This window comes from Bidens hawaiensis, unplaced genomic scaffold, assembly GCF_021521415.1.
Source record: "Bidens hawaiensis isolate Kalapana, Puna unplaced genomic scaffold, B.hawaiensis_p1.1 tig00052510_1, whole genome shotgun sequence".
In the NCBI taxonomy this organism is placed as follows: Eukaryota; Viridiplantae; Streptophyta; class Magnoliopsida; order Asterales; family Asteraceae; genus Bidens; species Bidens hawaiensis.
The window spans coordinates 20400-84757 of record NW_027499448.1 but is presented as its reverse complement, the minus strand read 5'-3'; the positions used below and the strand labels follow the sequence as shown (position 1 = coordinate 84757).

The 64358-nt window shown below is 35.3% G+C and overlaps 1 protein-coding gene and 1 pseudogene across 1 annotated transcript; both read right to left on the bottom strand.

Annotated features, from left to right (window-relative positions):
• Nucleotides 1–4369: 4369 nt before the first annotated feature.
• On the bottom strand, nucleotides 4370–26503 carry LOC143599681 (protein DETOXIFICATION 40-like; annotated as a pseudogene).
• An 8711-nt stretch (nucleotides 26504–35214) lies between these two features.
• LOC143599680 (protein DETOXIFICATION 40-like) lies at nucleotides 35215–38662 on the bottom strand. Its single transcript, XM_077077584.1, has 6 exons — nucleotides 38112–38662; nucleotides 37238–37369; nucleotides 36553–36791; nucleotides 36321–36439; nucleotides 35399–35485; nucleotides 35215–35295 (listed from the first exon to the last, which is right to left on the bottom strand). The coding sequence occupies exons 1-5, from the start codon at nucleotides 38660–38662 to the stop codon at nucleotides 35429–35431; spliced, it is 1098 nt and encodes a 365-aa protein (XP_076933699.1). The 3' UTR covers nucleotides 35215–35295; nucleotides 35399–35428.
• Between the last annotated feature and the right edge of the window lie 25696 nt (nucleotides 38663–64358).

The following is a 64358-nucleotide window of genomic DNA, read 5'->3' as shown; positions in this document are numbered from 1 at the left end:
TAAAATACATATAATAAATAATGGATAATACTAATAACTTACACTTGTAAAATTTTCACATACACATTCGTGATACCACATACACAATACATATATAAACCCTACATAGTATAAAATAAACTATTTTTTTATTTTCACATTAAAGTACATATAATAAATAACGTATCAGTTTAATAGCTTACAATTGTAAAATTTTCACGTACGCATTCGTGACTTCACCTACGCAATATATGAATCTGTATAGGCAACACATGATATTTGATGCATTTGAATAAATATAATTGAAGACTTTATGGTATTTGATTAAAATTATATTTGTTTAACATTAGTTTGATTAATAGTATCAATTAAAAATTTTACATGTAACTTTCAATTAGTTAGTAATAATAACAAATAAATTATATTAATGATTTAAGTTTCACTTTAAACACTCCACAAATCAAAGACCTAACTACCATTATTCATTAAATTCTTAGTAACTTGATATCTTCATAATTACTAGTTTACTTTAACCAATTTAATCCATTGATTACACAGTCAATTTTAATCAATGGTTCAGATTGATTTCTCACATTTTTCGCCTATTTGTGTGTGGTTTAGTTAAGATCATAATCCTTTTTATAAATTTAAAACTCGACATTGTGTGAACTAAAACCTTAGAAAAACTTAACAACCTTTTCTATACACTATCCAACAAGCACACACCACCATATTACATGGATGTGAGGATAAGACAAAATTTAGAAGTCACAACATGACCCATGTTGACATCAACACACCCATGTTGAAAGTACAAGAGGAAAAGACAAAGATAAAACATGAGCCATATTGACATCAACACACCTCCTGGTGGTAGTACAAGAGAAAAGACAAAATAGAAGCTTTTGGCTCACCATAGGTCGTGCCCAGACTCAACACGGGCCGTTTTCTCTCTCCTGCTGTACTTTTTGACAATGAGTATTTAACACTATCAGACAAAAACACTCAACACGGTCGTGCCTAAATTAACATGGGTCGCGTTAAGACCCTGATCAACCTATACATACCTTGCCATTGAATGCACACAAACAAAATTTAATACACTATCAAAAACACGTAATACACTTCACACGCGTCCTTTCACAACCATTAATAAGGGAATTATCCCATCCATCCACCTTTGAAGATCAAAGAGATTAAGCTCTTAGAAGAAGTAATTAGCATCATAGATTAGTCATCCAAATTAGTTTGTTTTAATTTGATCATGTTTGTATCTATTACTTTGATGTATAACATTATGCTTAGTATTGGCTAAACTTTTATGGTATCCTCTTAGTTTAAAATGAGCCTTAACTAAAGTTTAATGTAATTGGTTAAAAGTAAAGATTATGTTGTAATTATCACTTGATGAGGAATATTAAATCACTCTTAAAAGAGATACTAAGTGCCGAGCTTGATGATAAGCCGGGGAACTGCCATTCGGTAAGGCCTTGGTTAATAAAACATAAATCCTAAAACATACACTAAGTACTCAGCTTGATGATAAGCAATGGAACTTCCATTCTTGTAAGGGCTTGGTTTATAAAACATAAATCATTATATAAACGTGGATTAAACGAAGTATTAGTAGTAATTAATCATCTTTAAAATGGGAATGTTGACAATGATGTAAAGGATTGTTGATGTTAATCCACTAAAATTGGTTGGTTATTTGTCAAGTGAGTGTGCAACATAATATATTTTAAAAAACTCTTGGATGGTTATTACAAAGTTCTATAATTGTCTAAGAGTTATGTGAAATAATACTTGGTCATTAAAGATTAATCCTTTACAACTTAATTAATCTTAATTGGTATTTTAAGTATATTATAGAAGTTACTTTAACTAAAATATCAAGGATAGTTCACTTAATAATTTAAGGGATTGTCTCATCTTTAAAGTAAGTTATCTTATAAATACTTAATATAAACCAACTTGCTTACATAAAATGATGTTTTTTATGGAGATCATGAAGTTATGCATCTCTTTCTTTAATTATCATAGAATAACATGACTTAGAAAAAATGTGTTATTCCCACATTTAATTACCAAAGCAAGTTTATATCACACGTTTATCAATTAATTGTTAAACCAAGTTAAGAGGAGTTTTAACCAAGATGGTATACTTTTATCCTTGATCATCTCTATAAGAATATAAAAAAAATCCAAAAAGATCGTCTTTTATTTATGCTCTTAAATTTCTTTTAAAACTCGACTTTGTGTGAAGCAAAACTCTTTTGAAAAACTAACAACTTTTCATACCACTACGCATGCACATCAATAACCCAGACCCCGGTATACCAAACGTTCCTCTGGTAGTTCCCTAGCCTACGCGTAAGAAACAAAGGCTGCAAACCACTAATTCAACTCAAAACACTCTAGAAATGACATTGGTGCTAAGTGCTTCATTTAATCCTTTTTTTCCAACTGTCACGCAAGTCTCTCTGCAACAAGTTGTTATCTACTGTTTCTCAGCCGGTTACCAATTCGTCCTCTCCGATTCTAACAGAAGCAACAGCTATGACGATAACTCTAAATACTCCTCTTGCTCAGACAGGTACTATGTTTTCTTCTCGTGGTCCTTCATTCACTGTGACTACATCTTTGTCTGGCACCATAAAAATGGAGAATGTACGGTTTGAACGACCTCACGAACCTCTACAATTAAAAGAAAATGTTCAAGGTCCGGGTTCAACATCATTTGCTTCACTTCCAATCCAACAACAAATACAATATTTAATGAATGTAGTACATCTTCAAGCTACACAGATGAATGCAGGACGTTAAAGAATGGATGCTATGAATGACCATGAACAGAAGACGGTGAAAGGTAAAATGCTGTTATGTAAAGAAAACACATAGCATAAGAAAACGGTTGCTTCTCAGGGGGAGATAATCCTGCTATTGCAATGGCGTGATGATGAGTTGAGGAGGTTGAAGGGAAATGATAAAGACGATGATCCTGAAGCAGGAAATACTAGGTGATAAGCAACCTTTTTCATTAGTTGGTACATCTACTCAGGGAGAGTCTTCTGGTGACAATGTTATAGTTCGTGGAGAATCTGCCGATCCCTTGCTAGTTGAGACTCAAAAAGTCAAAACTGTGATGTTTGTTGATATGGCAGGGATTATTCAAATCCAAGTAAATGCAAATGATATAGAAGAGTGAGAGTTTGTTGATCATTGTTTGTCTAAGGATCCAATTGTTGTTTTGTTAGAGTTGAATGAGGAATAGATTGATAAAATGGCTGAAGATGTTCAGGATGTTGAAGTTGAATGTCAGTTTTCTGATAAAGAGAATCCAGCTATTGATGATGATACTTTTTATTATGAAGAAGACATCACTACTGAGGAATACCCGAATTTGTATAAAAAATCAAGCAACTATTGAAGACATTCCGGTATTCACTGATGACACGCTTAAAGAAGCAGAAAAGATCTTGAAAGAGAAAGAGAATGAGAAAGAGACTACAGAGAAAATGAAAGAGGCAGGTAGAGAGTATGACTTTAAACTATTCAACAAGTGGCTGGAAATGGTGAGAAAGACTCAAGTAAAGTATTATGATCAAGCCAGAGCCAAGTTGAAAGAGAGTCAGATTGCAAAGTTCTTAAATATGAAGAGTGCTAAAGGTAACATCGTTTCATGGATGTACGAGCATGAGTTGAAGATTTGCATAATTAAATGGGAAAATGGAGTGCAATATTTTGAGAATTTTACTGATATTCTAACGTTGCCTCGTTGGGATGTTAGAACATTGGCATTCTGGTCGTTTATGAATCGTGGTGAAGTTTAGTTGCTAAAATGGTTTCATATTAATCTGGTCTATGAAGTTGAGCAGCACGTTAACAGTGATTTGTACCTAATCTCATCCCAATCACAAACTTGGGTTTATGTATCGAACTTGAGATTAGAACAACCAAAAAGGAATAATCGAAGAAGCGGTTATAGGTCTTAAAATACAATTGTTGGAAGCGAAGGTAAACACAAATGTCTAAAAAGAAAATTAATTTCATTTTTAAAATGTAATAGTTATATGAAAAGTAAAAAAGTAAATATATTTAAGTTTAAAACTTACAATTTTTTATCTTTGAAATCAAAATAGTGTCTTTAAAAACTCTTATAGGGGTTAATGGGTTAACCCACTTTTTAATTAGTCATGTTCGGGCTACCCATTTTTCAAATGAGTTGTGTTTAGGCTTACCTGACTAAGAAAATAGGTCGTGTCAGCAGATCCAAAAATTCTAAAATATTTATGTCATACTTGGTCTTTGCAACCAGGACAAATCAATCTCACTCATAGGGTCACGGGATTTAAACAATTACAAGTATTGTGTCACAAATAAAGTACATGTCCTTTTTAGCTAATTTATGAAATGTTCCTCTTTCTTGTGTTTCCATTGATTAACTCGATTTCTTGCTTTCTCCACCTGAAAATTTCATATACACCCATGTTACTATGTTCATATCTCCTCATTATACTCAATGCCTATCAATAAATATTGAATTAGACAAGACCAAGCCCGAGTTTCTGAAATCACCTCGATGTTCCAATCGGTTCGGAAAGTAACCCATAGTAAAATAGCCGTTTGCATTGTCATACCCCCCTATCATGCCCGACCATATTCCCTATTGTTCATTAAATAACACGAATAAATAAGGTATGAAAATATACACACTAGAAAGTGACAATAAGAAAATCTTTGTAATCAGTTGTAGTAAATCCGTTAAACAAGAAAAAATGAAAATGCTTGCTATAAAAAAGGAATGATAAAAAAGTAAAAAGGTTGTTGGCTTGTTGCACCTTAACACCAAGGTCGAATTTGAATGCCAACAAAGAACCAAGTGGTACTCCAACCTAGAGGTGGTAAAAAAAACCGGTTCGGGAACCGGTTTGCCGGTTTAAACCGGAAACCGGTTTTTACAAAAACCGGTTTTTTAAAAACCGGTTTGACCGGTTTACAAACCGGCGGTTTGTACTTCGGTTACAACTTTTAGATCCAAAACCGGTTTTCAAACCGGTTAATGAAAAAACCGGTTTTTTTTTAATAACCGGTTTTTATAAACCGGTTAACCGGTTTATAAAAAAACCGGTTTTTTACCGTTGGAAAAAAACCGGTTAACCGGTTTCTTTATAACCGGTTAACCGGTTAAAAACCGGTTTAGACCGTTGTATAACGGCTATATAGCCGTTTTTTTTTTTGACCGTTTTTTTTTTTTACCATTTTACCCCCACAAACATCTATATATAGTTTAGGTTGGGTATTGGTTACATCACACTCGATTATACAACTCCAAACGCTCTAAACGTTTATTTCATACGCGATTATTTTGTTATCTCACGCTCAATTATACCACATTACCACTCCATACGCTCTTATTTCGTAGTCGATTATCATGGCCTCCCAAAGTGCTGCTTCATCCGTCAACATGGGTGCCTCGAACACGGGAGAAACGGTCGTTCGGGTCATCCCCACGAAACGAAACCAAGATGTTTGGCAACATTTCGACCTATGCGAAATGTCTAACGGTAGCCAAAAAGCTCGATGCAAACATTGTTTGAAGTTTTATGGCAAAGATGCAAACTCCACTTTAAAAGCGCATGTACAAAGGCCCTTTTGCAAGGCCTTGAAGGACGAATCGGGAAGTAGTTCGCAGCCGGAGATGACGAATCAAGGAGCGGTGTTTACGTACGACCTTGAAGCGGTACGTCAAAAGTTTTCAAACTTTGTGATTCAACAAACACTTCCTTTCAACCACTTCGACAACCCTCAATTCACGGAGATGATGCAAAAGTATGTTCAACCACGCTACCAACACGTAAGTCGTTCGACCCTTAGAAGAGATTGTCTTAAAGCATGGAAAAACGCTAAATCCGAACTAATTTCATACTTTTCAAACTTACAAACTGGTGTAAACTTAACAACGGATGTGTGGTCGGTACCTAATGGTTCGCCCGACTCATACATTTGTGTGACGGCTCATTGGGTTGACCCCGAGTCGTGGCAAATGATGAAACGAACCGTTGCGTTTCAATTGTTTGATTACCCGCACACGGGTAGAAATATTTTTAAACTGTTGGATAAAGTCATTCGACAATACAAGATTGAACATAAAATCTTTTCAATTTCGTTTGATAACGCGTCCAACAATACGGCCGCGGTTGGCCATTTAAAATTAATATAAACCTATTTGTGATGGAGCGTTTTTTCATAGCCGATGCATTGCACATATTATCAACTTGGCCGTGCAAGATGGGTTAAACGTGATCGAAACGCAAAGAAACAATTTTAAAAGAATGTTACGAGATGTTTTTAGCAACAATAAAACATTTTCAAGATACAAAAAATTTTGTGTAGAAGCTAATTGTCAATGGTTGGGGCCAAATTGGGATTGTCCAACAAGATGGAACTCGACTTGTGATATGTTTGAGAAAGCCATCCAACAAAAAGAATCACTAATTGCGTTTCATCAAATTTTGTCAAGTAGGGGTAAATGTGCACCGTACGATCCTAGAAACTGGTTATTGATTGAGATCGTTACGGAGGTCCTTCAAAATTTTAAATCTTGCACAACTAGTTTATCCGGGGTTTACTACCCAACAAGCCCCATTGCTTTACCAAAAATTGCTGTCATGTGCACAAAGTTGAGTGAACTTCATTGTAGGGGTGCACCTTATTTTGATATGGGTGTAAAAATGAAAGAAAAATTTAGAAAATATTTTCAAGAACTACTAGCTGTTTTGACATGTGCTGCTGCGTTAAACCCTTGCATCAATGTTGGTGGTGTTGAAGCTTTAATAGAAAAAATTTGTGATGAGCTAGAGTTAAACGACGATCAAAACCCCTATTATTGCCAAACTTTAAAGAATGCTTTCAACACCACCTTGTCAAACATGTATGATGTTTACCTTACAAAATACGGGTCGTCTTCCCAAATTCATGACTCGTTAAGAGCTGTTGCCCAATCCCAATCCCAAACCGACCTTGAAATGGGGATGTACTACATGATTTGGGAAGACGCCGGTAAACGTCAAAAGGTAAACACCCCAAGCAGTGAACTTGGAAGGTATGGTGGTACCAACTTTGTGAAACACATGACTCCGGATGAATTTAGAAGTCTTGATTTGCTGGCTTGGTGGAGAGGTAAGGAGGATGAGTTTCCGATCCTCGCCGCCATGGCCAAAGATTTACTAACGGTCCAAGCTTCCACGGTAGCTTCGGAGTCTGCTTTTTCTGTTTCTGGCAGGGTTATATCGATTAGGAGGACTCGACTCACTCCACCAGCTATAGAGATGTCGATTTGCTACAAGGATTACTTGGACTCTTTAGATAGGGCACAACATCAGCGCTCACTCGAGGGGGAAATGGAGTATGAGGCGGGCTTGTATGAAGACGAGGTCAATCAAGGACACACTCAACCAATGACCGATGAAGAAGCCGCGTACGACGATTACCTAAGGAATAGCTCGGGATCGGGTAGCGAAGAAAATTAGTTAAAGAAACAGCAAACATGGAGGCAAATAATGAGTAAGAAACAGCAAGTTGTTCATGTAATCGTGTCTAAGCATTCTTTAATGTTTGTATTTTTGAGTTACGAATATGCGATAACGATTTAATGTTTGTATTTTTATTGTAAAAACTATAAATGAAAGTTATGTGTTTTTAATCTTCCAAGCAAAGAACCCTAACAACGAAAGCAAAGAATGGCTTCGGTCAGTCCGTTTTGCCTTGTAGTTACCGGTTTGCCTTGTAGTTACCGGTTTGTTTATACTGTGAAAAAATAATGGTTATTTAAAAAAAAAAAAAAAAACCGGTTAACCAAAAAACCGGTTATTAAAAAACCGGTTAATAAAAAAACCGGTTTATTAACCGGTTCTAACCGGTTTCTAGACCGGTTAGGGTTTTGACATACAAAAACCGGTTATTAACCGGTCCGGTTATTAACCGAACCGGTTTTTTTTCCGGACCAAAAAAAACCGGTTCGGTTAATAACCGAACCGGTTTTTTTAAAAAAACCGATTTGTGCACCTCTACTCCAACCACATAATAACATCCAATATTCACGTATGCAACAAATGCTTGCCATCCACATCCAACAGCAACACCTATATTAATATATATCCCGTTTCAATTTCCAACAAGATCGGTCACTAACTTGTCAGTCTCAGATGAGTCTATTTATTGGAATATGATTCGTAAATGGTACATGTAGAAATATCATGGTGGGAATGTTGCTTTTAGGAAGATGAAGAGTCTTACCTGAAAGGACAGGTTGGATGCCATTAAGGAGGATGGAAAATGCAAGCAGAGGAGTTAGTTCCGAGACTGCATAAGCGACAGTTTCACCGTCGGTAAAAGCATAACTTATGACATGTCGTAGAGCTAAGATAACAATAGCACATATCAAACAGATGACGAATGAGCAAAGAGTCACCACTACTACAGCAAATGCGGCTGATTTAGGATGTCCAGCACCTAGCTCGTTACTAACTCGCACACTATACGATGAATACACTTATGTTGTTACGGTGCCAAGTCAACTTGAGCTCCAGCTAACAAGTCAAATGAGCGAACCAGTGAGTCAGCTAACGAGTGAACCAATGGGTCAGTTTACCTTGACTCTAGCTCGGCTAAGTTACAAACTAGCAGATTGTGACCTAGAAGTAGGTGTTTTTTTAATGGGAAAATCCCCAAAATGTCCACCAAACAAGAGCGAGGATTTCTCAATGTGTCTGTATGACATTTTTCTTCTCAAAATATAGTCCACCAAACAAGAGCGAAGGAAACAAAATTAGAAAGACGATCATTGGTGTTCAGAGCAAGTCACATGTCACTATGTGTTTAAATACGAGCAGCCATGCTAATGTATTTACAAACACGCTCGTATTTATGTGACAGTTTAACACCAACATCCAATGGTGTTTGTAAAATTTGGACATGTTGCAAGTTTTAATTGGATGTAAACATCGTCGCCTTCCAGTCTAACACCATCGCTCTGTGTTTGGATGCACATTTTTGAAAAAAAAAATGAACTTCACATATTAAGTAAATCATGAACATTTTGGGATTCTCCCATTTTAGATAGCCCTATTAGTCATATAACAGCTTTTGGCATCAAATAGGTGTTTCAATAAGAAAACAAATAACCATGCAGATTTAAATTTGTGACACTATTTCCCATGTATCTATAGTCACTACTCACTGAAGGTTATTTTATAGTAAACAAACCTTGCTGCAGCATTAAACCCAACAGAAATCATCAGAACCCATCCAAGTATAGTAGAGCACACAGCCATTGAATCCAATGCTATTTCAGGATTCTTTAGTAAACCTGTGATCAATATCAATATTTGAAAGTACCACACTTCCAAACACAACATAACCGCAGACGAAACCGACAATTTAAAAAAATCCCAAAGCCCCGAAAACGCCTGTATGTTGAACCCCGTCCACGTCTCCTTAAACCTATCGCTCACCACTATATACCCAAACTGTGCCCCCACAATCACCCACCACGAAAAACTCAACACGAGTGAGCCTCCCAATAGGCCCCAACCCCACACGTACAATGCGAGCCATGTTAACAAAACATGGACCCCGAGCATCACGGTTGCAATGTAGGCACTCGGGTTCACAACGTTTTGAGCTTGGAGGAACTTTTGTATTGGGAAGTTGGCCGCGTAGGCGAAGATTTGTGGGATGAGGCCGTAGATGAAGGGGAGGCGGCAGCTGCGATCTCTGCCGATTGACCGATCAAAAGCAAGAGTGATTTGGAAAAGATGTAGAGAAACATAAGAGGAATTGCGGTGGCCATTAAAAGAATGGTTGATCTTTGAAGATAAACTCCAAGCATTTCATATTTGATGGGCTCCATATGCTTGCCCACATAGTGTCTCAACTGCACTTCCCATCCCAAGCTACAAACAGTGGACAGTTTAACTATCAGTATCATAAGGTAGTTAAAAAATTCAAGAAATAATAAGTGATCTTGTTAATTGTAATACAAATTCTGTCATGATATAGTATCTACCCTTATCAGTTTACTTGTTGGACTTTTTGAAATGGTTTAACATCATAATTAATTTTGATACATATTTTACTCTTACATAATTATAATAGTACTAAATTAAGTTGAAAGTTTAATATTGTATATCTTTATGTTACTTATATTTTAAGACCGGGTGTAATCGAATAACACCCTCGAGCCACCACTACACACGTCGGAGGCACAAGCCACATCCCCGTCATGCCACCCCCCTCAGCTCTTGCAGGCGCTAGCTGGCTAGGGCACCACCCTTCATGTCCCATCCGGCACCGTGTTTGGCACTTTTCACACCTAAAAATTAACCTGCCAAGGGATGGCACCTGAATGGTTGTCATGCCATCTTAAATTGTTCACCTTTTGTTAGTCTAACGCCCCCACTATACTTTGTCTAAAGATAAAAGAAGTGTATCTTTTTAACATAAAAAATAGAAAAATAAAGATAAAATAAAATTGTGAAGAAACCTGTTAATAATATTTTACAGTATTTGACTTAATATATAATTTAATGAAAGGGTGACATAAATACAAATCACAAAAATTAGATCTTATAAATAGCAATATATGTTTCTTACTAGTGTATTGAATTATTAGCTATTCACGTGATTCTCCGCATGTATTTGTCAAAGAGTAATGACTCTTAATATGTTTAACTCATCTTTGTATTTAGTTTTGTGTTAATGTGAGGAGCCTATAAATAATGGTATTGTACTGATGTGTGGCTGAAAAAACGTGTTCGAAGTGCTTAATATGGTGTGCTTTAATATTGAACACGAGTATTTTGATTGCTTTTATGATTATAGGTGATCGGAGCTGAAAAAACTAATTTGGAGAATTTAGGATGGAGTGAAAATGGAAGTAATGATATATGATATGATAGATAACTAAAATACGAAGACGTGGCCAAAAACGGGGAGGAAAACGGAGTTGGAATGAAGATTTCATAAAGAAAACAGTTTTCTGATACTGTAGCAGCTGTAGGCTATGGCGTCTGACAGAAATTTGATTTTTATTGATTTTTCTTCTATATTTAAGCCCATAAAATCCTAAAACCAATTATGCTTGATAGCCTAACATCCTTGGGTGATTTTGGGGCCATTATACACCATCCTAGCGTCTACCAATCACCACAATCATTCATGTTCTCATCATCTCAACCAAGAATCAAGATCATCAAGATGCAAAAGCTAGGCTAAAGCTTTCATGACCATCTCCGGACGTAGGGTTGTGTTTGTAGTTGGAGTTTATTGATTTAAACCTTCACTTTGGATTTGGATTTTATTAATCATTCGGTTAGTTGAATCTTTATGTTTGTTTATGTGGTTGAACAGTTTTTTGTAACTGAATGCTTTAAAGTTTTATCAGTTAATTGATTTGTGGTCATCAACTTTTAGGATTAGGTTCTTAGAGTCATTGACCCGTTTATCTTTAGCCATTAAGCCGATTGCATTTATCAAACCTTAAAACTGGTAATCAGTTAGATTATTATTCATCTAAACCAATTGTTCGGATTAAGTTCTGACAATAAGTAAGGTCAAATATTTTAGTCTTTTGATTATTTATTTAAACAAAGTGATTTCCAAATAGGTTTAATTAAATTATCCAATCTGTTTCGCAACCTGAAACCCGGAGTTGGTTATTCTTTCTCATAAGTGTTTACAAATTAAAGTTACTTGTTTTCCAAAGCAGGGGCGGACCTACATGGTGTCCGTCGGGATCCCGGGACACCAATGATTTTTAAAATTTATTTAGAAGCGATATAGAAAATTTCTAAAGGACCCCATATAAATTAGCACTTGGACCTCATAAACATATTTTATATCTACTCTAGTGGGAAAGAACCCGGTTTTATGCCTGGAGTGTCCCAGGTTCGAGACTTCTCAACACCGTTTTCACTCATTTTTGTACTTTTTTTTGTTTTTTGGTCAAATAGTCAATATAGTAATTAGGGTTTTATAAGTTTATAGTATCAGACGACATTTAGAATAGAAAACTGCTGCCCTGCTCAATGCTCAAGCCTCAACTCCTCAAAGCTTCTCAAGCCTTCGCCGGACGCCCCTATCCCACCTCTGCCGCGCTTCTTCGCCACCAGCCACCCTCTCGGCACTCCTCCGTCATCATCGTTCTGATTTTGCCTCACTCTCAGCTAATTTTAGGGCTAAAAAACTTGCACCATGAAATAAAAATGTCCATTTGATTGATTTTATGCAATTACTCTCTGATTTTGCCTTAACTCGCTCATTGTATGTTGTATATTATTGTTAGATTGTGACTTTGTTATCTTAAAAACTTGAACTTTAGGGTTAATTATGTAAGAACCAAGCTATAGAGTTAGGGTTTGAGGAGATTAGCACAGTTTAGATCGTGCAAAATTGTTCATTTTAAGAATGCTTTAATTCGGCTCGGATTCTTTTTTCTAAATTTTAATTTTGTTCGGGTCTAAACTGGCTTTGACCACTAGAATCTTGTTGAATTGAGTTGTTTTATGAAAGAAAGCCATAAGCTAATTAAGCATAATTTAGATGGCCTAGCTATTTACATTTTGAGGTATCTTTAACTATAACACCCCGGCTTAAGCGGAAACGCCCGAGTGTGACGTACAGATTGCTCAAACACACGTGGCACTATTAAGTGACCATAATAACATTAATTTATTTAATAAGCCAAGTAACACAAGTTCGAAAGTAACAATACAAGTTCAAACCAAAACATAACCATAACAATAGTTCTTTTATTGAAATACCCTAATTAATCTAAGTGTCTTCAATACTTCAACCTCTAATCACGGTACCTGTAACATATGTATAAAATATGGTCAGCTATAAATATAGCTGATGAGTTTCCACAGTTTAAATACATACATAAAAAAACCATACAATTCATAGACATGTGATAAACGAGCAAGTAAGTCCTTTCCAGTTGGTACAACCAACGTACTTGGATAATCGCGCAAGTAAGGTCCTTTCCAATTGGTAACAACCAACGTACTTGGATAATGAGGCCCTTTTCCACTCGATACAAATGGACCAGAGTGCAAAGGGGGGCGTATGATCATACTTAATGAGGCTTCCCAATCGTGCAAGTAATATCCGTGCAAGTAATACAAGTAACACACAAGTCCATATACGAATTGTAGTTTTGTAATAGAAGAAATAATACTTGAATCTTTATAAGGATACATATGCTACCCCAAAACATTAAAACATTAAAAAGGGGTGGTGAAAAACTCACCTTATGAATAAGGTAATAAAAGAAGCTTGAAAACGTTGAAGAATGCAACAACCGAACACGTCACGAAAGCCGAAGCGTGTGATCAATAACTAAAATAGATAAAAATAGGACTCAATCGATAACCTTTATTGAATATTTCATGTTATTTCGTATTCTTCAATTATAATATTAACATTTAAGTTTTAAGGGAAATTTGGTTATTAATATGGTTTAAGTATTTTAACCGGCGAGAAAACGAAGTTTATATGTCCAAAAAGCTTGAACTAATGGTTATAAGTTATAATTATAATTATTACGTTGACTAAACGATTTCTAGGAATTTAAAGCTTACCTTACGTTTATTAAACGATTTTTTTAGTTACGGTTTACGAAAACGAAAAACTCGGTTTTTAAGTGTGAAATGGTGAGGTATATTTTATAGTTAATTTACATAATTTTTATTTAATTTAAAAAGGTTTTTATAAATTTATTTTGATTTTTAATGATTAAAAAGGATTTATTAATTAGTTGAAAAATTAAATAAAAGGAATATGGCTGACCCGGGTTTCGAACCCGGGTCTTGAGGTTTACATGTGCAGTGTGTAACCAGTTGAGCTAGGGTGAACATTCGTTTATGCTTGGTTTCCCTTGTTTAAATATAATAACAGTTTCTAATAATTTTGGTTAAATAATAACATGTTATATAAAAAAAAAAGGAAGGAAGGCATGCGTGACCCGGGTTTCGAACCCGGGTCTCTTGTTTGTTATCCTAACATGTTAACCAGTTGGTCTAAAGAGCAATTCAGATTATACTTGAAAAATATATATATATATATGATAATGAAAATTCATCTTCTTCCTTTATCAAGAACATAAACCCTAAATTTTACAATCGATTAATCTGTTCAAGGTTTGGTGAAATTAGTTTAGGGTTTTTAATCATTGATGTTACGACAGTACAAAGCATATAACAATTACCTTAATATGTTTTGATTTGGCCGAAACCCAGTTGCCGGAAAAGAATTTATTAGAATGCCCAATTATAGATTACTCAGTGTATTAGAGGGGGATTGAGAGGAATGAGCGAGTTGTAATGAAGCTTGGGCATCTATTTATACTATGGGGTGGAGCGTATACGCGATATTTGCATTAATGGTGAATCCGTGATTTCCGGCGACGATTACGGGGTGTTTTACGGCAAGGAATCACAATTAATTAGTCGGTTAATGCTTTAGGTCAACGGAGAAACACGTTTATATAAATATTTGGTTAAAAAAATAACTTTGGGTGGTGTTTGGGTCACCTCCGGCGCCGCTTCCGGCGGCCGGAGGGTGGCCGGAAAAACGGGGGTGGGGAGGGGGGGGCGGGTAGGGTTTTTTTTAATATAAATTGAATTAAAAATGTTACACTATTAGTTGAGTCACACTGGCAGGGACCGTTTGATAACCAGTGCCGTTTGTTAGCGAGCGTGGATGCCTAAGGTTTATCTAGTTAGTCAATCTGTGTTGGACATTGATAGTTAATCTGTTAAGTTGCATGAGATAGCTGTTTGTTTACTTGCTTGAATCCTGGGTGTGACTTGTCTTTGTTAATTGCTTGGAAGTTGTTTAATTGTTTGATCAATATTAAAACCAAACTGTTTGCTAGTGTGATCAGCACTTTGTTAATTGAATCACTTCATAATGTTAGGAATCATTTGCACTGCACACTGACCACATACTCCTTGTGGTTCGACACCCTACTTACCCTAGCTTGCTTAGGTGATTAGGACACTGATTTACTTGTTTTTGACTAGATAGCGACAGTCTAGCATCACCCACCCGTGGTTAGTCGCACTAATGTAACGCCCGCTAAATTTTTTTCGGTTTAAAGATTTCTTGCATGTAGAGTATGTATATTTCTTGGGAGTTATCCGGCATCTTTCATTGACCCGACCGTTTTCCCGGTGCGTTAAGTTATCTAACATTTCCTTCCAAGTTGCCATATTCCTTAAACTTTGAGGGCTAGTGTGTAACATTTTGTTATATCATAAAAAAATAAAAATCCTAACCCTAGCACCATTATGTGCAGCCGATCGGCCAAGAGAACCCCCCCCTGCGATTTTTCTTTTTTTCGGGCCAAGTCGTGAGCGTAAAACTTCAATTAAAGGTTAGTCTATCGTCAATGCAAGTCTTTTTCACCATTAAACCCGTTATCAAACACGTTAGGGTTGAGTTTTGATGATAACAGTTTACTGACAGATTCGTATACGTTTATTGTAGGGTCTGTAACGCGATGATAATCAATTGTTTTTGATAGATTCTTGATTCCATGATGTTCTAATTTAAGTCTAGTTTCCATAAAGGTATAATATGTAATTTTTGAACGATATTTGAATGGTTTTTATGAATTTATAAGCTCGAGTGTCAAAGCTGATGCTGGATGACGGATTCTGGTCTGTCTTCCCGACATCATAACTCTTTTTCAACAAGTCCAAATTAGTTGGTTCCACTTCTGGAACTTAATATTTTGAGTTAAGAATCAAACCCAATTTGAATAGTTTAATTTGGTTCGGTAATGAATTTTATAAAAATAAAACCATTTTGTTGCGCACTGAAATAGCTGCGCGTATCTTTCTGTGTTGGAGGAATTTCTATAATTTTTGTGTCCACTAAAAAAATATAATAAAAATATTTTTATAAACCTAAGGTATTTATTAAAGTCTGGTAAAAATTTAATAATTTATTTCAAAGGTTATCCTATGTAATTAAATGCATCTTCGCATGCTAAAATCTGCATGTTCTACTTGTTATTGATCGATAGGTTCGTTTTAGGCTTAACCGGTGGATGTTCAATTGTGTTCTTGTCGAGGCTGTTTGAAGTGAGTTTTTGCACCACAATCTTCCTAGGTATGTCCCGTATATCATACCTAAAAATCATGTTCATTGGTGTTCGTTAGATTGATCAATTAGTTGTAGTTAGATTGTTAGTGTTCGGTTGACTAGAATTGTAGTTTGATGCGTTTAACGCGAGTGTTGAAGTGATTAACGACCAATTCAGCTCGGGGACACTTGGTTTGATGTACGGGCTGTTGCAAAATCATTTTTATAAGTTATGGGGCTGAATTGGTTGTCGGTTACTCCAACGGGTCGGTACAACGCGCAATTGCGGTTATTGAGTAGTTGGTGCGTTGTACTTGCGAGTTACCGACCCATTTGACTCGTGTAGCATCGTGTGGACTTTTTGGCTGTGATTTTATCATAATGGGTCCACACAGGGCTGATTTGGATGTTAACGACCTAAACGACTCTTAAACGCGCGTATTGGTATCACCTAGTGCTTCCGGGGGTAATTTGGGAATTCTTTATTCCCAGGAGTACCTAAGGGTCGTTTTGGTGAATGTGAGACCTCAGGGTCTGTTGTGATTAAGTTTGATGAGGTCGAGGGTTTAGGTAACTCGAACCATGTTAGAACGTCTCATAGGATAAACGAGTCATCTTGATGTCATTAGTATTGCCTGAATGTAAACCGACAGGTGTTTGAGTTTTGGGATTACTTAGGGATTCTCTAGCTCGTGGTGAATCCGTGTCTTGTGTCAGGTGAGTTCATGATGCCCCTTTTAACTCTTTTAAGTTTTGGGCTAGCATGCACACCTAAACGATTTTTCTTGATGAAATGTTTAAACTATTTTATAGAGGCTTGCTAGTATATAGTTGGCCTCGGGATGTTATAGTATGTGTATATATATATATATAAATTATTGTATGGCCTATATTTGGCAATGTTGTAGTCATATCGACTACTGATGTTACGTATGCCTACTTTGTGTTTGGGTTGTACGTTTGCTCGACCCTGATGTTACGTATTTGGGTTGTACGTTTGCTTGACCCTGATGTTATTACTTGGATGTTATATATATATATAGGGATGTACTTATAAGGATGTTTATATATATATATGTATGTATATATATATATATATGTATGTATGAGAATGATTATTTATGAATGATGATGGCTTAACTAATGTATTCTTTTTACTTTAAAACTTTTGGAATGACTATCATGATTATTATTTACTGATGTTATTAATTCAAAACTTGAACTCACTCAGTTCCAGCTGACTTTGTGTGCATGTTAGTGTAAGTTTCAGGTTAGGAAGAGGATGCCTTATCGCTTGGACGTGCACGAAGCTACTTGGACGGTGAAGGGCATACGAGGATGGAATATTTTATTTTTGAAAATTTTAATTTAAAAAGTTTTATAAATATAATTGAATTGGTTTTGGGCAATATTCCCGGAATTTTTGGAACTTATTTTATTATTTATGTTTTCCGCTGAAATATACTCTGAGATGGTTATTTTAATGAAATGAATTGTTTTTAAGTTTAAATATTTTTACGAGTGTTTTGAATGAATACCAACTGTGGGGTTCCGGGGTTCGGGGCCTTACAACTAACTTAAATTGGAGGTCTAGCAGGTGATATTTGTCCAACAGATGACTTTGATGTTTTCGCATTAGAACATCAAGAGGGGCACTCATAAAAACGCTGTTAGGTCTTGATCATAGAGCTCATGGTAACTGTCTGAGAAATTAGTTGACTCGTTGTCCAAGAAACACATATTTTTAGATGTCATATAAACCTGTGAAACTCACCAACAATTTTTGTTGACGTTTTTATGCATGTATTCTCAGGTAATTGAAGCATTGGAATCGCATATGGATCACATGCACTAGGATGCATTTGGGAATTTTCATATCATAGCCTAAAGGAAGAATGTCATGTAATCTTTTTGGGACAAGATTTGAAATGTGTGTTAAAAGTTTATTAAACAAATTATTAGTGTTGTTCGATGTAAACAGTGACTACGATCCATGACGTCATCACGCCCCCGCGTTTCCGCCGCTGGCAGGGGTGTGGCATATTTACATCAAACTACCTACAGGATTCAACTTACCAGAATCATGTAAATCAAGTTCTCGAGAACATATTTCAATTAAACTAAACAAATCATTATATGGGCTAAAACAATCTGGACGTATGTGGTATAATCACCTTAGTGAGCATTTGTTGAAAGAAGGTTACAAAAATGATTCTGTTTGTCCATGCATTTTTACGAAAAAGATCAGAATCCGAATTCTTTATAATTGTCGTATATGTTGATGATTTGAATATAGTTGGAACTCCAGGAGAGTTCCGAAAGGGAGTCAATTATTTGAAAATAGGAATATGAAATGAAAGACCTTGAAAAGACAAAGTTTTGTCTTGGTTTACAAATAGAACATCTTAAAGGTTGGGATACTTGTGCATCAACCTACATAGAAAAATTACTCAAAAGGTTTTACATGGACAAATCACATCCACTGAGCTGTAACATCCTAAAAATTTTAATGATGAATAAAGGAAGTTATGTTTAGTGATTTCGCGTAATTAATTAATATCGGGTAGGGAGCGGGTCTTGGACGTGGATTAATTGAGATGGGTTAAATGAGAATGGGATTTCAGGGATATAAATACCCCCAAAATCCCAAAATATCTTCATTTTCACCAAACTCCCTAACACCCCAAAACACACACACACACACCACACGCATACCGCCGCCGGCCGGCCGAGCCAAGGGAAGAGTCGGGCAGGTCCGAGAGAGAGCGATTAGTGTGCTAGCAAGTAAACGAGGTCCAAACAAGCCCAAAAAGGTATGATTCTTGATCTTTGAAGTTTAAAGATCCAAGCTTTTTTAGTGTATAAGCGACCGAAAATGGTCGGGAAGCGTAGTGGGTGATATTGAACCATAGCAAGGGTGTTAAAATCGCTCAAAATGCTGGAAAGAAACCGAACATCGGCTGTCTGGGCAACTTCGCCTGCATCTGGGCAACTTCGCCTTCAAAGCGATGAACTTCGCCTGCAAGCTAAGTTCGCCTGATGAACTTTGCCTGCAAGCTAAGTTCGCTGATGACAACTTCGCCTGAGGCCAAGTTCGCCTGATGACAACTTCGCCTAAAGCCAAGTTCGCCTGATGACAACTTCGCCTAAAGCCAAGTTCGCCTGATGACAACTTCGCCTAAAGCCAAGTTCGCCTGATGACAACTTCGCCTAAAGCCAAGTTCGCCTAAGGTTTAACTTCGCCTAAAGCTAAGTTCGCCTATGGTTTAACTTCGCCTAAAGCTAAGTTCGCCTAAGGTTTAACTTCGCCTAAAGCCAAGCTCGACCCCAGCCAGGGGCTCTGCCCCTTGGACCCTGCTAGGGGCTGCCGCCCCTAGACCCCGCTGCCAGGGGCGCTGCCCCCGGACCCCCGTTCGTTGTGGGTCATATAAAGATAGACATACCTTATGAGAAGTGATAGTTAATTGATACGTATACTTGTTATACAGTCAGCCGTGCACAACTGAAGAAAGGAATTACGATTAACGGTGAACGTAACCGTGTTCAGGTGAGTTTCTAGCCCCATTCCTTGTTATGTTTTCGGGGCTGTGTGCATACTTGATGTGTTGTTAATACATTTATCCTAAGTGATAAGTGTATGCCCTATGTGATATATGTGTTATGTAAGAATGATTGCTTGATGGTACGTGAACGATCTTCGGATATTGCACGTACTGTCAGGTTGTAATGCTATATATAAGGTAAGTATAATATGAATGCTTATGCGTATGAACGTGATAGAGATAATAAAAGAAGGAAATAATGATGTATGGTCGTATGGTTACGAAAAGGGGTACTGAGCCCTAATAATACTCGAGGTATGATGTATGGTTGTATGGTTACGAAAAGGGTACCGAGCCCTAATAATACTCGAGGTATGATGTATGGTTGTATGGTTACGAAAAGGGTACCGAGCCCTAAAAATACTCGGGGTATAATGTATGGAACGAAGAGGGAATCGAACCCTACTAATATTCGAAAACTAGGGACCAGACCCTTATAATATCTGTGATGTTAGGGACCAGACCCTTATAATATCTGTGATGTTAGGGAATCGAACCCTTCTAATATTCGAAACTAGGGACCAGACCCTTATAATATCTGTGATGGTAGGGACCAGACCCTTATAATATCTGTGATGTTAGGGAATCGAACCCTTCTAATATTCGAAAACTAGGGACCAGACCCTTATAATATCTGTGAGGTTATAGGGCGAAAGGCTCTTTAAAACGTATGATTATGTATGTAAAGAAAGTATGAAGGTAAAAATGAAAGTAAAAGCACTTAAGTGTGTATGAAAGAAAGTTAAGAGGTTAAGTATGAAGTGTAAAGAATGTATTGTATGATTATGTGATTAACTAGAACTCACTCAGCGTAGCTGACTTTTAGTATGCACGCAGGTGAGTAGGATGAGACAGCTGGCTTGAGCGGGGACACATGGCAGAAGAATAAGAGCCTGGCATCTGAAGACTTACGATGTTTTAATTTTAATGTTTTAATGTGAAAGACAAAGGACGTTTTGAGACAAGTTATGAAATATTGTAATGTTTTATGAAAGTTTTATATTCCGCGTAAATGTTTTAATTAACTCTGATATTTAGAACTGTGTTTATGAGTAAATCCAACACGAAAGTAGGGTTACCGGTAACGGGGCCTTACATGAGCGCTCCATGGTTGCAAGGTCGCTTCATGTTGAAAAGGACCCCTTCCGACCATCGAGAGAGAAAAGAAGAAATTCTTGGTTCAGAAGTACTATATATGAGTACAATTGGTGCATTAATGTTCCTTACGAGCCATACACGACTGAATATATCATTTTCATTAAATTTATTAGCCATATATAGTTCATGCCCAACAAGGAGGCATTGGAATGTGGTGAAGCAAATACTTCGATATCTCCAAGGAACTAAAGATGTGGGCTTGTATTTTACTAACCAATCGAAAACAAGTTTGGTTGGTTTTGCAGATGTAGGGTATTTGTCTGATTCTCATACTGGCCGGTCACAAACAGGATATTTATTCACACATGGAGGCACTGCAATTTCATGGCATTTTGTGAAGCAAACAATCACAACCACTTCATCTAACCATGCAAAATTATTGGCAATCCACGAAGCTAGTCGATAATGTGTTTAGTTGGGAACTATAATACAATACATTCGTGGATCTTGTGGTATTTCTTCTCCAGACGAGGAACCAACGGTTTTACATGAAGACAACGCAGCATGCATTGCACAACTTAAGGAAGGATAAATTAAAGGAGACAGTACCAAACATATCTCGCCAAAGTTCTTTTTCACACACGATTTACAAAAGAATGGAGATATTATCGTTCAACAAATTCGCTCTAGTGAAAATTTGGCAGACTTGTTTACTAAATCATTTCGACAACAACATTCAAGAAATTAGTTCACGGGATCGGGATGCATCAACTCAAGGAACTAAAATCATCAGGGGGGGAATAATAAGCGCTGCACTCTTTTTTCCTTGGCTATGGTTTTATCCTACTGAGTTTTCCTATCAAGGTTTTTAATAAGACAGCATCAACAAGTGTATTTCATTACGTGAATAGTCAATGGGGGGGGTGTTATGAATTATTAGCCATTCAAGTGACTCTCCACATGTATTTGTCATAAAGTGATGATTCTTAATATGTTTAACTCCTCTTTGTATTTAGTTTTATGTTAATGTGAGGAGCCTACAAATAATGGTATTGTACTCCATATTATGATATGAATAATAAGAAATCATTCTCTTATTCTCTCGATTGCTAATAGGTTTATAACAACTAGTCTATTTTTGGTAATTGTTTTTTAGGTGGTGTTTAAACATTATTTGTTGTGATAATTAGTTTAGTAATTTTAGTTGTTATTGTGAATGACACCAAAACGCTGCATACAATAACAATGAACTTTGTCCTTTAGTGTGTGTCTATATATATATAATATATATATATAAATAAATAAAAACCCTAAAATCCTACGTGTCGCGATGTGGTCGCTCCCTCATTTTATGGAAGCCACCAGATTGCTTGATTTTTAGATGGAAGCCTCTCATTAATTTAACCCAAATTCATGGGTATGGGTCTTACCAAAACCAGATAGCTCTTAAACGGGTTATAGCATCTCATTACATTAAAAATTAATCTTATCAAATATTTGATATGAAAATCCTATAAAATAAGGATATACTAAAAATTAATATCCTATTTTATTTAAAAAAGATATTATTTATAATTAAGAAACAATTTTATAATAAAGAAAATAAACGGGTAATAGGTATCACCAAACCCAGATGACTTTTAAACTGGATTATAACATATCATTTGTTTGTGAAACTATTTTATTATCAAACCTCAAGTATATTAATTATTAACTTTCTTACAATGAATTAAATTAAAATCTAATATATATATATATATATATATATATATATATATATATATATATATAGGGTAAGGATCCTAAGAGAACCATTGGCAAATTGAGAACTTTGAGAACCATTTTGGACCACTAAAAAAACCCTCTAAAAAATATTAAAAAAATTATAAAACAAACAAAACCGAAAATTTTAAAAAAGTAAAAAAACCAAAATTCTTATATTTCATTCCGGTTTCATTAAAAAAAAACAAAAAAAACGAAATTTTTTTTCTTTTTAATTCGTATTATACCTATACACATATGTATACTTTCGTTTAATCTCTAGTTATGTAATATACACATATGTACATTATCATTAACCTTAAATTATACATATGTGTATAGAAAAAAACTTGTGTGTACATATTATACATATATGTATAATAAAGAAAACCGATTTTTTTTTAATTCGTATTATACATATACACATATGTATACTTTCATTTAATCTCTAGTTATGTAATGTACACATATGTACATTATCATTTACCTTAAATTATACATATGTGTATAGGAAAAAAACATGTGTGTACATATATGTACATATTATACATATATGTATATGTATAATTTAGCTAAACCGAGAATTTTTTTTTTACGTTTTTTTTAGAAACCGGGATGATAAATAAGAACTTTGGTTTTTTTACTTTTTTTATTTTTTTTGTTTTTTTTGTTTTATGATTTTTTTTATTTTTGGGTTTTTTTGTGATCCAAAATGGCTCTCATAATTCTTAATTTCCAAAAAGTTCTCACATGATCCTGATCCTATATATATACATACATGCATATATATATATATATATATATATATTATAAACAAATAATACAAAACAACCCCCGTAATACGAGGGATAAAATCTAGTATATATATATATAGGGAAGGGATATTTTGAGAACCATGTTAAGTTGTAAGAACTTAAGAACTTCATTCTAGGCCATATATTTAATTAAATGAATTAGAATATGTGGTTGATATTAAATCTTGCAAAAAAAGTCAAAGTAGGATAGAGAATAAATATGTAAGTGATTACACTAACTTTTTCGTCCGTTACACATGTGTAAAACGTCGACTCGGTGTGTAAAAAATTCTGTAATTTTTTTACGTATATGTAACATACATATATTACGCATGTGTAAAAAAAATCGTTACACTGAATTCTTTCGAGTTCTTAAAACTTAAAAGGGTTCTCATTTGAAATCTTCCATATATATATATATATATATATATATATATATTAAAATGATAATTAATACTTTATCCGATCCAATGTGGTGTACTTAGTTTAACTTTTTTTTTATAATTATACTATATATTGAAAAAAGAACAAATTGCTACACTAAAAGTTTGATCTTTGCAGATTTAGTCTCTATAGGTTTTTTAAGGTATATTGGTTTTTAATGATCTTAAACTATTGTCTTTTGGTCACTGGTGGTCCCAACTAATGAAGTGGTTACTGATGGTCCGAACTTTTAAAGTATTTGTTTCTAACGGTCCGCGACTTACAGAATTTAAACGTCGTTAGTTTCAGGTCGCCGGAAAAACGGTTTTGGCCGGAAAACTCAACCTTTTTCCCGAAAACTCAACATTTTCGTCCCAAACATCTTGGTAACTTCGTATCAGACCTTTATGAACCTTTTTCTAGTAAAAGCCCCAATTATTGAGGTCGCCAGAAACTCTAGAACTATCGTCAGAATCGGTTGATGGTGCTCAAGTGGTGGTAGTTGGTTAGCGGTGAGTCAATTGGCAGTGGTTGTGGTGTTCAGGTGGTGTTTTCCGGCTACAAATTTGAATTTTCCGGCCAAAAATGTTTTCCTGACGACCTGAAACTAACGGCGTTAGAATTCTGTTAGCTGCGGACCATTAGGAACAAATACTTTAAAACTTGGGATCATCACTAGCCAATTCATTAGTTGGGACCAGCAGTGACTAAAAGAAAATAATTGGGATCATTAAAAACCAATATACCATTTTTGAATAATACAGTTTTAGTTCATATGATCAATTTTCAATTAGGTCCCTTCACTTTTGGAATAACCAATTGCTACTGTAAAAGTTATCAGACTGCAGAGTTATAGTTCCTGCAGATTTTTGAATACTACAGTTTTGGTTCCATTTGATCAATTTTCAATTAAGTCATTTTAATTTTGGAATTTAACATTAATACTTTTTTATTATTTAAGAAAACAGTTTTCAAAATGGTGAATTTATTTTATTAGCTTATTAAAGTAAATATACTTTTGTTAGTTATATAATGTAACGATTTGGTACTATTAAGATACAACAACGTATTTTACTACATTTGCGGCGTGTTTTTTTTTCTATGTTTCAAACCGAGTCGATATAGGTACCATAACAAACTAAGCTAATACCAAACAAAATGTCTGCCGCAAAGCACGAAAAGATCCCACTAGTAATAATTATCCCAAACATATCAGACAAACATCTATAACCATTGGTGACACACATAACAAATCAACATAATTTTGGTGAGGATGTGTTATGTTAATGTATTGTGTAATATATGTGTTTTGTTTTTGTGTGTGAATAGAATAATAATAATTAATATACTAGTAGTAATAATTATTATTTTACTCTAAAATTAGAAAATTAGATTGAAAGAAATTAAGAATAACTATAAAATCATAAGGGTATCTGTAGTGGGGGCTACAAATTGGAAGATAAGTGGCCATTGACGCTTAATTAGCAAAGGGGGATTTTGTTTTAGGGGGTGTAGTGGTGTTGTATCCCAATATACATATATATATATATATATATTACACACAACATATTAAAATATTGTTATTTCCAAACTCAAACCCGGAGACAAATATATGCCCCCCCCCCTGTCGCCCCTCTTATCACCCGTGAGGGTGGGGTCCCTCGCCTCGTCGCCTCTTGTCGCTCATAATTGCCGCCCCACTACACCTTGTCTAACTGACCAAAGGATAACTAAGTATGTTGCTATCTCTTGAAATTAAAATTATATCAGAACATTTCTAATGAGTTTAGCTATATAATCAAAATGTTATTTTTAGTGACATTTGAAATTTCAGATCTATTTGTATATCTATTTCTTTGATTTGTTGTAACGTGATAAAATCTTGTCTTTTCATTGTAGTTTTAATTTCCCGAGTGACATATATTTTAGACAAATAAAGATTCAAGACGGAACAATTTTAAATTATACGCCTGCTTAAATAACTTTAAAAAAGGATTTCTGAGAGTTTTTTTTTTTTTTTAATAACTAAAACCAACTTTTTGGAGCAGAATAAAAACGAAAAGCTATTAAGTTAAATATTTTCCACATTTATAATAGAATATTATTTTACCTTTTCAAATTAAACCCTTTTTATTGCAGCCTCTCTATTTCTACGAAATAGAGGTAAGATTTTCTGCATCTTATCCTACTCAGCCCTATCATAACTTTGATTTTAATAAGATTTACTAAGTACAATGATAATAAATCTATAGATAAAGTGGTTGTACTTATATATATAATGTTGAAGCTTACCAATAGGGAGAGAATACCTTTAAACATTTGGGTTTAAAACGGGTCGGTTTGGATAAAAAAATCATTGTTTAAAAAATATATTGAAAACTTCAAGCAAGGTAAAAGAATAAGATTCTAAATGATACGCATGAGATTAAAAAAAACTAAGATATATATTAATTAACATAACTAAACAAAAATTTATATATATTCCATAGACGAAGAGTTGGACACCATTGTTGCCAGAATGAGGCGGCCGCGAGCTCAAGATTACCGAGGTGGCCGCAGAAGATTTGTGTGGACATGGATGTCACGTTGTTCAACACATACACTATGATCACTGGAGCTGCTAGCCGGAACAAACTACGTAGTTCCATGGGCACCGCTTTTTGTAGTCGCCCGAAGGATGTTAAGCTTGTGTTCGATAATATCTTCTCTAGTCCCGAGCTCACGGGTTCACCTGAGGGCGGTGGCACCACCAGTGGTTGTGTTAGCTCACCATCTTGGGTGGAGCTTGTATCTATTGCCATTGATATTGATTGGCTATATTATATAGGTGATGCTTTTGAGTTTTGAGGCTCTCATATGACTGATTTTGTAACATATTATTGGCATGGATGGTTTTATATACATAAAATTTCCATAAGACGATGTGTAGTTTCATAAACTGCAGAAAAGTCCCCTGAAGTTTGTAGTAATTGGATTTAATATTAACTGTTGTTGGTTTATTACAAAGGTAATTATAATTGTTATTAACGATATAGAAAAAGATAAGATTTTACTAGGGAAATTGATTTTCAGTGATTCTCTCAGAGCGCACGGAATAGAGTATATGGGAAGCATGAGAGTCTGGAGAGAAACCGGTACCGGGTGGGAGCACCGTCCCCCTGTTTTTATCGGGTCACTTTTCATTGGTTTTTGTGTTGTATTCCACGATTTATGTGGAAGAGTGAAGGCAGGCAAGAAGAAAATGTATTCGGGGAAAATCGGGAACACCATACCCCCGATTTTGAGGGAAATGGGAGAAAATGGGGGACAGGATGATTTTGTGTGCTCTTATGAATTCTTTCTGACATTATAATTTGGAGTTCCCATTCCAAAATTTTAAGAGTAAAAGGGGGTCATCCCGCTTTCTCTATTTTATCTCGCAGCTACATTAATGTCACGTAAGCTTTTCTCCAAACAACATGGTGTCATACTGCCATCCCATTTTTTTCAATTTTCCTCACTTCTCCCCAAAGCCCAAAACCACTCAAAAATGGAACTGGGAGAACCGGCTTGTACATCCCGGATTCCACAAAAAAATACCACGGACAAACAAGGGGTCGGGATATTCCCAGCCACCCCTGTTTCTTCCCAAACTTTCCCTGGCTCCCCACATACTCCACTTCGTATGTTTTAGGAAAATATGTGATTTGGTTAATTTTCATTTTTACGTTGGAGTCCTTATACTTATGTCTCAAATTATACGAGAGAATAATTAAAATCTCATATTTTGGTATTCACTATTCACCCGTGATCTTTATATTTTAATGTGATGAGCGTAGAAAGATGTATTATTTAATTAGGCACAATTACACAATTAGTCCTTGAGGTTTTCTGAAAGTAAAAAAAAAATGGATACTAAAGTTTAAAAGTCATATATATGGGTATTTAATTTTTAATTTTATAAAAATGTTAGATACTAATTGCAACTTATTGAAAGAATGTAGTAATTTCTTGCCTTCCGTCCTTTCTCATTGATTTGAACATATATACAAGTGCAATCCCATAATATGAGATAAGTATCCAAACTATAAATGCTATACATAAGGAAATAAGTATAAAATACATATACGTCTATTACACCCCCGCAGTCGAAGCGGGAGACGAGCGGATGCTGAGACTGGAACGAAAATCTTCAAATAGAGCGTGCGGAAGACCTTTAGTAAAAATATCCGCTATCTGATACGGAGACGGAACATGAAGAATATGAACCTGACCCCTCGTACCTGTTCATGGACAAAGTGTATGTCGAGTTCGATGTGCTTCGTTCTTTGATGTTGTATGGGGTTTCCGGAGAGATAAATGGCACTTACATTATCACAATATACAAGAGTGGCACGAGACAATGGTCGATGAAGTTCTAATAGAAGATTGCGAAGCCAACAAATTTCAGCGACAACGTTCGCAACAGCCCGATATTCTGCTTCGGCACTCGATCTGGAGATAGTAGGTTAACGTTTTGAGGACCATGAAATAAGATTAGATCCGTAATAAACGCAATAGCCGGATGTGGATCGTCGGGTATCCGGACACCCGGCCCAATCCGCATCAGTATAGGCAAGAAGAGATACGTGTGCGGATCTGCTGAGAGTGAGTCCAAGCGTCAACGTGCCCTTAACATATCGAATAATAAGTTTTAAGGAACCCCAATGAGTGGTTGTTGGTGCATGCATATGCATGCAGATCTGCTGTACTGCATAGCTGATGTCGGGACGAGTAAAGGTTAGGTATTGTAGTGCTCTAGCCATGCTTCGATAAAGTGTCGGATCATCAAACGGTTTACCCGAGGTTGCACTCAGCTTACCATTAGTATCAACTAGTGTGGCAACGGGTTTACAATTCTCCATTCAGGCTCGTTTAATGATGTCATTAGCATAAGAACTTTGCGAAAGAAACATAATATCACCAGAGCGAGTAACTGATATCCCAAGGAAGAAGCTGAGATGTCCAAGATCCTTCATGTCAAACTTAGAAGCCAAGTTGGCCATTATCTGCTTGCGAAGAGAGTCTAAGGAGGTGGTGAGAAGAATATCATCGACATATAACAGTAGATAAGCAGTATCGGATCCGGAGTGTAAAATAAATAAAGAGTTGTCACATCTACTTTGACGAAAACCCAATGTCAAAACATAATCTGTAAATCTTTGGTACCAGGCCCGTGGCGCCTGCTTTAACCCGTATAGAGATTTCTTAAGTCGGCACACATGATTCGGGTAAGCAGTGTTACGAAACCCCATTGGTTGATACATATATACTGTTTCATTCAATTTTCCGTGTAAGAACGCATTAGTAACATCCAATTGATGTACGGGCCATGACCGAGATAATGCGATTGATAAAACTGTTCGAATGGTTGCCAGTTTAACCACCGGGCTAAATGTTTCGCCATAGTCTATGTCGACCTGTTGTGAACGACCATCACATACCAATCGAGCTTTAGAATGCTCAAGAGCCCGATTCGTATTAAATTTATGCTTAAAAAGCCACATGTTGCGAATCACATTCATTTGCGGGTGGCGTGGGACCAATTCCCAAGTCTCATTTTTAAGAAGGGCATTAAACTCGTTGGTCATGGCAGTGTGCCATTCCGAGATAGACAAGGCATAGGCAGGGTTTTTGGGAATCGGGATTATAGTAGTAGCAGATAGGTTTAATATTTTCTTAGGTTTGATAATCCTGTCCATTGTGCGAGTACGCATCGTACAGGTAGAACTAGGTGGGTCATGTTGAGTATTTATAGAGTGGATGGGTTGAAGTGGTGACTCGGATGGATTATTTGTGGAAGTTACGGGAGAGTTCGGATTAGATTGTGAGGGTGATAGAGGGCTTGTAGTTACGGGAGAATTCTTTTGTATGTTTGAGGGATTAGTTTGTCCTAAAGGTGAATTTAGAGATGGGTCAACATGTGCCCAAAGGTGTGGATGAAGTTGAGAGGAAATCATAGGATGGTGGAGCAAAAGGTGATGAGATTGCATGTTGTTGAGCAAACGGAAAAATTGTTTCATCGAATACGACATGTCGGGAAATAATGATTTGATTTGTGTGTAAATCTAAGCACTTGTACCCGCGATGGTTTTGTGGATATCCGAGAAAGACACACGGAGAGGAACGGTGAGCGAGTTTATGAGCTAGGGTCGATGGGTGTAGAGGGTAGCAGAGTGAGCCAAAGACTCGTAGGTGGCTATATGCGGGAAAACGATGATAAAGGAGTTCGGTTGGAGATGGCAACTTACACTTGTCTCTCTTTCTCCAATCTCCGGCCATGGCAATGTAACAGTCACCAATATTAAAAACTTCATCCCCATCATCTTGGAGATGGAATCCGCCCAATATACAACCTGGTCGGAGTTATTTATCATTCACTGCAAAGCCTATTTGGTTTATGGCCATCTCACTTCTCCTACCCCACCAATCCGGACCTCATCTTCTAGCAAGGATCCGGTCAACCCAAGCACCCCCTCCCCACCTTCTGCAGATTCGTGGGAACGACTTGACTCCATTGTCCTCCAATGGATCTACGGTACTATTTCTAGGGATCTACTATGCACCATATTAAAGAAAAACACAACCGCCTTTGCCGCGTGGAAAGCTCTCGCCGACATATTTACCGACAACAAATCTTCGCTGGCGATTACACCATAAGGAAATAAATATAAAATACATATACGTCTATTACTTATGTTAAATGTTAACTATAAATGGAGCGAAGTTTCGAGTTAACAGAAAACGTAGGGCAGTTTTGTCACTACGCAAAAAAATAGAATATATATATATATATATATATATATATATATATGTATGTATGTATATAATTTCAATTCATTATGCATTCACTTCTTTAAATATAGCAGGGAGGGTTCGATCTTCTTATCTTTTAAACCCAAAGGCTTAATCGACAATGGTGATGTGTCTTTGTGGACAATTAGCATCAACTAGAACTTACTGGACTAACACAAGCCCTGGCTGCCGCTTCTACTGTTGCACGCAAGGGGTCGTTTTTTATATCTAACTCGATTTTGATTCTTCTTTCTTGACCTTAATCTATGTAGCCCCCCCCCCCCCCTTTTTTTTTCAAAGAACTTGATGCAAATTTTTTGTGTGGTTTAAACCTCCATGTGTGAGCAATCAGTTCAAATAAAACATTGGCTTCTGAACCCAAAAAAAATAGAAATCATGGTAAAAGAACTCAAAGATGAAGTTCGGTGAAAAGAAAAGTGTTTAGTAATTAGTTGGTTAGTGTTTGTTTTCTTTGTGTTCTTTTGCACTCGGAATGGTGTAATGTAGTTTGTGGTTTAAGATGCTTTTTTGGGGATGTAGTTTCTTTATACTAAAAAAACCGATGAAATGAATTTGAGTTGAATTAAGTTAGGCTTTTTTTTTGAATATTTTTCATATAGTGGGGTGAAAGTGTATATAATACTCTAGTATGTGTTTTGAAATAAGATTTCAAAACATAAGGGCATTTATTTGGGTTTCTACAGATTGCCTGCCGCCATCTTTCTTACTTGAATCATATTTATTACTTGGGTCAATTTTTTGTTTGGACCATCATTTTTATTTTGAGCATCTCTTTTACATTATTGACATTTTTTACCTGGACACCTCTTTTGACTTGGATCCCCCTTCTGAATTGAGCCTGGACTTTGAATATGATTTGGGTCATCTTCTAAGTGTGGAATTTTACTCCTACAATCAGCCTGAAACCCTCCCTTGGTCAATTCATTTAAAGCATATTTCTCTCCATGTTTTCACTGCATGTCTTCTTATAAGGGTTGTCACTTCTTCATTATCACCAAACTCTTGACCAACATAGAAAGTGTATTTTTCTTTGGAAGCTTCATGTATCTTTCTTAATGCTTTCTTTCTCATCATCTCAATCTTTTCTTCTTCTGATGATGAAGTTCCAAATGTATCATTACTCTCTTCTTCTTCGTCTTTCTCTTCTTCTTTTTCTTCTTCTAATGAAGAATTATCATCCTCGACTTCTTTTTCTTTTCCTTTATCATTTTCATCATCTATGTTAACTTTGAAATTGTTCATATCCACTTCAGCTTCTTCTACCTCATTAGCTTCATCTACAATGATCTCGCCATCAATTCTTCATTTCCAACCTTATCTTCATGTTCATCATCTACCTAAAAATCACCTTGCATATCTTGCAAATTAGGAAATAGTGTCTGATTATCAAATTGCATTTCAATAGCTTGCATTTGTTCAATACCTTTCACTTGGTCTTGAACATCCATTCTTGAACTAGACCCTTCACCTGAATTCCACTCTAAAAGTAACCTCTTTAGACAGCTTGTAATTGTCTTAGTTTGTAGTGATTCTTCAATGGCTAAGCCAGGCTTAGTTGGAGATAGAAAATAAGAGATCAAGCAGGTTTTCCCATATTCAATATAAACAGAAATGCAATGGACATCAGGGACAAACTTCATCGGCCAGAACATCATTATTGTAAAGCTCTCAAACCAAAGTCTAAATCACTTCTAGTGGTAATACAAAAGTGATTCCTCATTATAACCTAACATATTTACAATGTCATTCAAGTTAAAAAATACAGAACCTTTCGATGTCCAGCAAATCCACATAATTGACTTGCCCGTTTCATAAACTTTAAGCCATGTCAAACTCAAATTTCCGAAACTCTTTTCTAAATACCCATGTGTCCATCTTCCTGATCGCAATCACGTTTTGTGTTTGAAGATGATAGACGTGATTTTTCCTAAATCGAACTTTTGTTGTACACGATGGTGAAAGACGTTATTCTGCCCTAATCGAACTCTTGTCTATTTGCCCTAATCAAACCATATCACGTTGTGTTGTAAATGAAGGTGATAAGATGCAATTTCACGACTGATTAGTATGACAATTTGAGGGAGGTGCAATGATAATAATGCCCTCAGCTTTTCAGTTAACATTTAACGAAAGTTGCAATTATTACCTAAAATTATTACAAAATTATTGTTTAATACTCTACATGTGACTTTTAAACCATAGTATCCAATCTTGTTACTTTCTAGGAAACGTCACAGACTAACTATATTTGTGTCTTTAATTAATTATGGATTTGTTCTGTTTTTTAGTTTGTTTTGAAACAAATATAAAACAGACGATGATCCATCACTATTCCTTGATACAGTATATCAGAAATATTCGTCGGTAAATATCTATGGTATCCATTGGCAAAGATATTGCCAATGATAAGTTTTTTGAAGGGTTTTACCGACAAATTACCACGAACCTTATATGTGTCGACAAGATGCCTATGGATCTTTGTGTCCCTTAAAGTTATTTGTTTTGTAATGGTTAGTTACTTTGTAGTATTTTTTTATATGTGAACTCTTAGGGATGTAAGAATCAAAACTCAAAATCATGAAGGAACACTCTATGGTGAATGCCTAAGATATATGAGCAAGTTAAGAGCATGAATTACATTTCTCACATAAGTTGACAATATGAAACACAAACATAAAAGACCACAATAGAGTATTGAGTAAAGTACGTTTTATGTTCCTGGAACCAGTTTGCGACCCTATTTTGAAAATTTGACCCACTGACCTTTACTCTCTTTTTTTTTCACTTTGAGTCTAGTTGTCAGTTAGACATTACTATTCTGTTAACAAAATCTTGGAAAGACAGATTATACCCTTGTATCCCTGATACACTTTGTGTCCCTCTTTGTGCAGTTTTTCTTTTTCTTTTTTTTTTACTTTCTCCCCACAATCGAATAAAGGGAAGCACGATGTTTGACTTAACATTGACTTCAAATTTGACTATATACAGACCCTACTAGGCCTGTAAACGAACCGAACGTTCGGTGAACTATCGTGAACCGTTTGGCGGGAAGTTCGTTTATGTTCGTTTATTTAATAAACGAACGAACAAGAACAAAAAAGTTGTGTTCGTTTAATTAAACGAATGAACATGAACACATGTTCCGTTCATTCATTTATGTTCATGAACATTCGTTTTTGTTCATTTATGTTTGTTTATTTATGTTCATTTATGTATTAATATTAATAGAAAATAATTAAATATTATCTGGATAAGGCATCTGCTTAAATGTTTTATATTTGTTAATTTGTGTTAATTTATTTTTTTTTATTTAAGTTCGTTTATATTTGTGTTCACTTACGTTTGTTCATACATGTTCGTTTATCTTTATTCAGTTATGTTAGTTTAGATTTTAAACTAACGAACACAAATGTCCATTTTTAAATAAACGAATATGAACATAAATAGTTGTTCGATTAAATGTCCGTGTTCTTTTAAAGTTAAATGAACGAACACGAGCATGCCCTTATTTGTGTTCATTCGATTCGTTTACGTGCTTTCATTATTCACATTGATGAATATATCGGTCTCAATCTCTAGTTCTGCCGATTTTATTTGTGTTCGTTTGTGTTCGAGAACCGTTCGTGAACACATCAATTTCCTTAATGAACGAACACGAACATAAAATCTCGTTCGGTAAATGTTCGTGAACCGTTCGTGAACACATTATTTACTTAACTAATGAACATGAACAAGGCTTTGTTCGTGTTCGTTCGGTTCGTTTACAGCCCTAGACCCTACTTGAGGAGACTGACATTTAAATTTGACTATATACATGTTACTGTAAAATGCACAAGAGCAAACAATGTTAGCTAACATCTTTTAACTTGCTATGTCACCGTTAGTTCGTTACTATGAGTCGAAAACAATCTTTTAATGCTAACATGCATCATTAATCCTATATTTAATAGTAAACGTACTTAATTATTTTAATTCAAAAAAATTATAATTCACGAATATTAAATTATTAAGAACTGCATACAAAGATTCTCCCACACAAATTAAGCCATACTTTCGTGTTGCAAACCTAAAAACTATTAGAATGTAGCTTAATGATAGCAAACTCTAGAATTTATCAAAAGGGAAAAAAAAATTTTAAGGGATTTCACAAAATCTTCTATATTCATACGATTTTAAGAAAATGCCACTCTACTTTGCAGAAATGTTTTGCAGAATTATCCTTATACATGAGAAAAAACAATATAACTTCAAATGTCACTCATGATATAAAAAACCACTACTGAAAAAACAGACTTTACTAAGTTCCTAAGTTTCCATAAAAATTAACCAACGAATTTTCAAGAAATTTGACAAACAAGTTTTACCGTCGATGAAAGTGTAAATTTGCACATTTTTATGAACCCGCAGAAACATTTTATGGATCACACTAACTTCTTGAGAACCTTGTTTTATATATTTATTTTTTATTTTGTAGTATACGTACAGTGTGTTGTTTTCTTAAATGCATATCAAATATTATGATATTTTGTTAAATGAAATATTACTTTTATGATTTTCCTAGATATATAAAATGTAACATTTTATTAAGTATGTAGCAAGGGTTCCTTTTTCTTGTGTTGCCATTGATTCACTCGATTTTTTGCTTTCTCCACCTGCAAATTAAATAGTTATAGTAGTGGAATTAATTGCCATTTGCACATAAGTTGGTTTAAATAACTCCTAGAGATTCAATAATTTCTTTTCTAAAAATGGTACCTCTATGTTCCAGTCTGTTCGAAAAGTAACTCATAGTAAAATAATCGTCTGCATGGTCATACCGCCAACCAAACCCGACCAAATTCCCTGCATTTGTTAAATAAAAAAAAACATCTTTTTAATGATAGATCACAGTTGTCGAACGAGATTGTGGAGGGAATCAACAGGAATATTTTTTATATGGAACAAAGATAGAACGAAGATGCAACTTTTAGATTGGAATTTTTTATGTGGTTTCAAGTTTTTGTTTTAATATCCTTGTATCATCTAGCATCTTGCTAGTTTTATCACTAATAATATTAAAAAAATAAATAAATGTGTAAAAGCATTGAAAATATACAAGAAAAAAAATAATGTGTAAAAATATTGGGGCTCATTTATCATCAGACTAATCAAATTTTCTGTTAAGTCATCTTGTAATTTGACTATTAAATTGCCATCGATAGAGCTAGGGTTGTCTATCGTGTCAAATTTGATTTACTTGTATCGGGTTATTCGAGTTTTGAAATTAGTATTTGATTGTGAAATTCAAAGTCGGGTTGATTCATTCGAATTATATAAAGTAAAGATAAGAAGTTATATATATCATTGAATATTGAAATTCATATTGAATCGGAATCACAAAATCGTAATCTAAATTTGTACCGGTTGCTAGCTAGATTAGAAAATTCAATAACTAAATTTGACATTAGAACTAATTAATTAATCCAATTTCAGTTTTGACACTCGGGTTTGGATGTCGAACCCCTAGAGTATTTAAAATGAATATAGAAAAAGTTGTGTTGAGATTTTATGTTGAAAAGTTCAAGTTTCACTACCAAAGAAATTAACCATATGCAAATACTCAATGACTAGAAAATGTAGCATATGTCGTATATAATCTTAAATGCTTAACTTGTTAAAAAGAAATATATTTTCGTACCTTAGCACCAAAGTTAAACTTGAAGGCCAACACAGAACCGAGTGGAACCCCAACCACATAATAACATCCAACGTTTACATAAGCAACAAATGCTTGCCATCCGCATCCAACGGCAACCCCTAGTTATATTGTAAACATAAAATCAGTCATGACAGATTCATCTGTCACAAATGGCACGACTGCTAGTCAATTTCGACAAATTTATTTATCAAAAAAGAATGAAGAATCTTACCTGAAAGGACGGGTTGGATGCCGTTAAGGAGGATGGAAACTGCAAGCAGAGGGGTGAGTTCGGCAACGGCATTAGCCACCGTTTCACCCTCGGTAAAAGCATAGCTTATGACATGTTTTAAAGCCAAAAGAATAATAGCGCATATTAAAGATATGACTAAGGAGCTAAGAGTCACCACCACAACAGCAAATGCTGCAGATTTTGGGTGTCCAGCACCTAGTTCGTTGCTAACTCCAACACTGTCATTCAAACATCATGCTGTCACTAAAACATTAATTTGTTACTATGAAACTTTTCAAAATAGGTTATATTTTTGTCATCTGAGATAGGGACATAACTTCGCCACTTTTATCAAAGTTAAAAGTCATTATTTGAGATATTTATTTCACCTTTAACAACCGAACTATCACAAAACAAAGTGGCCTTGTATTTTCAGTATTGACAACTCCAAGACACAAAGCGGATTGGACCCTGGTTCATGCTTGACTCGTTCACAAACCGAGCTAGCTGGCTGGCTCATTTCCAAACGAGATATTATAAAGCAAGTTGGGAGCTTTCAAATAGCCCTAACTACTAAAATTAAAACCAAAAAGTGACATTTTTTTACCGACCCTTTTATTTAGCGCCCGATTTAAGAAAATTTGTTATTTATCATAACTCAAAGTGGAATGTGGCGCAAATATACCTCGCCGCAGCGTTAAACCCGATTGAAATCATTAGCACCCATCCAAGAATCGTACCACAAACCGCCAATGAGGCCAATGCTATTTCTGGATTGTCGAGCAAACCCGCGATCAAAATCAATATTTGAAAGTACCTACGTAATCAAAGCACGTAAGATGTTATTTATTACTCCCTCCGTCCCATTAAAAGCGTCCATATTTTCTTTTTTATTTGTCCCATTACAAATGTCCATTTTCAAAATTTATTAGCCAGTTTTTAAGTTTACCTTTAAGCACACACAACTAGCATTAACAAACAATATGGTGGACCTATTTTTCAAGAGCATTATTGTCATTTGGGTAGTAAAAAAAGTAATCATTCAATCCACCTTAAATTTTGTGTTTTTTAAACTAAGACAGTTTGACCGGGACGAATGGAGTATTAATAAACTTTGTATGTTGGAAGTAATTTCCAACTTGATAGGCCCGTCACGTGTAGGTGATCAGGTTGGACCTATTGGACCCATAGAATTAGGGTTTTATTATATTTGGTAATGTCTTAGCTAACAAGTTAGGTTAGTCTATATAAACAAAGACAGGTTAGACATTATAGAATGTGAGGTGTGAGATACAACCAAGTTAGGGTTTATCTTAAGACACACACGAGATGTAACCGAGTTAGGGTTTTCATCTAGATGCAACCAAGTTAGGGTTCATCAAGAGTCAAACCGAGTTAAGGTTTGAGATATTGTAATCAGTTTTTTGAGTTATATTTTCTGATTAATATAAACAAGAGTTATTTGTTTATTCGTGTTTGATTATCGATGCAGGATTTGATTGTATAGAAACATAGTGAATATAAATACAAAACCAAAACTAATATATTCTATATCTTACCATGTTTCCAAACACAACATAATGGCAGAAGCAGATGATAACTTCAAAAAAGGCCAAAGTCCTGAAAAAGCCTGCATGCTCAACCCAGTCCACGTGTGCTTAGTCCTGTCACTCTTCATTATATACACAAACTGTGCCACCACAATCAGCCACCATGAGAAACTCAACACGAGTGAGCCACCCAATAAGCCCCAACCCCACACGTACAGCACGAGCCATGTCAACACAATATGAACCACCAGCATCACGGCCGCAATGTAGGCGCTCGGGTTCACAATGCTTTGGGCTTGAAGGAACTTCTGAATTGGGAAGTTAGCCGCATAGGCGAAGATTTGGGGGATGAGGCCGTAGATGAAGAGGGAGGCTGCAGCTGCTATCTCGGGCGACTGGCCGATCAAAAGCAAGAGTGATTTGGAAAAGATGTAGAGAAACATAAAAGGAATGGCGGTGGCCATTAAAAGAATGGTTGACCTTTGAAGATAAACACCAAGCATTTGGTATTGATGAGCTCCATATGCTTGCCCGCATAGTGTCTCCACTGCACTTCCCATCCCAAGCTAACAAAAAAGTTAAAAAAAAAAAAATTGTTTACGGCAAATAGTACAGTTGCGTAGTTACGTTTTAGTAAAAGAAAGAAAAAGTTTATGTATTGTTTCTTTACAAAGTAATGTTTTAAAAAACCGAACTTGTGTAGAAACAATGGTTAAAAGAAGCATAAACGGTTTGTCCCTGCCTCCCTGGTTTATTTGTATCTGGTTAGGAAAGACTGCAGGCTAAAATCCTGAGCAGAATACTACAAACGAGTCATGTCATATGTACAAACTCTCAATAGTTAACATATACAAATAATTTAACTTGAATTATAACCAAAGATATGATGGTGATATTTCATAAACCATATATGGTAAAAGTTACATTTCTTGAAAATGTTTACAAACATCATTTATTATTATTATTATTATTATTATTATTATTATTATTATTATTATTATTATAAAATCTAAAACAAAACCTAACATATTTATAATTCTAAGAATAACTCAACTAATTTCTTCGCATATGTCTTTTAACGACCAACAAGACCCACTCACCCAGGTACATGCACCCATTGGCAAAAGGCCACTTACACTCGTGATCGCGGACAACGATGATAACCCAATCCACCACCAATTCCAAGGGAACTCCCCCCCCCAACCCACCTCCCCAAAATACCCATCGTGGTAAAACCCCTAGCTCACGCATGACTTGTCACGACGAGACTCTAGAAAGTCACCGTGCTGTACAGCTAGAACACTGCTCGATCCTTTGTTAATTTCTCGCTTTTCTTATTGTCTTTGTAAAAAAAATAAAAAGATATATAGTTATGTGCAAAAGCTAAAATGAGTATCTTGTTACCATGACACCATATGCGAAAAGTTGGACACCGTTGTTGCCTAGCGATGCCGCGGCCAGCTCAAGGTTTCCGAGATGACCGCAGAATATTTGGGTCGACATTGATGTCACGTTGTTCAACAAATACACGATGATCGCGGGACCTGCTAGCCGAAACAAACTATACAGTTCCATCGTTGTTGCCTTTTGGAATCGACTGAAGGAAGTTAAGCTCATGTCCGATAGTATCTCCTCCAGCTCCGAACTTACAACCTCACCCGGTGGATTCCGGTACTTCGACAAAATAGGTTCGGTGAAGTCACCATGTTGGGTAGAGGATGAATCCATTGGTGAGTGATCAGTGTAGATATCGGCAGTCGTCAGTTTGTCACACTTATAAATATGATTTAATTTACATTATGAGCCCCCAAGTTTTGCAGAAATGTATATATGGCTTTTATATGTATAGAATTAGGGTGTGATGCTCGTGTTACGTGACAAGAGTGTATTTGTTAAATGGTTTTAAGAAGCGAATGTGAAATCCAAGAGTTTTAGTGTCAATCCAATTGACTTTATCTCAGCATTATAGTGATTGTAGATGAGTAGCATTCATCTTGTTGGTGATGAATGTGTTCACCAGAATTATTTAAATTAAGGGGGTGTTTGTTTTTTCACAAAAGATTTTTCTGGCCTCTTTTGTCTGCGCCGCGCAGACCATGTGCAGACGTTTAGGTTTGCAGATTGTTTGTTTTTCGGAAGACATTTTATTGAAAAAGGTCTGTGCGCCCTCTTTTTCACGCAAACATGGACCATCCACTTCTCACATCTTCTCAACTTATTTCATTATCTCCAACCCTAACAGCCCCCGTTCTTCAACCCTCAAATTCCGTCACCCCCGGGCCCCGGCCCTTGCCTCTTCTACCTCCGGCCAGCCGTCGGCGCCGCTCCTGCCATCTCCACCTTCGGCCAGCTGCCGCCGCTCTTGCCTCCTCCACCTCCAGCCCCTTTCTCCACCTCTACCTCTGCCCAACCGCCGCTGCCTCCTTCGTCAGAAATTAAGGTAAGCTTCTTTGTCCATTTAACCTCTATACATAAACCATATCTTGCTTGTCAATTATCTTCTTTATTATTTGTTAACCACATACTAATTTCTTGTCAACTACCTTACTTTTTCTTGTCCATTGATAATTGATATCTTACTTGTATCATCAGTTTGTTTATGCTAGATAACAATTTTATTATGTTTGATTTGTTTATGTTTAGGTTTAATTTGTAGTTAAGAATACATCACATTATAACAATTATTATTTTCTATCTTTTGAATCTTGGTGATAGATATAATGTCTATGTTTAGGTTTAGTTTTTGTTGTTGATTAATGGTAATTGAGCTGTTTTGTGAAATTAGTATTAGATCAGCCGTTAACCCGATTAAGATGTTTCTTTTTGGGTTAGAAAGGTATTTGAGCCTTTTATATTTTGTCTTTGAACATGAGAAACAAACTGTAACTGTAAATTGGTTGACATCACTAAACTCCACAGCTGTATCGAAAGTTTAAGTGCTGATTAGAGAGTGAAAAACATAGTTGTTCTCCTGATTTTTAAAAAATCATATAAAATCATAAAAAATCCGGATAAGGTGTGTTTTATATTTACGAAAAGCTCTTTAAGTCTATTACATTTCATATTTGATCATGAGTAACTAGTTCGGGCTGTAAGTGGGTCAAAAGAAGCAATTTCAACAGCTGCACAGGAAAAGGCTGCATGATAATAAACTTTTCTAATAGCATAAAGTACTAGTAATGAATGATGATTGAACACATTTGATCTAAAAGATAAATGAGTGATTTTATGGTTTTATTCGTTTGTTAGAAAGTGTTCTATGAGTTTTAAGTACTAGCAAATGGGTTACGCAAGAAATTTGCACTAACGAGCCAAAACGGGCTGCTTAGTAGGACATTGATCGTGTTGGATTTTGTTGATGCATATAATAGTGTGTGTTGAATTATTTTTTGTTCCCGGGCTTTTGTGTTTTGTAGAAAATATGACTTGGTTTGTTTCATACGATGATTTAATATGTTATTATACATGACGAGTACTAAAATTTGGCTATATATGTCCTGGGTAAAGCTCGTGCATAAATTAAACTAATGATCAAGTGCTTGGGACGGAACACTCATGTTGGAAATGATTTATATTTGTGAAATTGTTAATAGTTGTTTTTGTACATACATGAATTTTAAACCTAACATGTTAGATTAATAGTTTTTTGCATAATTGATTTGTTAAAGGTTTTTTGTTCAATTATTAGTTTGCATAATAGTTCAATTGTTATTGGTTTTTTTGTTGAAACTGATTTGTGGAATGTTTGAAGAAATTAATTAGTTTGCATAATAGTTCAATTGTTATTAGTTCATTTGTTAGCAGTCTGCAGATGTCACAGCCCGACTTAGGGCTTAGGCGTGACACCCGTAGTTGGTACCTATTTTGTAAATATATCAGAGTTGCGGGTTATTAGCGGAAGTCTTTAGTTATAATAAAATATTTATTTATTTTGAAAATTTCTCGGATAATAAATATTCAAGTAGTTGCTTAGCAAAGCTTGTTAAATCTTGATTTCAATATTTTCATGATTAAAAACTGAGACATCTTCATAAGCGAGCATCTAACTCCATGAATGACACTATTCCTTGCTATTTGTATTATACTTGCTTTCCTTTAATGTAGGGAAAAAATACATCGGCGATATGCTGGTGAATCGTTGACTCTAAAAACATTTATTAAATCTTTGACTGACAAGATAGTTTTCTTGAACAAACTCAGCAGAAACGTCTCTTATATCTAGAAACTTGTGCCACTGCCATTCACATACAATTAAGGTTCTCCAGGAACTGATGCCATTGGAGAACTTTCCTTATGTTTGTTAGTCTGCGGCCACATAGCCTTGATTGATAGGTTAACAGATATTTTTGGGTCCAGACACCTGTGTACTCGGTCTGAGTTGCTTTTATTTTCTACCTTATGACTTAGGGATTACGTAATCCTTTAAATTTAGAGATCATGCAATCTCAGATAAACATTTGACTGGCTTGTTAAGGTAAACAACCCGTTTATCTTAATGACTGACTGTAAATCCGAAAACCTTTATGAATGAATGATTGACCTATAATAAAATAGGTTTATATAAATTACCAGATCGTCTCTTGATCCAGCTACAGACCTTTAGTCTGGTTTTGATAGCTTTAAACCTTAACTGATCATTTATTTGAATAAAATATTTAGACCCATAGTCTTTCCATTTATTTGCAAATTATGTGCTGAGTTTCTTCTTCATGAAGAAACATCTATTGATTGGTTTCTTCTTCAAGAAGAAACATTGAATGACTATAGCCTTTATATGTAAAACCTTATGTTTCTTAATCACAAAGAAAACTATATCTCTTGCATGTAATATTTCGTAATTGTGAAGAAACTATATTTGTCTTATCTCATCTTGTATGTAAAAGCTATGTTTCTTAATTATAAAGAAACAATAATTTAGCTATAACCTTTGTATGCATAAATCTTTTATAAACATAATTATGATCAAAGTTTGGGCTATATCCCTGACTATGGTCTAAGCCATATAATAATAATAAAATAATAACTTACGCAGAACCCGTACCTTACGCTTGTATTCGGAGTTTATATGCCTAAACTTGTCAGGAAGCACTTCTACTCTCTATTGTGTATTGAGGCTTAAACCGTCGGAACCTCGGGGCTTAGTACGTACTACGAGAACCGGCATACAAAACGATGTTAAGTGCGTGAGAGTGATGGTGTTTTGGTGTGATTCGGAGAATGTCATACGCCTTCCTATTTATAGTAAGTTTTCTGCTCCTGCTCGTCGCCCGAAGGACAAAGGTTATGGAAGTTCGCGTCGCGCGAACCGCCTTATATATGATGAGTCATACAACGGTTTTGCCACATGGAACTACGTGCTGCCATGTGTCTACACGTGTCGCACATGCAGAATAGTTACTACGCGTCGCGTGAAGAAACCTTATCTTGATACTTCGCGTAGCGTGAAAATACTAAGGCGGCCCTTATGCGGCGATACAAGCGTACGAAATACAAAGTGCGCCATCAAAGCGCCACATTGCACTCATCGCCCGAGTCCAAGTCCAAGTCCGTGTGCGTGCGCGTCGGGTACTTCGCACCCTCCGCTAGGACTAGGGAGAGTGGTTAGCCACATAAGAATATTACTATGGAAACTCTCTTCCATATAAAGAGCTTCCGATTCTTTTCTTCTTTCCATGTGGGATGAAAGTTACCTTTCCTATTTATACCTTTGTGAAATGTTTCTACTTTCTTCCATCTTTCCATGTGGGATGGATTTTCTTTTTTTTCTTAACATGAGATATCTTTGTTTTTCTTATCTCATTTTTTTTCCATTTACTTGTCTTGAAAATATTTTTTTGATCATTGCACTTTCAAAGTTGACATTTTTAGTCCAAAATAATTATGGGATTTTTCTAGGATGCTGCAGCACACGTCAAAAAACAAACATTCTTCGTCTTACATATTACAGAGGTTAGTCCACCTCTTCTACTGTAGATGCATGTAGATGTGGTCCGCAGACTGCAGACATTTTACCTCTGAAAGACTTGTGTTTACTGTTCATATAAGTCAATGGTGAAATCTTGAAGATCAAAGGCAAAAGAATTATTTTCCTTAAATGAATGATGAAGTTATTTATATGCTACATACATTAACTTGCGAGACTTTCCAAAAGACTAACGTTTTAGGATTGTGACCAAATCTTATAACTTTGTCTAAGCTAAGAGGTGAATGTTTCAAAGTGATATTGTAATAAATTTAAGGCTATGAAGAATCAGAATGATGCATCTTCTGTTCACATAGCTAAAGTATTATAGTCTTAAGCATGCTAGACTAGTACTGGTTAATTATAGTGTTTTGAGAAGACTAATTAACATGAAACATTCAAAGATACACAGAACATGAATGAATTTATGTATAGACAAATTTAAAGTGGGTTTTCATTCAATATAAGGAAATAATATATAACTTATGAGGATCTTAAAAAGACCTCAACTTTCTAGGTTTGCCTTAGAGGGTGCGATTTAGAATCCTCTAAGTTGGTGATGTTTGATAACAAACTTATGGCAAGTGTTACTTTATAAGTAAGCATTGATGAACTCATTTGTACAAAGGTGTGGTCTTGTTCAAATCATGAGTGTCGAGTTGTCTTCATAAGTAAAGTTAAACAAACTATATCAAAATGCAAGAAATGTGAGGGAAAGTCATTTAAGAAACTACTCTTTAGAAGTATGTAGAAATGGTAATTGAATGATATATCAAACTTGTGTAGAAAGGAATAACCTTTCTTTACCTTATTCGAAAGTTAGATGATTTTATCCAATGGCACTTAAATGTGGATGTGTCTTACACTTGAACTTGGAAGGTTTAGCAATAAGAATTATGTAATCCGATCTAACATTGCAAACACACGACTAAGTGGAGGACAAAAAGGTCACAGTGAATAACGGAGATGTGTTTGCCTTAGTGATAAGTGTGTCTTATAAAGACAAACATTATAACCAGATTCAGGTGGCCACTGAGGTTATAGTCTTAGAAAGTTGACCCTAGGTAAAACTAACTTATAAGTTAAGAACACATCATGATAACTGATTTCAATTACGCAAGTTATCTGTAGTGACTACACAAAGTCAAAGATGATGTTATGGATCCAACAACCTGATGGTTTAGTATAGATCAAGTTGTGGAATGAGCCTAAAGCCCATTAAAAAGGGTATATAAAAGGAAAATCTAACTTAGTTGACTGGAGATCCCAAGATTTAAGTTCAATAGGACAACCTAATTATATATCTAATGGTGGTCATTGTGGGGGCATAGCTTATGTATAAGTTGACACATAAGCTTATATATATATAGGAGATTTCATTTAAGAACCCTTTTGAGTTGTAAAAACTTGAGAACTCAATGTATGTACAAAATTAAAACACATCACTATTTCTTTAAGATATTATAAGGGTATGTAAGTTTTTCATTTATTTATCTTTCTTCAATCATTTGGTCATTATCATTCTCTTCTCTTTCTTCATTAACATTTTCTCAAAGTTATTAATTTAAATTATTAAATAGATAACATGAGTTAAAAAAAAGTCATTAGGTTTTAAGAAAATAATTACTAAACAATTACTTGTTCTATATTAAGTAAAACTTATTAAACTTTTTCTACCCGAAGATATGCGTCATAAATTTTAAAATAAGATATGATCGTTTCTTTTTATGAGATCAACTTGTTCTTTTTTTATTTTATTTTACAAATAGGTAACTTTTAATTATTTGCAAACTTTTTTGTGCCTTTTGACTTAAAGCACACAAGTTTTAAGTAAACTCCATTTTTTATTGAATTCTATATATATATATATATATATTTTATAAATTATAGTATTTATCAAGTTAAATGTATAAAAATACTTTTTTTTACAATTTAACAGAAATTAAACGCTATATGCGTGGAGAAGATATTTGGGTCTAAGCAGATCTTTTATTTTTATGTAATCATATTTAATTTTATGATTTTGTGTTCACGTTTTTTTAAATCAAATTATATTTAAACTAAAAAAAATAATAATAAATAAATAAAATTTGATTATTTATAATTACTCAATTAAATTTAATTACACAATTTATATAGAGTTTATACAATGGTTATTTTATTTTCAGTTCATTTAATATTGTTATGTGATATTACATTTGAAGTTCAATTTAGGTAATTTGAGTATTTTATATAATATTTGTATTTTGTGTTGTGCAATTTATGTACCATATGTAGTATGTGTAACTGGTAATTTACGTAATATTTGTATTTTGTGGCTGAGTAATTTTTGTAATTGGTGTGGATGCTATTTAGGTTTTGTGTAGTTGAGGTAATTTTTGTAATTAGTGTAAATTTGGGTAATTTGTGTAACTTGTGTAATTTGGGTAAGTTATGTGTTTGTGTATGTAATTCCCTATATGTATAGTTTGAGTAATTTGTGTATTTTATGTAATATCTGTATGTGTTTGTAATTTGGAAAGTTTATGTAATTTTCGTAATTTCGTAAATTATGTGTTTGCATATGTAATTATCTATATTTTTCTACAAAGCAAAAGGGGAAAAATGGATCTATCTATATTTGTGTAGAGAGTAAAAGAAAAATAAAATGGATGTTTAGAATTTTCCAAAACAGTTTCAAAAAGAAAAATAAAGTGATAAAAAATTATGAAATTCCAAAAAAAAAAGAACTTAATAATTAAATTTCCAAAGATAAAAAATAGTATTATAATTAAAATTTATATCATGATAAAAAAATATGAGGGATAACCTATAAAACAAGTATGATTTGATTTTTTTTGTCTTTTTATATGGTTGGTATTTTTACTTTAATACTCTTTAACTATTTAATATTATAATTTCTCTATCATCTCTAAATATTTTATTATGTTTTATTCTCAACCACAAATCTATTGCATAATTAATTAAATGTGTGGTCCATAATTGGTTTTTATAGTTCTAATAACTCAAGATGGTTCTTAAAATATCTCTCCCATATAATATATATATATATATATATATATATATATATATATATATATATTCTCCTAATTTATAGAGGGAGTATTTCCTAGTCGATTCCTATAACAACAATGACATGTTGTGAGGCTAAGCATAATATATAGTTAATGATTTGTGTAAATCATTATAACCTTAATGCTTTTAATTATTTATTTATGGATAATCACCTATGTGAAAGAGAAGTGGGGTCGCTTAGAATGAAATTGTGGGGTGCACAATTCCTAAAGCTTTCACAGAACCAGGCTAGTGTTGCAGGACCATAATGGACACGACAATGAGGGGATGTGCTCGGATATGGAGAGTATTGTGTGAAGTTTATTATCATCTATACAAAAGGGAGTTTGTTCAAGGACATCGCGTCTACTAACCACTAGGAGACTAAGTATACTTCATAAAAGAGGTTCAAAGCTAACACATACCTATCCTACAATACTCGACTGTCGAGGTTCCGTTGGATATTTTATGTGTTTTGATAAATCTCCATTCATGTGGAGGGATTGTTGGAAAATTAGAATATAGTGAATGAAAAATAATTTATTAAAATTATTATTATTAGACTTTTCATATGGTTAAACTCTTAAGTAGAGTTGCTTAATGAACTTGATTAGGCTCTAATTAATTTCTAATTAAGAGAGATTTTTCATCATCCATGACTCCTGTATATATGGTAGGCTATGTGCCTAATTTGATGTAGTTAGAAAAAATACAAGCTAGAAAATTCAAAGAAAAATACATGCATGCACGAATAGTTATTGGTGAAGAACAAAGCTCTGAAGACTCATATATTGGGAACCTATAGAGATGAGTTTCTCTACTTGATTCCTCTACCTTTTTATTCTATTTTTTTCGTAAGTTCTAACACTACAATTTATCCGATGTAACCTCGGGCGCACAGATATCTCTGGTGGTACTAATTGCATCGGTTGTTGTACCATGGGAGACAAACGTGTTATCTTTTGTAGAGTCGCGAAATCTGTTTTAAGGGAAGCGTGTTGAACACGTGCCTCAGTCTCAACCGTCAACTTTTGTTTTGTTCATTCTTACAGCCGTAGAGACTACTAGAAGTCGTTGTTAAGTTCTTGTCAAGAAGATTACAAAAATATGTTTCTAAAGACTTTATCATTTAAATATCTTGTGTTGAATCATTTAACATATTTGTTATATTCTTTCATTATTTATTTTTATTTTGTATTACGGTATTTGTATACTATTTATTTTCTCATTTTAATAATGAGAGTATCGTTATTATTTGTAATATAAAAAGTGTTTCATATTCCTTCGTTTTTTTGTAATAGATTAAGCCAACTATTATATCCTTGCATATCGAAGCTCATTACAAGAGTGAATAAAGCATGTGAAATTCGATGATCATTGTAATGTGTTTGACCCATTGTTATATAAATGTGCGCCAAGTAATTACAACTAGGATTTAGGACTTCGTGCTTCGCGACGGGACCACTAAACCGAACAAAAGAAACATATGTAATAATGTTAAACCATGAACGTTCTGCGAGTCAACGTTAAAGTACAGGACTGCGAGCGACGGCATGGAAGAGTACTTACAGATGTCGGCGACAGTGGCTCGTGAAGCGCTTCACACATTATGCGAATGTGAGTATTAATATTCTAATTATTTATTTCAAAACCGTAACAATTTAAGCATGAATTTCATAAAATCTGTTAAACTTTGGTATTCCACATCTATATCATAAAAAATATTTGAGGAAGCCGACTCAAAGCGACGTACAAAAAATATACGAGGTGCATCATCAAAGACACGGTTTTCCCAGGATGCTTGGTAGCCTCGATTGCATGCATTGGGAATGGGAAGCCTGTCCTGTTGCTTAGCAAGGTCAATATCATCGGGGTGATCATGATGGCCCAACAGTTATTCTTGAGACGGCTGCATCATTTGATCTTTGGATATGACATGCGTTTTTTGGGACGCCCGGTGCAAACAATGATATAGCTGTGATTAATGCGTCCCCTATTTTTGACCGCCTCATAGACGAAGTCTCTCCTGACATCTCATTTTCCACGAATGATGTCAACTACGAATACGGGTATTATCTAGTCGACGGTATTTATCCGGAGTGGGCCACGTTGGTTCATAGCTTTGCGAGCCCAACTGACGAAAAACGTCAGTATTTCAAGAAAAAACACGAGTCGACAAAAACAGACATCGAAAGGGCATTCGGTGTATTAAAGAAACGTTGGTCTATCATTAGACAACCGGCTCGTTTTCTACAAATGGATAAGTTAAGAAACATAATATGATATTGGATAAGTACTTGCATTATCTTGCATAATATGATATTGGAGGACTCGGGTAGAGCAGTTTGCCAAGGCGAGTACAACGATGAGCCAGAGCCGATCTGTACACTAAACGAATATGAGAAATTTGCTAATCTATTAAAAACACGAAAAAGGGAAACGAATTTCAGCCTTCGATCGGATTTGGTTGAACATCTTTGGAGTAATAAGCAAGGTGACGGCGAGGATAGCGACTAAAAATAGCTTTAATTTTTTTATATGTTTTTTTATTCAAATTATTTTGTATTTTAGTATTATTGTATTTTTTTTATTATTGTGTTATATATTATTGTATTGGTTTTTTTGTTTTAACAAAAAAAAGAAAAATGTTGGGCTTCGAAGCCCCCTCACCATAGAGGGACATTATGTCCTAGGGCTTCAATGCCTCCAGTGCCCACGTGACGCTGACGTGGCACTGTGGATGGGCTTCAAAGCCCCCCACCATACAAGCCTTATGGCCACAAAGAGACATTGACCGGTAAATTTGGTTCTTTTAATAAATAAATAAATATAAAAATATAAAACTAACAATGGAGGCAAATTTGTATGATCAAGTTAAATTTCATATTAAAGATTAGGTAATACACGCCATTTTTGTACTTCCATACTCTTTTGTCTTTTCTAATTTCACATAAATTATGTTTTGCATGAAAATCTTTAGTGTGTGTAATGCTATAAACAATTTTTCTTTACTGCGCGAGTCTGTGAGAGAAAAATGTCCTAGCTATTAATATATTACTAACCAATAAGATTAGATAAAGTTATTAATAATTTAGATCAGAAACCGATAATGTGTTGCCCATAACACTGATCATGTTATTCCATGTTATTTTTCAAACTATCACTACTCGAGTCCTTTCTAAACAGTGAATTACTATACTTCGTTCCCTACTTTCTATATTAACGTTTATTAGACCTTTCGCATCAGGGTCATCCATACCTTATGTGTTGGTATTCCTGTATTAGAACCGGAAATAATAAAATATAAACAATAAATGATAACGATGAACCGGGCTTGTGTTTGACACAATTCCCTTAAACAGATTCGCGGTCTGTTCCCAGGGTACTGGTGTTCGAAGCAGTTAGCGGACTACCGGACTTGATCACTTGTCTGAAACGAAATCTTAAGATGTTGCAGCAGAGAGGAAGAGAGAGTTGTGTGTTTTTTTCCATGTCTTTAGCTGAAGCATTTGAACTGGTTTTATAGCCAGAAAGTCATAACATAAATCAAACCTCATAATGATCATTAAAATGTAATAAAACAGAATAATGATCATTAGTGAGACTTTTGAAACCGAAATTAATAATAATAATCATTAAGAGAATAATTATCATTAACTCGTTTAACCAACTTCAGTTACGAAATTAATAATAATAATAATCATTAAGAGAATAATTATCATTAAATTGTTTGACCAACTTCAGTTACAAAATTCTCAAAAACAAATGCAAAACCGGAAACTCAATTTTGCAACCCCCCCCCCCTACACGCGGGTAGGAGTTGTAGTAAAACACATAACAAATTTTCAAATGAGTAGCGAAAATTGCATCTTATAAACTATTTCTCATTTTGTTTCATATCCGATGTGGGACAAGATTTTACAACTTTAACTTTTGAGACATTTATTCACACACACTTCTATTTAAGTTTCCAACATTAAGTGGAGGAGAATTGTGAGAATGATGGAAAAGGCAAATATTGTGGAGGTTGAGGTGGATGCCATCCATCTTTGAATATCCTTTCTCATGGATGGTAAAGAATGGTAGTTGGTGGGTCCCTCATATTGGTGATGTGAAAATTATGAAGTTGTTTATGGAAAGAATGTATATGTTATTTTTATAAGTAAAAGGTGTGAATAGAAAGTTGATGTGACATGCTGATTATGTGGAGGAGAATTGTGAGAATGATGGAAAAGGCAAATATTGTGGAGGTTGAGGTGGAGGCCATCCATCTTTGAATATCCTTTCTCATGGATGGTAAAGAATGGTAGTTGGTGGGTCCCTCATATTGGTGATGTGGAAATTATGAAGTTGTTTATGGAAAGAATGTATATGTTATTTTTATAGGTAAAAGGTGTGAATAGAAAGTTGATGTGACATGCTGATTAGGCTGTTTGTGAAGAAAATTACTCTGAACTGATTCAGATAGTCTTACATCGTTTAGTTGGCTAAGGCCTCTTCTACATATTTGGTTGTCTCTAGATAGACAACCTAAACATGAGACATATATTTGTATATGTTATAAACAACCATAACATAAATACATTTAAAATTTGTATAACCTGAAAATGGCTCATTGAATCGTTTTATGTAAACATGTCCAAAGGGTTGACAAGTCCATAAGTAATGATCAAGTTGTAAATGTGTTAATTGGATTGGCCGGTTGTAAAATGTTGGCTAAACAGGTCGTAAACGGGGTTAGTCGATCGGCTAATTTTAAATAATTAAACGGTTTAAATTGATTAGCCTAAACACAGTGTATTTGTTAAACAAGTAGATATAAGTACACCATGTATAAAACAAAGAAATGTCATCTAGAGCCTATGAGTACACTCTTTTACTGACGGAAATCTACCGATAATATGATCATGGATAATTTGATTTATGGCATATCACCAACCGATTTTACAAAAGGCTTACCTAACGCCACATATTTTAATTAGAAATTACTAAATGATTAATTAAAAGGTACTTAAAAGGGAATTTACATTTTTACGGGTGGATTTTTTCACTAAGTTGCTAATAGTCATGTCTATAATTATAAAGAAAAAGTCTGTTATCGGGTTTTTTCTTATATATCCAAAAAAAATCACCTGATCAATACTCCAATAACAAATGTCTAGGATTTCACAAATCTATGTACAAATTCACAAATTATTGTTGGATACAAATGACCAACAAAACTTGAGTGTGGAACATTCGAAAGAACTTTTCATCACCTTGGAGATGAGGACCAATGTATAGTTCACACCCTTACTAATAAAAAAATACCATTAACATAAATTCTAAGAAAATAAATTATACTTAAGGTCATGCAGAGACAAGTGTTCAGTCCTGCAACTAGAGTCCATATAAAAAAGTTACGCATTTCTTGTCTTGTTTTATTTGATCGTATCAACTCAGATTAGACCACCATTTATGAACTCAGATTAGACCACCATTTTTGTCTTGTTTTATTTTACTTTTTTATATTCCTTTCTCTTTTTGTGAGGTAGACCGGCACTTTGCAACCTCATGTAGTCTTTTCCACAAGACAAAAATCATTGACTTTTGACAAGGCCCGACCGTAAATCAGTTTATCAAACAAAGAAATCAAATTGAATTGCAATTCTTTTATTAACACTTATTTTGGGGTGTACTGTCAGGTCATATTTTGTATGTCGTTTCTGTTTCTGATATATATATATATGGAAGGGTTCAAATAAAAACCATAATTTTCTTGAAAACTAGTTAAATTAATCTTGACCATTTAAATCGTAGATCAATGGCTTATATGCATTATGGCAATTAAGTAATTAAATGAAAACTAAAGAACTTTAATTAAGAAGATAAGGGACAAATTTGGTAAACTATACTTATAAATCACGTATGCTAAAAATCCTCAAAGTCTCTCTTCTGTTTTATTTTATTTTTTCTGGTAATAATGCCTCTCTTCATTCCATGTTTGTATAACAAACTGAAAGACCATATTCTAACGAAAAAACATAAAATCAACAAAACATGAAAAGCAAATAAAAAGTAGGAAGATCAAAATTCTAGAAGCATTTCCATATATTTACTTTTATGTTTTACATTTCAAGTAATTAAAGGTATCCTCTTCTGCTACATGTCCAACAAACTTAATTTACTTCTATTTTCCTGTTATTAAACATAATTAATGTTTTTCATTTTTCATTTTTCCTTTTATTGTTATCCTTATATAACGTTCATGCTAAAACAAAGTTAGTCGTGGTGATACATATGTAACAATTTATTTACACATATGTAATTATACCAAAACTACATGTGTACTCTCGTGTTCATATATGTAGCTCTATTATTATTATTATTATTTGTATTTAGGAAATGGTCATACTAAGATACATATATGTACTTAATGGATATACATATATGTAAAACAAATTACGAAGTTACACATATGTAAACTAGCTGACGTGTTATTCATGTTCTTCTTGTAACAAAAAGTTACATATATGTAAATTAATTAAACATGTTCTTTGTGCAACTATAGGATTACATGTAAATAACAACAATGTTCTTTTTGTTCACTGTGTCTTTATAGCAAAACAAGCATACTCAAAATTGCTAAAAAATAAATCTTTATTTGATAACCTCATGCAACCAAACAAAAAAAAATATCTAGGCTAATATTCAATTTAAATGGAATAAATAAGTTAGTAAAATATAAAATACCAATGAATAAAAAAAATGTAAGTTCATAATATATACGTAGTATTAGGAAAAGAAGAATTAAATATTAAACAAGTCATATGAACTATGAAATTGATGGTTGATTAAGATGCGTGAAACTGATTTAATTAGGTTAGAAATGAAGAAATTAATGGTTAATTCCTAAGGTACGGGTAATTATCTAAAATAGTGGAATTGCATTTTACTAAAATGTCCTTTTATAAAACTACAATAAACATAAATCCAAAATTATATGATTGGTTGAGATTGGTTTTCATAGTTTTCTAATAACTTAGAGTTTTCATTTGAACTCTCCCCTATATATATATATATATATATGGGAGATTTCAATTAAGAACCCCTTTGAGTTTTAAGAACTCGAAAGAACTCGGTGTAGCGATTTTTTTTTCGAATTTTTTTTACACATGCGTAATATATGTAAGTTACATACACGTAAAAGAATTACAGAATTTTTTACGCACCGAGTCGACTTTTTACACATGTGTAACGAACGTAAAAGTTAGTGTAATCACTTACATATTTATTCTCGTTCCTACTTTAACTTTTTTGCCAGATTTAATCTCAACCACATATTCCAATCCATTTAATTAAATGTGTGACCTAGAATTGAGTTCTTAAGTTCTTAAAACTCAACATGGTTCTCAAAATATCCCTCCCATATATATATATATATATATATATATATATATATATATATATATATATATATATATATATATATATATATAAAATGTGCTTTTAAAGCACCACCAATGCAATACACTCGTTCTTGTTTCAAACCGTCAACTTAGCATGTCATATCAGATTTTAAACCAACCTATAAAAACCTTTATTTCTCCTCCAGTGGTTAGTATCCGTTCTTGCTTTAAACCGCCAATTCATCACCTACTTTTCCCTTAATTTAATCTATATCAAGTTTGAATGGGGCTTACTCTCAAGTGTTTGTTGTTGTTTTGCTCACAAACTAACCGAGGGGAGTTGGTGCCACTCCAATGGGAGAAGTGGTTTTGCAAGATCTGTTTGTATCCAAACGATGTCACATGGGCACCACTAGAGGTGCACAAATCGGTTTTTTTGAAAAAACCGGTTCGGTTATTAACCGGACCGGTTTTTTTTATCCAGAAAAAAACCGGTTCGGTTAATAACCGGACCGGTTATTAACCGGTTTTTATTGCTGAAAACTCAAACCGGCCAAACCGGTTTGGACCGGTTTAAAAACCGGTTAGAACCGGTTATTAAACCGGTTTTTTATAACCGGTCTAACCGGTTAACCGGTTTTTTTTTTTTTTTTTTTTTTTTTTTTTTTTTTTTTTTTTTTTTCTTTAGGGTTTAGGGTTTCGTTGTTAGCATTCTTTGCTTGGAAGATTAAAAACACATAACTTTCATTTATAGCTTTTACATTAAAAATACAAACATTAAATCGTTATCGCATATTCGTAACTCAAAAATACAAACATTAAAGAATGCTTAGACACGATTACATTAACAAGTTGATGTTTGTTACTCATTTTCTTCGCTACCCGATCCCGAGCTATTCCTTAGGTAATCGTCGTACGCGGCTTCTTCATCGGTCATTGGTTGAATGTGTCCTTGATTGACCTCGTCTTCATACAAGGCCGCCTCATAGTCCATTTCCCCCTCGAGTGAGCGTTGATGTTGTGCCCTGTCTAAAGAGTCCAAGTAATCCTTGTAGCAAATCGACATCTCTACAGCTGCTGGAGTGAGTCGAGTCCTCCTAATCGATATAACCCTGCCAGAAACAGAAAAAGCAGACTCCGAAGCTACCGTGGAAGCTTGGACCGTTAGTAAATCTTTGGCCATGGCGGCGAGGATCGGAAACTCATCCTCCTTACCTCTCCACCAAGCCAGCAAATCAAGACTTCTAAATTCATCCGGAGTCATGTGTTTCACAAAGTTGGTACCACCATACCTTCCAAGTTCACTGCTTGGGGTGTTTACCCTTTGACGTTTACCGGCGTCTTCCCAAATCATGTAGTACATCCCCATTTCAAGGTCGGTTTGGGATTGGGATTGGGCAACAGCTCTTAACGAGTCATGAATTTGGGAAGACGACCCGTGTTTTGTAAGGTAAACATCATACATGTTTGCCAATGTGGTGTTGAAATCATTCTTTAAAGTTTGGCTATAATAGGGGTTTTGATCGTCGTTTAACCCTAGCTCATCACAAATTTTTTCTATTAAAGCTTCAACACCACCAACATTGATGCAAGGGTTTAACGCAGCCGCACAGGTCAAAACAGCGGGTAGTTGTTGAAAATATTTTATAAATTTTTCTTTCATTTTTGCACCCATATCAAAATAAGGTGCACCCCTACAATGAATTTCAGTCAACTTTGTGCACATGACAGCAATTTTTGGTAAAGCAATGGGGCTTGTTGGATAGTAAACCCCGGATAAACTAGTTGTGCAAGATTTAAAAATTTGAAGAACCTCCGTAACGATCTCAATCAATAACCAGTTTCTAGGATCGTACGGTGCACATTTACCCCTACTTGACATTATTTGATGAAACGCAACTAGTGATTCTTTTTGTTGGATGGCTTTCTCAAACATATCACAAGTCGAGTTCCATCTTGTTGGACAATCCCAATTGGGCCCCAACCATTGACAATTAGCTTCATCACAAAATTTTTTGTATCTTGAAAATGTTTTATTGTTGCTAAAAACATCTCGTAACATTCTTTTAAAATTGTTTCTTTGCGTTTCGATCACGTTTAACCCATCTTGCACGGCCAAGTTGATAATATGTGCAATGCATCGGCTATGAAAAAACGCTCCATCACAAATAGGTTTATACTTTAATTTTAAATGGCCAACCGCGGCCGTATTGTTGGACGCGTTATCAAACGATATTGAAAAGATTTTATCTTCAATCTTGTATTGTCGAATGACTTTATCCAAGAGTTTAAAAATATTTCTACCCGTGTGCGGGTAATCAAACAATTGAAACGCAACGGTTCGTTTCATCATTTGCCACGACCGGGGGTCAACCCAATGAGCCGTCACACAAATGTATGAGTCGGGCGAACCATTAGGTACCGACCACACATCCGTTGTTAAGTTCACACCAGTTTGTAAGTTTGAAAAGTATGAAATTAGTTCGGATTTAGCGTTTTTCCATGCTTTAAGCATATCTCTTCTAAGGGTCGAACGACTTACGTGTTGGTAGCGTGGTTGAACATACTTTTGCATCATCTCCGTGAATTGAGGGTTGTCGAAGTGGTTGAAAGGAAGTGATTGTTGAATCACAAAGTTGCCAAACTGTTGACGTACCGCTTCAAGGTCGTACGTAAACACCGTTCCTTGATTCGTCATCTCCGGCTGCGAACTACTTCCGGATTCGTCCTTCAAGACCTTGCAAGAGGGCCTTTCTACATGAGCTCTTAAACTGGAGTTTGCTTCTTTGTTATAAAACTTCAAACAATGTTTGCATCTAGCTTTTTGGGTTCCGTTAGACATTTCGCATAGGTCGAAATGTTGCCAAATATCTTGGTTTCGTTTCGTGGGGATGACCCGAACGACGGTTTCTCCCGTGTTCGAGGCACCCATGTTGACCGATGAAGCAGCACTTTGGGAGGCCATGATAATCGACTACGAATTAAGAGTGGTATACTCGAGTATGAAATAAACGACTACGAAAGAAGAGCGTTTGGAGTTATAATCGCGTATGAAATAAACGTTTAGAGCTTTTGGAGTTGTATAATCAAGTGTGATCTAACCAATACCCAACCTAAACTATATATAGATGTTTGTGGGGGTAAAAAAACCAAAAAAAACGGCTAAAAAAACGGGCAAAAAAAAAAAAACGGCTATAAAGCCGTTTGGTAACGTTCGAAAACCGGTTTAACCGGTTAACCGGTTATTAAAAAACCGGTTAACCGGTTTTTTTTATAACGGCTATAAACCGGTTATTTTAAAAACCGGTTAACCGGTTTTTTAATAACCGGTTATTAAAAAAAACCGGTTTTTTTAATAACCGGTTATAAAACCGGTTTTGGCTCCAAAAAGTATAACCGATACGTAAACCGGTTACGTAAACCGGTCAAACCGGTTTTTAAAAAAACCGGTTTTTAAAAAACCGGTTTTTCGGTTAACCGCCCAAACCGGTTCCGTAACCGGTTTTTTTGAACACCTCTAGGCACCACTAGAGATGTTCTAATTACATGAAAAAATTGTATTTAAATAATTCAGACTTTCACCTGTATGCCTACAAATAATCCAAACCTAGAATATTCTTAGCATCACTCCCAACTTTCTAACCATTTACTATTAACGGTCCCTTGTTAACGAACCTTAACTCCTTTAGTTTTATTATTAATGTACACAAAATCCATGATTTCCGCGAAGACTGGTTATTCAATTCTCAAAATCCCAGTTGCTCGATCCTTTCATCTCTACAACTTGGTGTAGGTTTTGCTTGTCGAGGGCTTCTTTCTTATCCTATTTAAACATGTGCAATACCATCCTGGTTATTCGACAACCAAAAGTTATCTATGTAATGGATATAATTCAAAATATTTCTCGTTACTACTTGATTCCTTGGATGAAGCTTGAAGAGTTGGTTCAATTAAAGTATGATAAGGATGTCAATGCGAAGGAGATAGTTTTCATTCTTTGGGACAATTTCAAAGTCATTCTTGTTAAACCTTAGACAAGTGAATCAAGAACATCAAACACTATTTTGCATAAAATGTTTATGCAACTCTTTTCATTAATAAGAAACAAGAACGAAATACTTTCTACCACGCTAAAAATAAATATTTTGATGGGTTTATATAACACCCACAATTATAATCCTACTCAAACTAGGAGACATAATCATACTAGACTTCTAATTTATTTAATACTAATTAAAAGATAACTATGAAACCAAGTTATTTCAACTTGGTCCATGAACTTTTGATCTCCATCAAACCGCCCATTGAGATCTTCTGTACCACCCTTATACTTTTCATATTAACCACTCGGTTCCTTCAAGTTGGTATTGCACCAAGTTTTACACTCCTTTTCAATACCAACTACCATTATTCCTCCAAAATCTTTCACACCTTGTAACGCTCGCACCTCTTTGAGCTTGATTCTTGGGTTCAACTTCATCACACTACCCGGAAGTTTCTTTTTCCTGGTTACAACTGAGATAGTTTTGAGATTACCACTGTTTAGGACTGCATCACTCGATTTCAGATAGGAAACAACTTTTGCTTTCTCAACTTCATGACCAACTATCATGGTACTCAAAGCAATTCTTCCATCTTCACTTGATACATGCTCCCTCTCGAATTTAACTCCTTCATTCGATTGCTTATTCGGATCGCTCGAACTATGCATGAACCTCATGCAAACTCCAACATCAACTTTGTTGGTTTGTTGATCTTCAACATTTTCTATTCCACCATGATAACCCGTAACAGGAGACGGAACTACCTCCTCGTGCACTTCATCCAACACGGTTTCCTTGCTCGTCTTGTTCCGTTACTGTCATAGTTATGTCTTGATCAACCGTACTTTTTTCTTCAACCACAATTTTCTCGTCATCTAAATTCAAAATAATAATAGATAATTCCAATGTTGCCTTTAACTGATTCAACTTCGGTACTACTTCCTGATCTATCCACCAACAAGAGCCTACTTCAAACCATTCATCTAACAGATTCGGTTTGAATTCGGTGTCAACTGCGTAATTTTTCTGACCCTCGGCCATATTAGCCTCCACATCCCATGGTTCTTCTTCTTTAACGACAGCTGCATTACATTCCTCCTTAGGTTTTATACAGTATTTTGCCATATGCCCTTTTTGTTCACAGTTATGGCATCTAAAGGGGAACTGCTTTGGTTGGTACCTTGATTCCTTGTCTCGGTCCTCTTATCCGATGAATCTTCTTCAGAGTTTTTAACTCGACTCTTTCTGTTCCATTGTTTCTTCTTCGGACGTTCACGTTTCTCATTCTCCCAGTACTTACTCTTGCCTTTATCACTATAACGGTTCTTATTTTTGTTGAACCGATGCTTCTCCTTCCTTCCGACATACAAGGCTTCGCTCTCGGTTTTAACCAACACACCAGCTAACTGTTTTGCTAAGGCTTCTTGACCAGCAAGAATATTTTCGAACTCAGTTATACTCGGTTGGGTCGCCCACCCTTGAATAGCAGTGACAAAGCTACGATACTCCGGCCTTAAACCGTGGATGAGTATCCACTTCATACGAGCATCGCTAACCCGAGACTGTGGATTGAGTTCTCCAATCTCACAACATAGATCTTTTACTTTGCGAAAATATTGTGCGATCGGAATATCTCCTTGGGAAACCGTCATCAACTCACCTTCGACTAGTTGTAATCGAGCAACGTTCTTCTTCGTGAATAGGGTCTCCAATGTATCCCACGCTTGTTTTGGGTATTCGAGATCTTGAATGTGATCAAGAACATCATCATCAACCATTGTCTTGATGATAAACATCACCCGACCCGCTTTCACCTGCCACTTCCCGATACTACCATTAATATCGTTCATGGGTTGTCTCGTCTCGGTATCGTTCATTACCTACCAAAGATCTTGACCATGAAGATATGATTTGATGCATGTTGACCATTGTTTGTAGTTGCTTTGGTTCAACTTCTTGATTCCTCCTACAACTTATAACTCTGCCATTGTTTCTAATTCACTGGATTGATATTTTTTGTTGCGATCGGAACCTGGACACTACAATTCTGGAACACTAAAGAATCTTCTCTCCTTTTCTCTTTGATCGCAATATCACAACAACAAAGAAAAACAAAAGCCTTACAAAAATAAATATGGTTAACTTAATGTTCGTTGGGTACTGGAGTTTGCAAAGTGATTCTCTAATTCACTTTATTTTCCCTTCGATCACAAATTTTCAAATTACCATACGATGGGTGACGGTAATTTTCTATCCACACAATTATATATATTCAAACAATATTATAAAGCAATATGGAAACTTTGGGGTAGTGGCGGCGGAATTATTCCCACGAACATGAAAAAAAACAAATAAACCTTTGCAATTAAATAAACGACTACCGTTGGGTTTATATCGGCTACGGCTGCCAACAATATTCTGCACTGCGACTAGAACCAAACACCTGCGACCTTAACTTCGATCGATTTTTTTTTCAACACCTTCGATCGGAACCTTAACTACGATAGGTTTCTTGGCCTCTTATGCCTTTGATTGGAAACTACAACTCCAATCAAGTCTTGCCGTCGATCGGAAATTTGAGCCGGAATCGTTAGTCTCTGATACCACTTGTTAAACCTTAGACAAGTGAATCAAGAACATCAAACACTATTTTGCATAAAACGTTTATGCGACTTTTTTCATTAATAAGAAACAAGAACGAAATACTTTCTACCACACTAAAAATAAACCTTTTGATGGGTTTGTATAACACCCACAATTATAATCCTACTCAAACTAGGAAACATAATCATACTACACTTCTAATTTATTTAATACTAATTAAAAGACAACTATGACACCAAGTTTTTTCAACTTAGTCCAATAACTTTTGATCTCCATCAAACCGCCCCTTAAGATCTTCCGTACCACCCATATATTTTTTGTATTAACCATTCGGATCCTTCATGTTGGTATTGCGTCAAGTTTTACAATTCTTAATTTGTATATAAGTGATGCAGTTTCGACTAGCAATCAAATGACTCAAGAACACAATAATTTCATTCAAACGATTTGAATCTGTTGGCAAGCTTAAAACTTGCAAATTATTTATTAAAAACAATTCATTAATTAAACAAAGACCTACCAACCCTATTTATTGGGTTAGATCAGGCCAACTTAATGTATAATATTCAATTATTCATGGTGGTCATCAACCCCAACCCAGTAACGTAGAAGCTCACATAAAAGCCCAAACAAAATAAGATTATTTTATCATCAACCAATAAATTAAAGTTATAGAAGTTGAAAGCAGTGGTTAGAAAATAGTTATAGAAATTGAAAGTGGTGGTTAGAAAATTCTTAATTAGGATTATTTTATCATCAACCCATAAATGAAAGTTTGGGTTTTTTAAAAACAGAATTACAAATTTTGTCCTTTAAAATAAGACGAATTACGGTTCGTGTCCTTTTCTAAGTTTCCTTGCAGGCGATGTACTTTAAACTTTTTTTTCCTACAAGTTTTGTCCTTTACGCTAACTGGGTTAGAAAAACTCAGTTAAATACCCTCACGTGAGACGCATGTGAGGGCATTTTTGTCATTTCGTATGTACCTGCAAACTTCATCATCCACCACACCAAAATCAAATCAAAACCCAGATTCAATCTCCATCCAATCATCAAACCCATCTCACAATTCCCCAAAATCCCCAATTTCTAGGGTTTTTCAAATCTAAATCCTCAAATCTCCAATTTATCCTCCAATTCGATCCAATTCCTCAAATTCAATTAGGGTGGAGAGGAGGTGGTTTCCGGCGGTGGTGGCGATGGCCGTGAAATGGTGGTGCCTGAACAAACTCTCCGACCGCGACACCCACTCCGCCACCGAGCTCGAGTCCATCGCCAAAACCCTAACCAACGACCCAGACACCGAGCTCGAGTCCATCGACACCCACTCCGCCACCGGTTCCATCGCCACCACGTCACCACTCACCTCTCACAAACTTATCGATTCGCCCTTGTGCTGTCACCATGTTAGTTCGTTGGGCGGGGCTATTAGGTCGGTGACGAGATGAGTAGAAGAAGAATGACGATAGAGGTTTAAAGAAGCTGCCACGACTTGGGCTTCTGATTGCCGCCGGAGGTACGGATATGTGACACCCGGTAAATTCCCAATCCCTTAAACTAGGTAATCAACCTAATAATTAGGTGATTGTGAATATTAAGCGCGCCATGTTAGTCAGCGCGTGCATTTGTTACGTGCGCCCTGCGCGAGCGCGCCATGTTAGTCAGCGCATGCAGTTGTTATATGCAACCTGCGCGAGCGCACCATGTTAAGAACCAGCGTGAGCATATGTTATATGCGCCATGCGTGAATGTTTTGGCTTTATGTTTTCATGTAACTTAAACGTTATGTTGTCTATGGGTTGACCATCCCGCATGATGCTAAGGCGGGTGCATCCTAGATCGTTTATGCGCGTGCGGAAGGGAACTAACCTCCCCGCATGGCGGGAACATTGAGAGCTAGTTTGTCTGAAGCTCCAAGATGGAATTGACTTCAACATGACTGATCACTATGTTGAAATACCAAGACCACCTGGAGAATCTACAAATGAAACTCAATATCCCCAACTGCGAGAAGGTTACGCACCTACCCGCAGCAAAGAAATGTCCTTCACGCAGAAAGCTATGCGCACAAAGTGATGCGCACAGAACACTTAGTCTATTCTCCAGACATAAGGAGATTACTCCCGCCCAAAAGGAAACAGTAGCGTGTTTCAGAGATTTTCCACTTTTTACTGTACACTGATAAAAGTACCTGAAAAAAAAAAGAAAAAGCACACTGTAACATGAAAAGTCAACTGTCAGCCACCCTATTCTCACCAACCCCAGACCTGCATGTCCTGTCCAAATCAAATCAAGATCTTTTGTCCACTCCTCCACTTTTAAGTAAACAATAAACAATAATAATTTCCATACTTTATCATCATTACCCCTAGATATGAAAAGATTTCAATCCCCTAAAGCAAGGGATTGTGTTCCCTTGAGTTTGCCTATAAATTTGTAACCTAAATTATCACCCAAAACACACTTCAAAGAACTACAAACTTGCACTAATCCTCTCCCAAGCATCCGTTGTTTCCAGCTCCGATCCTGTTACTAGGTAAGCCGAGAATATAACCTTGAGACCTACTATCCAACCCTTATATTCTCCTATTTCTTGATCTTAATATATATTTGTTATTTAATCGTATTCTAGACCTTCAATTCCGAGGCCAACACCAAGAAAACCCGAATCTCGATTAATCCCTTAACAAGAACCACAGGTGAGTCTCACAGCCCCTATTTTCACTGTTTTCACTATTTTTAAACTGTTTTCGGGGCGAGGGACACGTACTTAAATAATGTTTTATCATGGTATACTTACAAGCTATGCAAGCGATTATGTGTTTAAGTTATGTTTCATGATGAGTAATGCAAACGGTTATCTAAGGTTTTCGATGTATGTGCGCTAGAACTCGAGTAAGTGATCACTTTACCATTGGAACTCTAAGGGTAGGGACTGCTGGTTTGATCCACCCACTCGTAGGGGTCGCACCTCTTTGCATGGACGAGTGCCTAGTATGGTCATGGGGCAGTACTATGGGTTTGAGCCCGCTCGTAGGGGTCGCGCCTCTTTGCATGGACGAGCGCCTTGTTTTCCGGCACAACGTCCGCGCGTAACCCGCGGGACGGAATTATTATTTTAGCTCGTAGTGGCAGCGCCACTTTGCATGGACGAGCACAACGTTCGCGCGTAACCCGCGGGACGGAATTATTATTTTAGCTCGTA

Coding starts and splice junctions, on each gene's coding strand:
- LOC143599680 (XM_077077584.1), bottom strand. CDS start 38,662: ATGGGAAGTGCAGTGGAGACACTATGCGGGCAAGCATATGGAGCTCAT. Junction 36,792..37,237: donor GGGTTTAACGCTGCGGCGAG/GTATATTTGCGC, acceptor TTTGAATGACAG/TGTTGGAGTTAGCAACGAAC. Junction 35,486..36,320: donor AGTTTAACTTTGGTGCTAAG/GTACGAAAATAT, acceptor TAACAAATGCAG/GGAATTTGGTCGGGTTTGGT.